Below are 72,089 nucleotides of genomic sequence, written 5' to 3' on the forward strand. Positions count from 1 at the left end.
GGTGATCTGCCTGCCTAGTCCTCCCAAAGTGCTGGGATTTACAGGCATGAGCCACCACACCCGGCCTCTTATTCTTGCTTTTGAAGACAGGAGCTTAAATGAGTTTTCCCAGCTTTAAATTCCTAGTGATGTAGCTCATTGCCTTATGTATATGCAGATTTAATACCTCCTAGGCCCCTAGGTCTTGTTAGTTGGAATTGAACTTTCAATTATTATTTTTTGTCTTTTCTTTTTGCTCCTATTTCTTCAGTGGTCTCATAGCATGTTGTTCAGATCACAGTTAGAGCACCTGGCCATTTATAGGACTCTGCACTAGAAGTTTTGGAAGAGTAGGTCCGTTTGACCTAATTTGGCTTTGTCATTGGTCTACTTCACCTATGAATCAGAGGCTAATATAAAATAAAACTTCTCAACCTAGACCTCATCCTGGCAACTGCTTGGACTCTTCTCAATTGGCTCTGCCCGAGTTGTTGCTACAGGAGACCAACTTGAGGTCACTGGTCTAACTTCTCACACCTGACCACAAAAGGCATCTGCAGAACTCACCATGCACCACCTTCTCTCCTTCAAGGGGGAAATGGGTAGAGACCAAGCTTTAAGCCTCTTTGTATTCCCAGAACTAAGGACATGGGAAAGACTTGTTAAATATTTCCTGCATAAGTGGAATAATCCACCAATCAGTTAATTGAGACTTGTTTGTCTGTTCTTTCTATTAATTAATATAATGAATATTTAGAATGAGGAACTGTTTCTCTGGCAATGAGGCAAAATAAATAAGAATTAAATGCATAATTCTATCTGTATTAGCTCCATTCACCAACCAAATGAACTTACCATGTACAGACTGTTCCGCAGAAGGTGTTAATTCACAATGATTCAAATTAACATTAATATTTGCAGACATTGCCTTTCATTTATCTTAGCTCATTTACTTTATCACAAAATAAAGCCGAGTTAAATATTACTATATGTGGAAGAAATTTAAAGTGGTTATGTATTACAGCAAGCCTTATAAAGCATTAATCTTCATTACTGAGGAGACATTTGACAATTCCCTTAAGGATACACCACTTGAGTTCCAAGATTCCTCAAGGGAAAGGTATAAGCTTTGAGATGTAAGCATCTTACACGTTATTCAAATAAAGGATTTCTTGTAATAGGTTTGAAGATAGAATCCAGAGAAAATGGGAAATGCATATGCAGTTGATCAGTTGAATTGATGACCCTAATTTTCCACATCTTTCTATAGCCATGCCCTTTGTCATCACTGTTAGTCCATTTTGCATCCCTATAAGGGAATATCTGAGGCTGGGCAATTTATAATGAAAAAAGGTTTAACTGGCTCACAGTTCTGCAGGCTGTACAGGAAGCCTGGTGCTATTATTTGCTCAGCTTCTAGTGAGGCCTCAGGGAACTTTTACTCATGGTGGAAGGAGGCAAAGTGGGAGCAGGCACATCACATGGTGGGAGAGAGAGCAAGAGAAAGAAAAGGGAAGTTCCAGACTCTATTAAGCAACCAGTTCTCATGTGAACTAACTGAGGAAGAACTCACTTATCTTTGAGGGGCTGATGTTAAACCATTCATGAGGGATCTGCCCCCATGACCTAATCACCTCCAACAGGCCCCACCTTCAACATTGGGAATCACATATCCCCATAAGATTTGGAGTGGACAAATATCCAAACCACATAATCACTGTCCCACACTTATCTAAAACTTGGCCACAGAATTTTCTTTGGCCAACTTGACAATTTGACATAAGTGGCTTGAAAAGTGCTTGTGGGCCGGGCGCGGTGGCTCACACCTGTAATTCCAGCACTTTGGGAGGCCGAGGTGGGCGGATCACGAGGTCAGGAGATCGAGACCATCCTGGCTAACACAGTGAAACCCCGTCTCTACTAAAAATACAAAAACTACCTGGGCATGGTGGTGGGTGCCTGTAGTTCCAGCTACTTGGGAGGCTGAGGCAGGAGAATGGCGTGAACCCGGGAGGTGGAGCTTGCAATGAGCCGAGATCGCACCACTGCACTCCAGTCTGGGCAACAGAGCGAGACTCCTCAAAAAAAAAAAGAAAAGAAAAAGAAAAAGAAAAAAAAAGTGCTTGTGGATTTCCATGTATTCACTTGGACATTTGTCATTACCAAGAGAACACACTTAGACTAGTCTGCTGGAGGGATGTTAGATGGTAGAAGAGGTCAGGGTTGTTCTAGCTGAGGCCATACCAGACCAGCCAATGCCAGTCCACCCTCAGCTGACTAGACACAAGAGTGACCACAGCCTAGATTTATTAAACTAAGCCTTGATCAGCAGAACTTCTGAGCAGAGCCATAGCTTTGTGAAAAAAAAAAAAAAAAAAAAAAAAAAAGAATGATTGTTGTTTTAAGCTATAATGCTTAGGATAATTTGTTACACAGTATTATTGTAGCAATAGGTGACTGATGCAGTGGCTAATTTTTCTACAAGACTATGGTGAAGTCTACAATTTATTGCAAATACATAGTGAATTTCTATTTTAAAATTTTCAATACTTTTCAATAGAGGGGAGGCATACCTGTGAAAAGCTGAACGGGAAATTAAAAGTAAGTTTGTTTTCAAAAGGAATAAAATAATCTGAGAAAATGAGAGAATTTTCAGAGTCAGTATATTGTCTTGGTAAAACATAGGCTCTGGAGGAAAATCATATGGGCTAGAGTTCTGGTTGCAAACCTTAAGAGCTGTGTGATCTTGATCAATTTACTTAATCATCTTTCTATCCTTCCTTTTTTTCGTCTATAAAATTGGAATACCTATTGATGGTGGATGGCCATGAAAATTATGAGGAAATCTATCTATCTATCTATCTATCTATCTATCTATCTATCTATCTATCTATCCAGCCATCCATCCATCCATCTATCTATCTATACTTAAATGAGTTTTGACACTTAAGCAGTCAATAATGTTAGCTAATATTGTGTAGCAGGTGAGGCATAACATAGAGTAACATCAAGTCATTACTATGTAGCAAGCTTCAGGACACAATGTAGAACTTCAAATAGGGGAGAGTTTTCTGGCCATGATCAATTGCTTATTTATTTTCTAGATATTTTTCAAAGGCTGGTATCAATTGCAAAATCATTAAATAATAGAGGAATCGTGGGCTATAGGGAACAGCAGACCTGGATTCAAATTGTATGATGATGGGCCAACTGTGGAGCCTTCCTGGAATTCAGTTTCTTTATCAGTAAGTGAGGTCTTGGTTGAACAAGATGATCTGTAGGAACTGCATACTTTGAAAATTCGTTATGTCTAAACTTATACCTTAGTATCAAAGTGCTTTAAATAGGCAAACTGATCTTATGTCACAATTGTCAATGAATGATTTTTTAATGCATTAGTAGTTTAAATGGTAATATAGTTTAAATGGTGAGTAGTTTGGTGAGAAAGAATAGCCGTGATAACATTTTAAGTAAAAATACACTGTTTTATACAAAGACAAAGAATATAATATGTATTGGGGATGTTTCTTGAGGATCTACATCATTCCTGATACTGTGGTAGATTCTGAGGACTAACAGATAAAAGCCCATTCCCGTAGAGTACCTACAGTGCAGTGGGAAGACAAAGAAGTAAAATCTGTGTTAACAAGGACACAGACCAACAGGGGCAGCAAAGAAAGAGAAAATAAATCATATTTAAAACAAAAACAAATTATTTCATTTTGTTCTTCAGAAATGTTAGTCTTGTTGATTGATATGAGAGAAGATCCAGAATTGTTGTGTTTATGGCCGCTAGAACATAGACTATCCCTCAATTTTTACTTGCTTTTAAATTTTTCCATAAATGCATAAAAATGGAAAATTTTATCCCTAAACAAAAAATTGTATATGTTTTAACAAAAACTAAAAATAAGGTGTGCTTATTACTGAAGTTACTGTCTCTCAGCTCTATACCCAGCTTTGCCCTGTAAGATTCTGCCTATAGAGGGTGCTATAGGAAGACTGGGAAGCTGAAGGGGAGGGAAGGCACTTTCTATTTCCTTGTGAGCTTCCTGCTCTAGTAACATCCAAATCCAGTTTGCAACTTTTCCAACACGTACAGAACCAGCTTTTGGATGTCCCAATGCAGAGACACCCCAGCTAAACAGCACTCCTCAACAGATGTCTGCATTTGAGCCCCACTGGGTCATTCCTCTAAGATATTAATAATCTCAACCTTTACATTTTTGTTCCCTGTCCCTAGGCTGATAGCAGCTTTCTACAGTTGCTATTTCTGAGACACCATACGGTCCTCTTTTTATTCTTTCAATTACATAGTTAACAACTTTGTACCTTTGTCAATTCTTTATACTAAATTTTCTATGTACAAAAACTGGTGTGGTTTCTGTCTCTTGACTGAACTTTACTGAAACCAGGAACAAAATAAAAATATCTTAACAATATATTTAAAAACTGTAATTGAAATATAACCTGCATACATTAAGTATGTGAATCTTACATGCTAGGTAGATAGATAAATACAGATATACCTAGTGTAGCCAACATCTGGATTAAGATATAGAACATTTCTAGCACTAAGAAGCTTCTTTGTGTTTCTCCCAATTTAATACTTCTTGCAAAGGTAACCATTATTAAACTTTATATTAATGGAATCATGCAATATGAAATTTTGTGTGTCTGGCTTCTTTGGCTGAACATCATAGTTTTGAGATATATTGATTTTTTGGGGTGTGTTCTCTTTTACCAGTGTAATGTATTGCATCGTATATATATCAATTTATCCATTTTCTTGTTAATGGACAATTGAATTGTTCTTATTTTTAAGTTATTTTGAATAAAGCTTTTATAATACATCTTGCAACAAGCTTTTGGTGAGCATAAGCACTCATTTTGGAGTATATAACCAGGAATGGAATTGTTAGGCCATGGAATACATATTTGTTTAGTTTTGGTAACTACTGCCACACAGTTTTTCCAAAAGGGTTGTGCTGATGTATAATCCTTCCTGCAATGCCTGAGAATTCCAGTTGATCCACATCTTTGCCATTATCTCTTTAAAAATTGCTTGTATCTCAATCTCTCCCTCTCTAGGAAATGAATAAATGAAGGTTAAAGTTTGTATCCTATGTGTTACCTAAGCTATGTTCTTCTTAAAAATAATATTTTATTTGCTTGTCTTTGAGCTTCTTCAGTCTTCTGTTGTGTGCTGTTAAACTCATTCAATGAGTTCCACATTTCAGATTTTATATTGTTCAGTTCTAGAATTTCCATTTAACTTTGCAATTTTCTGTTTAAATTCTCCATGTTTTCATCTATACTGTAAATATTTTAAATTTTTTAATATATTAATCATAGCTATTTAAGTTCCCCCATCTAATAACTCCTTTTTCTGAACTATCTGTGAATCTATTTTGATTTTCTGTTTTGATTGAGTTATGCGCATTGTTGAAACTACATATATTGAGTTTAGTCACCACTTAAAATAACTTGTAAAAGAGTATGATTTAGTGTTGCAATGCAAAGTTATTGTGTATTTAGCAATGAACAAAGCTGGGATAAATTTAATATTTATTTCAAAGAATCAGTGTTTGGTTTCATTGATTTTTGTCTATTTTCACTTTCATGAATTTTGATTTTTACCTTTATTATTTCCTCTCTTCTGTTTGATTTGAATTTAATTTGCTCTTCTTTTTCTAGTTTCTTAGAATAGATGCTGATTTGAAACCCCTATTTTCCTAAGATGAGTACTTTATACCACACATTTTATTTTTGATCCGCAGTTTATCTAGAAGTATGTAGTTTGATCATCAAATATTTGGAAAATTTTCACTTCCTTTTTCTTTTAATGATTTTTAGTTTAATTATATTGCAGCCCAAGAACATACTTTGTAAGGTTTCTATTCTTTTAAAATTTTTAAGTAATTTATTTTTGGCCCAGAATATGGATTATCTTACTTATTGTTTAATGTTCACTTAAATAGATGTATATTTTTATACATCTATTTATATTATTTATATTTTTAGGTGGAGTACTCTGTAATTATCAATTAGACCAAATTAGTTGACAGTGTTGTCCAAATCATCTATAAACTGACTGATTCTCTTTTTATTTGTTCTGCTAATTGCTTAAATAGAATTGCTGAAGTCTTAATTCGGAATTTGTCTATTTCTCCTTTAAGTTCTATAAGTCTTTTCTTCACATATTTTAGAGCTTTATCATTATGTGCATACTCATGTAGGATTCATATGACTTCTTAGAGAATTGACCACTTTGTCATTATGTAATGCCCATTTTTGTCTCTCATAATATTTTTTATTCTGAAGTCATTTTATTTGATATTAATATAATTACTCCAGCTTTCTTTTATTAGTATTTGCACTCATTATATATATAGATGTATATATACATGTATATGTATATATTTCTATTCTTTTACTGTTAGCCTATCTTTATATTTAAAATAGATTTCTTGTAGTCAGCATTTAGTTGGGTCTTACATTTTTATTTAACCTGACAGTAATCTCTATCTTTAAAGTGGTAGTTTAACCCATTCACATATAATGTGATTATTGATATAATTGAATTAAAACAATTACCTTGCTAGCTATTTTCTAGCTATTTTCTATTTTCCCCCATCTATTCTTTCTTATTTCCTTTTCTAAAAAAAGAAAACTTGATTTAACTGAACATCTTCATGATTTTTATCTTCTCTATTGACTTATAATGTTTATATCTCTTTTAAAAATTAATGGTTGCCCTGAAGTTAATAATAAACATACTTACTAAATCAGAGTCTATCTTCAAATATTATACTGCTTTATGTACATTGTAAGGACCTTATAACAGTTATACTTAACAATTTCTTTCTCCTATTCTTTTTGCTATTGTCATATATTTTAGTTGTGTATTTTTCATAAAAATACAATGAATTACAGTGGTATATTTCTGTCTGAAAAACTACTTTTTATAATTGTTATAAAGTTGGTCTTCTTGGCACTGAATTTTCTCAGTACTTATTTACCTGAAATAATTTTTACTCGTTTTTGGAAATATATTTTTGTTTGATACAGAATTCTGATTGACATTTTTTGTTGTTGTTTAAAACTCTATTTTAAAGACATAGTTATTATCTACTAGTTTGCAAGATTTCTAAAGATAAACCTGCCATAATTATTTATTATTATTATCATTATTTTTTGAGACAGGGTCTTACTTTGTCACCCTGACTGGAGCGCAGTCATGCAATCATGGCTCACTGCAGCCTCAACCTCCCAGGCCCAAGTGATCCTCCAACCTCAGCCCCCAGACTAGCTGGGACCACAGGTGTGCACCACCATGTTTGGCTAATTGTTAAATCTGTTTGTAGAAATGAGATCTTCCTACGTTGCCCAGGCTACTCTTGAACTCCTGGGTTCAAGTGATCCAGCCTCAGCCTCCCAAAGTGTTGGGATTATAAGCATGATATGGTTATTGTAATTTTTATCTTTGTTCTGCTGTTGGTAATTTGTCTTTTTTGTTCTGGCTGCCTTCAAAATTTTCTCTTGAGCTTTTGATTTTGGTATTTTTAATATTAAATTCCTACATAGTTTATTTCTTTGTATTTATCTGATGGGTGGTCTTGAGCTTATTCAATCTGTGGTTTGGTATCTGTCATTAACATTGGAAAATTCTTGGCCATTATTTCCTCAAATTTTTTAAAATTCTGTTTTCTCTTTCTTTTCTTTTTGGGATTAGAGTTATGAATTCTAATGAATATGTATCTTAGATCAATTGATATGTTGATATTTTTACACTGCTTTTGTATGTTGTAGTTTTTTTTTTTTTTAAACTTTTCCATTCTTTTTGTTTGTTTGTTTGTTCATTTGTTCAGTTTAGGTAGTTTCTATTGACCTGTCATTAAAATATCAACAAGTTCACTGATTGCTTCTTTGCCTATGACAAGTCTAAGGATGAGCCTGTAACATACATCAATCATATCTGTCATATTTTAATTTCTAGCATTTGCAATTGATTCTTATAGTTTTCATCTCTTTCCTGGAATTACCTAACTGATCTTGCATATTGTCCATCTCTTCCATTAGAGACTCTAACATATGAATCAAGTTATTTTAACTTTTCTGTCTTTTAATTTCATCACCTGTGTCATACCTAAGTCTGGTTTTTATGACTGTTTTGGCTCTTAGGAGTGTGTTGTTTTTACTTTCCTTTTTGTACGCTTTGTAATTTTTGTTGAAAGTCAGGCATCTTGGAAAAGAAAGTCAGGCATTTTATATCATTTTTATCCCTGGAAATTAATGTCTCTCTTTCTAGTAGAACTATTATATAGGATATTTAAGTTAATTTAATACCCTTAAGTAGTAAGGGTATCAGCTTGTTTTTAGGTTTATTGTTGCTATGGTAACCTTTAGGGCACCACTGGCTTCAAATTCCTCCTGAAATACTTTGTGTCAGTTTGGTTTGCCAGAGGATTTTTTTTTTTTCTACTTAGTGGGTGATCCTATATCAACTCTAGATCTTCCTTTGTGCTGTACCTCAGAAAATTTCTTTTCATGCATTGGTTCCTCTCCTATGCCACTCCAAGTCATATTCCAATGTTGTTACTTACTACTGCTTGTTAGCGTGTCAGCAGGGAGTGGTACTGGGGCATTCTTTCTTGTTTACATTAAACTTAGTCTTAGGCTGGCATGGTGTTAATGTTTCTGGGTCCTGCAGTGTGAACTCCTGAGTGGTTTCCCTCCTCAGACTCTGGGCCTGGACTCTGCATGCAATGCTGCCCCTCTCTCGGGAAGGATTTTAAAAATTGTTGTTCTCTTCTTCTAGCTGCAATTGATTTTCACTGGTGTGTTAAGGGTGTGTTTGCACTTGCCTCTGTAGTTTAAGGCTCTGTTCCACAGCAGAGATATAGTAGGGTGCAGGTAGGTCTCTGTGTTCGTCCAGAAGGGGCTGATGTGTACCATAAGAAACACTTGCCTTCCTTGAATCTTTTTTGTGATTGCCCTTGGTTCATGGAGAAAAACCGTAAGGAGAATGTAGAACTCCTTAATTTTCTCATCTCTTAGGAACTTCGCAATCTCTCTTGAATATACTTGGCCTCCACCAATATGCCAATTACATCAATTGAACCCTTTTTACTGGTTTTCAGTTGCATCTGTCTTAGATAAGTCATTGCATATGTCTTATCACTTCCTACAGGCACCTGTCTTTTCTTCAATTTTGGGCTAGTTGGTTGCCCTGAAATTTCATCTTTCAATGGTTTCAAGAATTGTGAATTTATTTGGCTCTGTTACATTATTTGGGTGGAAATGACATTCTTTTGAGTTCTTTATATCCCTGAGTGAAAAATAAATTTGATGTGAATAAAGCATCATTGTAGAAATAATCAGAATTTCATATTTTCTTGCAAATTAACAACAAGGGTTTTATGAGACCTAAAAAAGGAAGATATCCACAAGTAGATGAAGATGTGTTATATTTTGTTCCTAAAATACTTGCAACGAGCTTACTCTCACACTCCAAGTACTGCAACTGAAGGTAGGGTAGATTGCCAAATTCTTTGGAATAGATGAAATCATTTCAATGCAATGAGGGGCTGATGTTCTCAATTCATGTTGTACAGGATTATCATTAAGGCATCATGTCATGGTTTAAATAGCAGAATTTTTTTCTTTCTTAGTGGTTCATAAAATAATGATGTGACTTAAAATCAATGGCATTCTCTATACTGTTAGCAGTGGGGCGAGGCTTTGTGTAGGTCCAGTGACAGGCGGCTTTCAGATTAGGCACTGAAATTTAAGTGCCTATAAAATTTTATGTATATATATATATGCATGTGTGTGTGTGTGTGTGTGTGTGTGTATGTATATTCATGGAAGGCTGCCATAGTAAGCCTTTCTTATTTGTGATTGTCTTATAATAATTTTATTAATGAGGTTACTATTACAGCTGTTACATTAGAAAATGGGCAAAGAAGTTTCTAATGGCTTGCAAAGTAGCTCAGCTATATTTTCAATCAGGGGAAAGGCAGACTAAAGACTCACAGACTATATTTCGAAAGTATTATTGGCATGTAAGAAGTATGGCATGAGACATGGGTAATTTGGGGTGGAAAGGAAGAAAAAAGGTTAAAAGATAAAAATGTCAGTGGATAGAAACTGGAAAACATCGATGATATTTTAGATCTTTCTCCATATATTGGTATAAAAATAATAAGGTGAGTGTGAATTTATTAGACTGAACTCTGCTACATATGCAAAGGAAATCAAATTCCTTCTTTGACAACTGTATCGCATATAATACCAGGAAGAATTCTTAACCAGTAAGTTGACCCTGTTCAGTCTGCTTTGTCAAGGAGACATTAGTGTATTGGAGAATTGTGTACACTGGCTTCCTGAAGTAAACTGGTTCACAGTTAGAGAAACTATTAACTTACAGAGAATTCTCTAGAATTTTACCAAATCTTTGTGGTTCTTAACATTTTTTTATTTGTACAATCCTCTTTCAAAAACTCCATAATAAGATTCAAGGCAAAAAATGACATTAAATTAAGAGTTGTGTGGAACTGATTCTCTATCCTTCAAGAAACATTTGATATCTTTATGTTATGAAATTGTCTTTAATCATTAATGCCAAATAAAATAAAAGATTTATCCATGTCACATGTTAGGGAATAAAGTAGAGTTGGGGCCAGACAAATATTTGATTCCCTTGTGTTTAGGTTTATCATTCATAAAAATTCCGAATGAAGAGATATGCCACATGCTAGTGTATTTTTTGTAATGTATTTCTTTGGTAGTATTTTAAATAACAGGGAGTACCAGAAAACTGATCATTATGTAGAGATTTAACCTCAGCTAGCTATTTTATAACCAATGCTTTATTCCAGCTCTATAATTAACATCTAAAATTAACATTTTTCAACATGACTTTAAACATTAGAGAATCTAAGTAGATATAAATACTTAAAGTACTATTGCTTTGCACTTTTTAGGCCTTTCAAAACGGAACTAAAGGCAGTCTCTCTCCACATGAAATATGGCACAGTACATGCTTTGGAACTGTTTTATAGTCTTAAACATTTTTTATGCAATTGAGTATAACTATTTCCATATGTTTATAAAGAGTAAAAGGAGGTAGCCACAGAGATGCTGAAATGTTCTATGTCCCTTTACATTACTAGTCACATAAGAGAACTGGCTCCTTCTTATCTCTGGTCTTTTTATCAGATAAATAGGATTTATTCACTTACTTTAATACTAACCTGAAGATGATGTTTAATGCACCATAAACAAATCTTATGAATTTTTTTACATGATTAAAATGGTCATAACTATCCAATGTTTCTTGCTGATTGAATCTGCCACTTCTGTTTACCAGGAAAATAAATAACACATGTTTGCTCTCTTTCTAAAAAGTTCCTATTTATTTTGTGGTCATTTCCTACTTATAATATTTCCAGCTTAATTTCATAAATCAGCTTTTATACTTGAAAAAAAGCTTTTATTGTACATTGTCTTCAAATATTTTGTCTTTGAGCTCTGGGCTTTTATTTGATGAAAGATTGCTTGCTTTTCTCTTTTCTTTCTTTTTTTTGAGGCTTATATTGGAGTTGGATTTTAAAAAGTGAAACAGCTGCATGCCTTACATATGAACAGGCAGTATTTAGCTGTCTGAGATTTTTTTCCTCCACTATATTAGCAATGCTTGTGTCTAATTTATAGCTGTCAAACAAAGAAAAACAAAATTTACAGAGCATTTGTCTGTCAAAGGGCTCATTAAGATGAACAAGCATGCAGAATAAACCGTCTAACAAGAAAACTCCCATTGTTGTCATTTCTTAAGTCATGGATGCCATGAATAATGTTATTTATGCGTCCCTTCCAGTGATTTAGGGCCTGTATAAAGTTCAATGAACATGGCTAAATGATATCTTCAGTAGATAAACTTCTACTCTGTCATGCACTCTATGCCATGTGCCTGATATACATTCATACTGAGAGCCAAGGCCTGTTTCTATACCACCACGATTGTATTAAAATATGAAGCACCTTGGGTACATACTTCAGGGCATATCTCAAATTCACCTCCTTTAAGGAGCTTTCCTGTTATCTGTGTTTGATATGATCCCAAATCTCTATATGCTATGGTATGTTCTGTTTTGTGTTATTATCATTTGTAGGGTTGTCTTACTTCTACCACATGTGCTCCTTCTCATCTTCACATTCCTGCTCCCCTCCTAGGAATATATATCTCTTGGTAATAGTTCTGCAATCTAAGGCAAAGGCTAAGGGTAGATGTGCTCTATCTATAGAGTTGAAGTAGCTAGTCAGTGTTTCTTCCACTTGATAGCATGAGAGCCTAGCTCAGCTTGGAGTCAATGTCATACATTTACTTCAAAGCTGGGGCCCACGAAAGGAATGCACTCAATAATGGACCAACAATCATTTTACTTTGTCAGGTCCTAAACCATGAGATCTGCAGTTTTAAGTTAGTCTTGCTATAAATGAGGTTCCTTATCGACAAAAGAGAAAAAATAGTCTTACATAATAATTTCTCATTTCTCTAGAAATTAGTTAAATTTGCAGCTTGGCATATAGGCTTTTGCTATCAAAGTGGACACAATTATATGAGATTCCAACAGAAAACGATATATAGGGTGCTGCTAAATGGTGCTAGTATCAATCATGTCAAGTACCCTGTAATATTATGTATTATAAGTTTTAAATATATATATATAATATATATATATATACACTTATTTAGCTATAATAACCCTATAAGGTAGTGTCATTCATCATTCTCATTTTATCCACAGGTACTTGAGGCTTGGTCTCATAAATTAGTGAATAATGGTGTTGGACTTCAAATCTAGGTTTGTCTTACTTGAAAATGCACACTCTTAATTACATTAAGCTGAATTCCTACTAAATTTAATTGTAGATCTCTCATTTTTAGAAATCTAAACTTAGTTCAAATCCATTTTCGTGAAGGAAGAGGCTGTGTTAGCCTTATTTGTAAATGGGACTGGCAATTTAAATTATATTCCATAATCAAAATAATCTGCAGTAACTGCCTTTTGCATTTCCAATGGGACAAAAGAAGATTCTTTGAATTACGTAAACTTGACTTATTTAATAACTAGTGAGTTGCATGCTGTGGATATTCTGCCAATACACACACACACATGCACACACAATGGAAAACTAAGGTGTTTTAATATTTTAGAAGCTTATATCAAAAAGTTTTTGGAAGAAACCAAGAAAACTGTATAAGCATGATTTAAGATGGGCTGAAGAGAGGAGTGTCCTTTATGGAAAAGGGAGGGAGGAGCATTTTCAGGGCAAGATCAAAAAGATAAGATTGCTTTGAAGGGCCCCAGTGAGGTATCATAATGTCGCCCTTGATATTGGGTGATATCGATAGGGTGATATCATTTTGACTATAACAATTGAATAGTAACCTAGATTGTATTGCCAGCTGTTATCAGCCAACTTGGTAATGCACAACTATTTTGTTTTTGTAACTTATATGTGCCACTAACAGTTAGTTCAAGTGTTAGATACTTGTCCACAATCTCCAACCAATATTCTTATCTTTATCCCTATGCTCTACCTTTTTGTTTTCTTCTACATATGAACTTCCCCTGCTCCTGTCTGAAACCAATTCATGACTTCTTCCCTACAAGACATTGTTCCAGAAATTCTTCCCTCCTTCTTTGGCTTCTTATTTTTAACTCTCTTCATACAAAGTTGCTCTTATTTCTCCCTGCTCACACTTTCCCTGCCATGTATTGATCCAATCATTAGAGTAGATAGAGAGCAAATGACAACATGATTTATTTGTGAGAAAGATGATGTACATAAAAGAAGTAAATATTTTGACATCTGGGACTGATAAAAGTGATAAGGCCTTTTAGTGAGTTAGGGATGAAAAGAGACTAAGCTTAAGTGATTGATTATTGTAGGTGTAATATATTGATAAAAATTTTCATTGAGAGGTTAAAAATCACCATGTCAGATGTTTCTTCATATCTCTGCTCAAATAGCCATGGGAAAATACTCCTCAAAAATATACTATTACTTTGATAAAGGTGAAGGTAAGAAGTTTTTAAGTGAATGGCATAAAATAATGGATAATTCTTTCAGAAGTATACTACAAGGGAGTGGAAGAATTCCTGAAGCTACAGATTGTCTTAGAGTTAAAAAGTTTAGGACTTCCAGTGACTGATAATGTCAGGAGTGGCAGGACATGCAAACAACTAAGGAAATCTATCAGAATAAAGATTAGCTTTCAAGATGTGTTGGTGATGTATTTGGAATATGCCTGGATGTAAGACCACGCTGTAGGTCTGGGGCAGCTGTGCCTGTTGCACTTGGCAATGACAGTGGACAGTTGAATCTTCAGTGCTTCTGAGAGCCAGATGAGCCCCAGAAAATGGATGCAATGAGAAACCCAATTTCTGAAATTTAGCAGTAAAAATAAAGATTAAAGGATAGATATAGCCTACATACGAAAGAGGCAAAATTATTCCATTTCTCAATCTGTAGATATTTGCTGAGCATCTATGTGTTATAAATAAAAACTGTGAGAGATAAAAAATGTATAAAATAAATGGCTTCTGTTTTATTATATATGTCAGTGCATGAGTATTTTCACTGAGCTAATCAGAGAGTGTTATAAAAGTAAAAACTAAGTTCTTTAGCACTTATTGAGCAGCTACTGTGTGCTTGTTAATATTCTAGGCATCTGTCCTTGAATCATCTCATTTAATTATTACAATAGTTGTAAAATGCTGGTGTTAGTATGTACCTTCATTTCCACAGAAGGAGGTCAGGTCACTTATCTAAAGTAAGACAATCTTGCATTTATCAAGTTTCAAAGGAAAAAGTGTTCACTGCAAACAGATTGTCGAAGATTTAAGTCTTATATTGGGCAGTGAAGAATGAGATAAAAAGGAAAGGGATGCAGAAGGATACTAAAGGTTGAAAAAGAGAAGGAATATTGAGGGCCATGAATAGATGAGCCTGGTGGTAAGAGAGCTTATGTGCAGAATCAAATGAAAAATATATTTGGAAACTGAAGTTTAGCCTAAATTACCATGGGTCTATGTACTTTTAAACACATCTCTCTTACCTATCTCTCATCTACTTTTTCATTTCCATTGAGAGGAAGGTGAATTTAGTTCCATATTATCTATTTTATAGTTGTTTGGTTGATGAAAGATCAAAGATGAAAAAAGAATAATTTTGGTTTCACATTCTATATCTTGAAGCAACTTGATTTTATAAAAAGATGCCCAAGCTACGCTATTTGGATCTGGTTCATAATTTGTGCCTAATATAGTCTACACCTCAGATATGTATGCACATAAAGCCAATTCCAAGCAACTTTAAAGTAACACAGGAAATTCAGGTTAACATTTGTCACAGTTTCCAATGGCAACAGCCTCTTCTATTTAACTTGTGATGAAATGAAAATGCTATACCTCATTTTCTCTCTCTTAGTGTGATGCCTTCTTCTTCTGTCCTAGCCAAAAATCTCACAAACTTGGACATTGTAAAGAATACTCTCTTCCTGGCCTTTATTGTGAGATACTGAGGACTGTTTTCTGTAAAGGACTTAAAAAATATGCATTTAAGAGATATGATGAATGTTGCTCAGTGGTAAATCTTTGTATAAAAATGTGTTAAATTTTAGTCATTTTCTGTGGGATTGTAGCATCAGCAACTGGCATGCGATGAATCAGACTGATGATTCCAGTCCTTTGCAAAGCAGACAGCATGATATAATGGCACTGAAAAAATCTCCCTTGGCAACTTTTGTAGCCACGAAGTGCAAAAGAGGTGTTAGATATTACTATACTTGGAAAGAGCAAGAGTCCTCATTTCAACTATTGAAATTATTTGAAGCCCTCTTTTACTATTTCCTTTAGTGCTGATAATGTGGATACCATCACATTTGATCTCCTGAGCAAGGCAGCCTTAGCTTACTTTTCTGTGGGGTTCTGGAGCCCTTCAGAAATTTAAGAACCTTTTCTATAAAGGACTGTTTGAGCAATATATGTCCAGATACATTTTTTCCTTTGTACACATTCAACCTTGCCAAGTATCATTTCAAGAACTGAATGCTTAGTTTTTTTACAACTGCCATAATCTTGCTGGGAAGGTCACCTTCTGTGAAAGCTGAATAGATAGGATTTCTTCAAGAAAAAAAAGGTGAGTTATAAAATCGTATTTTAAAGGAGATGTACATGTTACAGAAGTCACATAAAGCAATTTTCTGTAAGCAAGAAGTTCTAAAGGCTGTCAGGATATTTTGATTCAGAAGTTTCAGGGATTAATTGACCACCAGGAACTTTCAGTCTATTCATGAATCTAGCAGTGGATCTCCAAAGTGATAAATGCTAGCATTGAAGTGTTAACTTATATTGGAACATATAGCAGAAAGAGACTAATTCCAACCGACTTCACATAATCATCTTTTGCCTGATTATATGAAGCTATTGACTATTATAGAAGTGGGAAATCTGTTCTTAGCCACAATTTGTCTTTAGCAGCCAAGTATACTTTTTCTAATTCTAACCAGGCCAAATCTTAGGAAACAAGTTGCAGAAGCCATGTGGGTTAGACTCCTGGCAAATAGCACCTGTACCAGGTTACTCCAACAGCCATCTAGGTGATAGAACCACCTCGGGGCAGTTATAAAGATGATTGTGTTCTCTCCAGCTGCTATTCTAGTTTGCCATTCTGCCTTCCATAAAGCCTTCCTTCTATTGTTTGTATTTTTGTAACTATGGAATATATAATTTCAAAAGATTTCTCTTATGTTCCTCATTTATACTCTTTAATACATCAAGGCACATTATGCAGGCCTTTCAACATTATTCAAGAATGTTAAGCTTACTGGCTGACATATGCTATCTAAATAGTCTTTTTGTGATATTGATATTTTCAATGTTAACTGATATTTCATTGTAATGATTAATAAATATTCTTTGAAATTTAAAGGGGACTTTTCAAAGTAAAGTGCTTTCTATATTTATTGTAAGAAATACTTCAAAAGCCCAGTTCTTGAGGAAGACTAAAAGGTGTACTATATGCAATTTCTTAATCTCTTCTTTGGGCATTCTATAAGTTGGGGTAGTCTATTTGCTTCAACCTGTACCAAATCTCAATTAGGATCATGCAATTTTATGTCTTGCTCATAAGACAGTTTAATGTAAGTTTTTTGGGGGCAGCCTTTTATATATTGATTTAGGAATTCAACTTCTTTCTAATCTTTGGTGCTACTATCCTTTAGAGTCTCATAGGCCTCTGCCTAATCCTTTACCCCCAGCAAACAAATGTGTGAAGAGACAGGGTGTGTGATCCTATGGGAGGATATTTATGGACCAAGCCTGTAAGAGAGGCTTATCACTTCCACCCAAGTTCAACTGGCCCGAACTTGGACTTACATCTTAACTTACTTATAAGGGAGGCTGGGAAATGCATAGTGGTATTCCCAAAATAAAGGAAAACAGAAAAACTAGATATTTTCTACTATAGGCACTCATCTTGGATTTGTAAACTGCTTATATTTTTGATATTGAACATTTTTCATTAAATTTTGCTTTTATATTATAGAATCTTTATATTGCAGTATGAGCGTCAAATGAAATAACTTCACAATTCAATCTTTGTAAATATTTTAATGACAGCCCTCTTACCTAGTAAAATATGTATATTCTCAACTTCTGATAAGAATGAGAACTTTTCTTTCAAAGGATAATTGGTGTTCCTTATGTGTAAGTAGTTGTGTTAATCTTGGGGCAGACTGTGAACTTACTGATATATTTTTTTTTTTTTTTGACAATTCTCTCTTCTGCGTCTTTCTAAGGGGTTCACAATTTGCTGAACTTCTTGCCTGAAGCAGGTGGCCATTGTCTTAGCATTCCGTCCTGCTTATCTAAGGAACTTCATTCTGGGCTTTCATGCTTGCCCCACCTAGTAATGGATATTGACATGAATGGGTATTTACTCCTCCTTGTGTTTTAACATTGGCTTTCTGGAGTTATAATTTCTTAAGCTGTTTCCCCTAGTGCCTCCCCAAAAGCACTGATTGCCATGAAATGTTAATAAGTGTTTCTTTTACACAGATGCACAAAAACATACATACATAGACACACACGTGCATTAAATTACATATATTCTATGACCCACTAAATTTGGTAACCACTGATGTAAACAAAATTAAACAGATTTCTCTTTTAAAATATTTCTTAAAGCTCATATTATGTCAATGTACGTTTTGACTCTCCAAGAGTTACCAGAATTACAAATAATATGTGGTGTTTCTCAAATTTATTTGAGCCTGAAAACTTTCTTTTTAACACCAAGGCACTAGTCTACAGAAGAACACTGGGCAATACTGCCTGACTCCATGGGAATTGTCCCTATATCAAATATATAGATGCTGCAACAGACTTGTGCGAGTGAGAATTGGGGCACAAAGCATTTTGTTTAAAAAAAGCCCATCTGCAATGGGCTTTTTAATCTTTTTTTTCTGCTCAGAATAAATTACTTCATTTGAAGCATGCTTTGCTCCCAGGGACATTACAGTCAAGGAATATGTTATTGTGATCTACAAATTTAATTTCTATTCAGAAAAAATTATAGATATTTTTGTGAATTGTATAAGCAACAGTTACTTAATGCTTGCAAGAGGAACCAAGAAACTCTGACTCTTCTTATAGGGAGATAAAAAAGATGCACATTTTATTTTTATAGTGAAGTGAGACACTAGTGAACTTGAAGAAGCAGCTTTTTTTCTCTAAAGAAGGAACCCTAATGACTAGTTGGGAAGGGAACAAACTGTTGGTATTCTTTTGAACCTAAGCAACAAAGTTTTGGTGGAGGACTTCAAATCATATGCTATTTGTAACCAAAATTATGGGAAATGACATTAAAAATATTTTCTGACCTACAGTGTAATTTTAAGTCTCAATCTTGTTTGTTATGTATCTTTAATTTGGATGGAATTATTTAAATTATTAATTCTCTGCCCAATTTTTTAATATATAAAATTACTGCAAATAAAATTTTCTCGTTCTTTGGTCAGCAAGCAGGGTTTTCAGTATTAGGAAACTAATCAAATGCAATTCAACCTGGAAAAAATATTGAATTAGAAACATTTTATTTTTTCTTTGTGAAAATGTTGAGAACTTTAATGCACTTTCCCAAATCTTCTCTGGCAGGAGATTATATATATTTGAATAAAGATGAACATTCAAAGATTTTTTTTAAACCACATACTGTAATTTCACCAGTGGACTAAACAGAGTCTATTGGAGAAAACTTACCCTGGGGCTTTAGATTTTGCATCCCATCTTAACAAGAGACTAAACAGTGAAAACCACTCCTTTGTTAATCATTGGGCAGAAAGGAGGATAAATGATAAACAGTGACAAAGTATAATTGTGTCTGTTTCTTGGACATCAATTGATGCCATGCCAGCCAAACTGAGGCATTTTAAAATGACATGCTTGTCGACATCAAAGAGTCTAGGCAAAGGTTAAATATCTATGTGATAGGGATATCTATCTTTAGCTTTGTATTGGCCACTGAAACTTCCCTTTAGTTACCAGAAGAGGAAACACTGCTGACTTACTCAGTTAACATGGCAGATAGGTACATACAAATACCGTGTATAATAAAAATCCATGCCATTGGTGGTTTTACTTACATGTTTCTCACAAATGCTAATACTCTATTTTAAATGTCTAGGCAATTGATTTTTTTATAGATAACTTCTTGACTAGCTATCAAAGTCCTGTCAGGCAATATGTGACTATACACGAGCAAGGATGGCTAAAGAAAATAATAAAGCATTAAATTACATGAACTCATTGGAAATGTGTAAGAAACCATTATGTTATTATAGTTCATCGTTAGTCAAATTTGGTCATTGGATATCAGATTTCCTTCTTATCTAGTCTTTGATTGTATTAGATCTTTTCTTTCAGAGATTTTATTTTGAGGATTCATAATTTCACATCTTCATAAGAAAATAAGGAACTTTATTCTGATCTATTCTGACTTACAGTTTGGAACTAATTCCTCTAAAAATGAGACAGTTCATAAATCGTAGAAGACAGACAACTTTCATCTTTTAAAAAATAGAATGTTGCAAAAGTAGCCAATGAAATATTAGTAGATATAAAAAATATTTTTTTTCCTAAAAATCAGCAATCACACTGCTTGAAAACAGATTATAACTTTATGTGGAAATCCTGGAGATATCAGAACATGCACAACATTTAATTAAAATATTTTATTGACATGTTGAATGTATGCATACGTACAAGTGAGTGATTCATAAATATACTGCTCAATAATAAACACAAAGTAAACACACTAGTATAACCCCCACTCAGATCAAAATGCAGAGTATCACTAGCACCTTAGAAGTATCTGTCTTCTTGTCTAGGACTATTTCTCCAGGAAACCACTCTCTTGATTTTTTATTTTTTTAATTTAAAAAAAATTTAAATTTTTATTATTTTTATTTTTATTTTTTATTTTTTTTGAGACAGAGTCTCACTCTGTCACCCAGGCTGGAGCGCAGTGGTGCGATCTTGGCTCACTGCAACCTCCGCCTCCTAGGCTCAAGCGATTCTCCTGCCTCAGCCTCCCTAGTAGCTGGGATTACAGGTGCCCACCATTACACCCAGGTAATTTTTAGAATTGTTAATAGAGACTCACTGTGTTGGCCAGGCTGGTCTTGAACTCCTGACCTCAAGTGAATCTGCCCGCCTCAGCCTCCCAAAGTGCTGGGATTACAGGTGTGAGCCACTGTGCCCAGCCCACTCTCTTGATTTCTAATACCATGTATAAGTCCATTTTCATAATTAAGTAAACAATGTCATACATTATCCATCATTTTCTCTTTTATTTCTCTCATTCAATGGTGTATTTGTTGGGCCTGGTGCAGGGCACATGCCTGTAATCCCAGCACTTTGGGAGGCTGAGGCGGGCAGATTCACTTGAGGTCAGGAGTTCAAGACCAGCTCATGAAACGCCGTCTCTACTAAATACAAAAAATTAGCCGGGTGTGGTGGCGCATGCCTGTAATCCCAGTTACTCGGGAGGCTGAGACAGGAGAATCATGTGAACTCGGGAGGCCTAGGTTGTAGTCAGCCAAGATTGCACCATTGCACTCCAGCCTGGGCAACAAGAGCGAAACCCCGTCTCAAAACAAACAAACAAAGTGTATTTGTGGGTTTCATTAATATTAGTGCATGTAGCTTTAATCTACTCGTTTTAATACACTTTTAAAATTTTATAACAGTTTTATGTTTATGGAGAGTTATATAGTACAGAGATTTCTCGTATACACAGTACCTAGTTCCCTCATTATCATCCTACATTATGATATATTTGTCACTATTAGTGAACCAATATTTACCCATTATTAACTAAAGCCTATCATCATTCTCATTTCCATAGTTTTATCTAATGTCCCTTTTCTGTTCTACGATCCCATCCAAAATTTCATATTATGTTTAGTCATCATGTATTCCCAGGCTTCTCCTGTCTGTGACAGTTTCTCAGACTTTTCTTGTTTTTGATGATCTTGACATTTTTGCAGAGTAATGGTCAAGTATTTTGTTGAATACTCCTCTATAGGGAATTGTCTGATGTTTTTCTCATGCTGAGATTGGGGTTATGGGTTTTTGGGAGGAAGACCAGAGAAGAAAATTTTCATTCTCATCCCACCATACCAAGTGTACATACTCTCAAAATGACCTGTCACTGTTGATACTAATTTTGATCGCCTGGCTGAGGTAGCATTTGCCAGGTTTCTACACTGTGAAGTTTTTCTTTCTTCCCCTCCCCTTCTTTCAATACAGTACTCTTTGGAGGGAAGTCAGTAGGTACAGTCAATATTTAAGGAGTAGGGAGTTATCCACCTCCTTGAGGGTAAAATATCTTCATAAATTGTTTGGAATTCTTCTGTATGAGAACTTTATCTATTCTCCCTCATTTATTGAATTGATTCAATTATTCATGTCAGCATGAAGCCAATAATATTTGTTTTATACTTTGAATTATAATCCAGTGCTACTTTTTTACTGAAATTGTTCCATCTTTGGTACATTAAAGGCCTTTTCAATTGGCTTCTATGCCCCTTTGACATATCACCATTGAAATGTGTGTGTGTGTGTGTGTGTGTGTGTGTGTGTGTGTGTGTGTTTGAGAACTTCTTTATTTTTGGCACTACAAGATGCTTCAGGCTCATTGTGTATATTTCTTGCCTTAATCTTAGAATCAGCCATTTCTCCTGGGAGCCCTGGTTTATTTTATTGGAGAATGGTATTAGATCTGGGTGCTGGGTGTGCCCATTGCTATTGGGGTATCATTGCTTTTAGACCTCGTTAATTGATGATAGAGTAAGGAATATGTGTGTGTGTATGAACCTTGTATAAGCAAAAAACCATAAGTATGCCTATATGTAATGATCTTTATCTATATGAAGCTAAACATGGGTTCATACTGATTTCTCTCTCCAACTTTAATCCATTGCAACATGGATCATTCTAACCTTCTCATCTTGCTTGTCTACAACCTTCTACTCCAAAAGTAAGAAACCTGGCTTCCACTATTCATCATTCAATTCCTTAATTGTTCAATTCCTGTATGCCTACATAGTGGTTTGAGAAATATTAACCCATATCCTCAATTGGAAACAATTACATCAAGTAGAGCACGGTGTTTACATGCATTGTAGATAGTGGCTACCACTTACACCAAGATTCTAACAGCATTTTTACTTTCTATACATCAAAAAGCTTTGTAAATAAAATCTTAACATTTTGGGTTTTTTAAAAATGCTTTTCAATGAATTTTTTTTAATGTTAGGACATTTTATGAAGTGCCAAAAAAGTATTTTTAAGAATTTAAGTGAAATAAAAAACATGCTATTCTTTGGCTTTAAATAAATAAATAAGAGTCATATAGACTCCACTTACTTTTCCCAGCACCATGTCGTTGGTTGTTTCATATACTTCTAATGTAATTAGATTCTTTTATCACGGTTTGCATTCCATCGTGGGTTACTCTGACATCCTAAATGATTTTTTTTAAATTGGCATGCATTAAGGGTCTATTTTTTTTTGGTTGTAAATTCTGTGGATTTTGACAAATACACAGTGTCAAGTATCCACCATTATAGTATCATACATAATAGTTATAGCACTGTGAAAACAACCCCTGTGCTTCACCTATTCAATCTTCCCACTGACTCACCTCCCCACATTGAGCCCTGGAAATCAATGATCTGAGTATACTCTGCATAGTTTTGCTTTTCCCACATTTCATATTAATGGCAAAATAGAGTATACTGCCTTTTAAGAGTGGTTTCTTTCCCATACCTATATGCATTTGTGATCCACCCATGTCTTTGCCTGACTTGCTAGCTCGTTCTTCTTGATGAGTAGCATACTATTGTATAAGCATGCCACAGTTTATTCATCTCCAAGGTTGATTTTTAACTTTGTCCTACCCACCAACATTTATGGAGTGGCTATTCTAAGCCCAGTGTTGTGTTAGTTATTACAGGGAACACAGAAGAAGAATAAAGACTCTACTCTCAAGGTGAATATAATCTTATTAAAAAAACAAGGATTACTATAGGAAAAAAATTAAATATGTGAGGCAATAGGTGAAAAATGGCTGATGAGGTACATTCATTAATGTAACAAATGCAAGTAGAAAGAGAGAAAACACTATGACCTGGAATGCTCTAGGAAGAATACAGAAAAATGACCTAAAAATAAATGTATGGAATTCACCTTAAAACAAATTGAGACACCACTATGTACCCACTAGAATGGCTAATATTAAAAAAGACTGATAACACCAAATATTGGCAAGGATTTAGAGCAACTGGAACTTTTATATGTTGTTAGTAGGAATGTAAAATGGTAAAACACTTCGGAAAATATATCTGGCAGTTTCTTATAAAACATATACTTATAAAATATGTAGTTTTCTTTTGAGCTAGCAGTTCTACCCTTATGTATTTGCCAAAAAGAGATGAAAAAATGTATCCACTGAAACCCCTGTATAAAATGTTCATAAAGCTTTATTCATAATAGCACCAAACTCTAAACTGCCCAGTTGTTCATCAATAGGAGGAAATACGAAAAAAACTGTAGTATATTCATACAATGGACAATTATTTAGTGCTAAAATGGAAGCACTACTGATATATGCAGTAATATAGATGAATATCAAAATTTTTACTCTGAATACTTATAAAATATAACACATACAGTATATTTCATTTACACGAAGTTCTAAAAGAGGTGACGCTAATATTCGGTGAAAGAAATCTGAATGGTTGCTTTGAGCCTAGGGATAGTGAATCACTGGAAACAGACATAAAGGAACTCCCTGAGGTTACAGTAATGTTCTTTATCATTATAAAAATTTAGTTTCACAAATGTATGCATTTGTCAAATGGTACACTTAAAATTTGTGCATTTCATTTTATATAAATTTAACTCCAAAAAAAGTACTGTAAAAATATTAAACTGTGATAAATGCAAAAGTATTTTGGGGGGAATGTACTGATGCTTGAAACTTTGAAAAGCAAGCATTAAAGTGGTATGCATTGATAGATGGATAGAAGTATAAACAGATGTATGAACATGTGATAAAACAAGTATATCAAGTTTTAATCAGAGAATCTAGTGATGCATATATGAATATTTGCTGCAAAATTTTTTGAAATTTACTCTGTTTTAAAATTTACATTAAAAATGTTTGTTAGGAAAAAATCCAGAATCTAACCAGCTTTGTACTACCTCCTCTGCTACCCCCGGGCTGTGCTACAATCATCTCTTTCCTGGAATACTGCATTGATTTTGCCACTTGTGTCCCTACTTCTGCCCCTTCTGCAATCCAGTCTCATCATAGCAGCCAGATTCTTTTGGGAATATGAGATGATGTTAAACCAACTCCTAGCAATGATCTACAAAGGCCTGTGTGATCTTCTCTCCCTGTCAACTCCCTGATCTCCTCTTCTCATACTTTTCCACAATACAGCTCCTCTAACCAAACCTTCCGTAATGTTCCTCCAGCAGGCTAGACATGCTCTCACCTTGGAACTGTTCTTTCTGCTTGAGATGCTCTTTCTTCACATATCTTCATTTAGATTCTTCAATTCTTTGCCCATATCTTGCCTTCTCAATGAGGTTTACTCTGATCACTCTATTCAGTAAAACAAATTGTAACCTGATCACAGTATTTCCAATTCCCTTTATTCTGTTCATTGTTTTATTTTTTCCATGGCACTTACTTATAACTTTCTAGTATATGATGTAATTTATTATTATAATATTATTCCTCTGTTAGAATGTAAATTATACTACAGTGGCATCTTTATCTCACTGATGTATGTAGCCAAGTACCTAGAAAAGTGTCTGATACGTAGTAGACTCTATTCATTACTACATTTTTAAACAAATATTATTTAAAGTTGGACTTGAAAGAGAAAATCTTTTTCTATTTTTCGGAAGGGAGAACTACTTTTCTTAAAGCAACAAATGTTTATTGCAGAAAAATTATATCAAGGAAGGCAAAAACAAAGCAAAACAAAAACTTCATAAGCAAACAAAGCAGCTGCTATCTTTGCTGATAACTTGATGTATATGTGTTTCCTGTAATTCCAGCATCTTGGGAGGCTCAGGCAGGAGGATCATTTGAGCTCAGGAGTTTGAGATCAGCCTGGGCAATATAGGGAGACCCTGTTGCTACAAAAAATGTGATGTTTATTATACATACAAATTGTTGATAGCATATATTTTTGCAGAACTATTTCTATATAAATATATGTATTAAAATTATATTACTTGCTTTTTTCTTAATACCATGTTTTATTTAGCATATTTCTGCAATAATACACTTAAGAAGCATCATTTTAATGAGTTTGTTACTTTATCTTCTGTTGGTCATTTAGATATTTCCAGTTTTTCAGTACTCAGAACAATATTTTGATGAGCATCCATATAGCTTAATCTTTGGACATATCTTTAATTCCAGAAAATGGAGTCACTGTATCTGAGGATAAATGTTCCAAGGCTCTTAATAGGTATTATCAAATTTTCTCCTTATAAGGTCTATAAAAGCTTATGCTTACCAGTTTACCAGTAGTGTAGGGGCTTTCTCTTTCCATGGAAAGACAGTAGGATTTGGATATGTGAAGAAATAAAGGAGGGTATCCTGCTGACATGAGTATCACATGCAAAAGCCAGTAGACAGGAAAGGCTGTGCCATGCTCTGCGAACAAGAATCTCTGCCTGGCCCACAGGGCACCTTCATCATGGGAGACTATCCAAGTCAGCTAGGGCTGCCAGAACAAAATACCACAGACTGGGTGGCTGAAACAAGAGATTTATTGTTTCACAGTTCTAAGACTAGAAGTCCATGATCATAGTGTCATTAGGTTTGGTTCCCCTTGGGGCATCTCTCCTTGGCTTGCAGATGACAGCTTCTTACTGTGTCTGCACATGGCCGTTCCTCTGTATGGGCACATCCTGGTGTCTTTTGTTCTTATGTCTAGCAATACTGAATTAGGGCCTCACCCTATTGGCCTTATTATAACTTAATAACCTTTATGAAGACCTATGACAATTCAACCCATAACAGAGAACCTCGGAAAAAGCATCCAGAGGGTCTCAAAAGCTTCTCCTCAGTCTAGAACTGAGCTGATTCATAAATAGGGAGTTTTGATCAATATTTTGATGTATCCGGATCAGTTGGATCTCAGTGCAGCCCATTGAGCACATTTCCAGTTTTGCCTCACCAACCTTTAATTACAGTCTCTAATACTTAGTTCTTACTGTAATTCAGTAGGAAAAAATACAGCTTGAGCAGAAACCTGCCAAATCCAACATATCTGAAATTGGGCCACTTGAAATACTATTAAGAGCAGCATTGTTCCTTTAGGAAAATGGGCAACAGCTTTGCACACAGTTGGTCCGTTTGAGGCTGGGTTACCACCGAGAGAAATTTCTATGACACGTTCATGTTCCCTAGGTTCTTCTTTTTCTCCTTTTTTGGGCAGATATTTCTCTAATCCGAAGACATTCAAGTCTGGGAGGATAAAAATCTCTCTTGACAATCTTGAGAAAAAGTCAATTGGTTCCTTCAGGAAGTGAAAGGATTTGTTTGGGGCCTTGGAGAAGGAGAATTATGAAAATTATTCATGATTTTTACACTTTCACGAGTCTCATTGTTATATGGCCAGAGTCCATAAAACAATGAGACTCATGACATCTTTTTGGATGTTCTCAGATTCAATTTCTATTCTATGCCTTTGCATCCTGCCTTAAGCCAGGTATGTAGGAGTTGCAATATCTTATACGTCAACGGATTAAATATTAACTTGATGCTTTATGCAATGCATCTCAGAATTGCCCTTCTCTTTTATTGGTCATAAAGGTGCTCCATGGACTTTTGAGCTGCAAATAGTTGTCAAAGGTTCTCAAGGCACCAGTGAAACCCTAGAGAAACATTTTTATAAAACGTTTTATAAAACATTTTATAAAAATATTTTTATAACTGTTCTTGAGGCATGAGTTTAAAAGATGCATCTGGTCAGGTGCTGTCAGGTTAGATCTAAGTAAAAGGAGTCAAAGCAGATATATAATTGATCATCACAGGAGCAGGTGGGATAAGAATGTTGATCCCAAGAACATTTGAAGTAATGCACAGGAGTCCAACAAAACAGGTTAATAATTGAAAGCAAAATAATTATTAGATAGTAAATTATATGAAATGCAAAACACTGTGATAAAAGTTATCTTTGACTACTCCATTACCGTCAATAATATTTAACGTTTCTTTTGCTTACAACCCACCAGAAAACATATTTCAGCCCCAGGCTGCATGCTGTGAATGGGGTGCTTGAGCATATGTTTCCCTAGAAAATTCAACTTGTTTCCCATTGAAGCCATGGACTCAAATATGAGTTTGAGTACTTTTAGAATATGCAGTCCCCACCCCCTAAGCACCCCTCCCTGCCAAATCTGATTAACATTTCCCAGATGGGAAGTATGCCTGGAGTATTTGCAGGTTAAAAATGAGTTTTTTAGGTTAAATGAACTTTATGTTATTGGAGCAACTTTTAAATTCAGCAAGTGACAAGGAATTAGCCAAGTGATAGCGCTCTTAAAATAGCCCAATTATAATGAAAAATGTAAAGCACTTTTTATTAGAGGATAAAAGTGTAAACAGTTCATTTCCTGAAAGGCAAGCGAATATTATAACAAATTTTATTGAATGTTTAAGTTCAAGTTTCAGTTATTGTCATGTTGGTGTATTTAATGCCTGTTAATTATGAAATTATTACAAGTTAAGAAAATATTAAATCCTTCCTTACTTCACACAATACTATCTCCATACTTCCAACATCACTTGCTGAGCTTTTTTCAACTTCATCTTTCTAAGATAATTTTTAGCCCACTTTTATATAGACTTTTCCCCACGAACCAGAAAGAACTGAACTTCTTCCCTAAGCTGGTTGTGGTGTTAGAGCAAATGAAAACCAGTTTTCAGTGTTTATATGGTCAACTTCTCTCATTTACTCCTATAACCTTTAAGCATTAACCAGAAGTCTTGAAATATACTTGTCCCAGTTTTCAGCAGTATTAATTTTATAGAAGATGGAAGAAGATCTGTACTTTTCCAGTACTCTTGGAAATACTGTTCTGAACATTTGTTTGTTTCCTCGAAAGTGGGTTGTAGATTAATATCTATCTATCAATCATGAAAAGATAGTGAATTTTAAATCAAAATCATTTAGAGCTGATTAAATTAAGAATTTATGTTTGGAAAAGTATGGAATTAAAACTAGAACAATTAATTAATTTATTGTCTAATGTAAATAATTTTTAATTAGTAACTAAAAGATTCTTGCATCTTATTATTTGTAAAACTTGTTCAACATTAGAAACTGGACATCTAAGCTTCTTGTAAATGTTAATACACTCAAAGACCTTTGTTATGTTCACTTCTCATTTGAGTTTATAGGAAAGATTATTATTAAAACTAATATTTTTCTTGGAAAATGAGTACTGTTATTACCATTTGATAACTGGTTTCTACACACTGCATTATCAGTATAATTTCTCATAACACTCTTCAGCATATCGCAGTTAGCTTTGAATCAAGCTTGGAGAACACTGGTGTAATAATATCAGTTTCTAATTAACAAATTATGTGATGGAGCAAAGTTTCAAAGAGACCTATTAGAATTTAAAAGTAATTTATTTTTTAAAAGTTCTTTAGGAATGCTAGATTTTCAAAAAAAATTGTGTGTATTGTTTTAAGGCACAAATATTTTTATAACTGTTCTTGAGGCATGAGTTTAAAATATGTAAAGAGAAACTAGATGAGATTTATTTTGTAAATTTATGGTCTAAGGAATAATTTTTAAAAATACGTTTTTCTAGAGTAAAACTTGTAAGTTCGGCATGGTGGCACATGCCTGTCGTCCTAGCTACTTGACAGGCTGAGGCAAAAGGATTGCTTAAACCCAGATGTTCCAGTCCAGACTAGACAACATAGCAAGACCTTGTCTTAAAAAAAAATTACATAAAAGAAGCTACAAGAAAAGGTTTTTTTTATTTCTTCTTGACCCTATACACTTTGGCTTGCTTACCAGAACTTTGCTAAGCATTTTAAAGACTGTTAAGGAGTAGTGGGGATGAGATTTATCCTCCTGGATTAAACAACTGAAAAGACCCAGACAAAATCTGTGAAAAAAGTGGATTTAGATAGTGGAAAGCAGGCAACTCCAGAGAGTGCGCCCTCAGATAAGCTGTCCTCAGTTTCTCACTGCATTAGAAGCGCAGCAATCCAAGGAGGAGAACCCCCCCAAATTTCAGTGTTCTCTATAAGTTGAGGAGACAGAGTTTAACATGCATACAGTGGCTAGACTTTGGGCAGTGTACTGGAGAGAAGAGAGCTGCACAGAGAAAGATTGAAATCTGGAGTGAAGTTTTGAGCTGAATATTGTTCATGCTTCACATGCATGTGAAGAAATTACACGAGGCGTGGAAAAGACCCACCAGAAGGGATCAGGCAGAGCCCACATGTGGCTGGGAATCAAAACCAGACAAAGACATTATAGGATAATATCCTTCATAAACCTAGATGCAAAATATTACATTAAATTCCACAATATATAAAAAGAATAATAGATAACGACCAAGTAGGGTTTATCCCAGAAATACAAGCCTGGGTTAACATTTGTAAATCAATCAATACAATTCACTATACTAAAAGAATAAAAGAGAAAAATCATAAGATCATTTCAGTTGATGCAGAAGACTCTTTAGAGAGAATTTAATATTCTCTCAAATAATATTTCTCAGTAAACTAGGAATAGGAGGGAATCTCCTCACTCTGATAAACGGGATCTACAATAGTTATACACGATCAGATTAAAACCTTTCTGTTACTATTTGGAACAAAGCAAGAAAGTGTGTTTTCACCATTTCCATTCACCATTATAGTGAAGGCCCTTGCTGGTACTATAAGACAATTAAAAGAAAGAGAAGGCATTCAGATGCAGAGTATCAACATTCTTAAAGAAATGAGCACAAAGATAGCAAGCACTTTTGTTTAATGAAACCCTAATTTGTTTCTAGTGGAAGATGAATGCAGTTTTCCTTTTTATTTTTGCATGTTTAAATTTCCTCTTCCTCATTAGATAAAATAAAGAGATAAATGAACTTCATAGTGGTACTTTGCCAAATCAACCTTTTTTTTCCTTCTACCAGTGAATGCTTTTGAAAGGCTGATGTCAAATAATATCTATGTTATACAGCCTGTTTCATAAAGCCTGTTAATATTGATCAAATAAGTATTTTCATATTCTTATATGGCAGTTAGCCTACCAATTTTTTGGCTAGCTCTATAATATCTAGTATATTCTTATAGACATAATAACTGCCAGGAAAATGTTTGGCCAGACCTCATTCAAGTAAGGGAAAGGATATTCATGATTATGTGACATGTATATTTAGAATATAATATTTCAAGTTAGATTTGGCAAGAAAACAGTCATGCACTAAAACATGTGAGATATCTTGAATCCTTTTGGAAAAACCCTCAAAGGAAAATAATTTAAGAGCTACTAACATTTCTCTTAGCTCTGACTTCTCAATAAACTTTTGGTACAACATTTGCATTTTACTTGACTGACTTCCTTTCTACATGAACTTTCATTAAACATTCTTCGCTTTCCAAGTGTTCTTTGTCATTAAAAAAAACTGGGTGATTTACATTTTCAGATGGATTCATATACACTGAACAATGATTATTTTACATATGATGTTGGGGACATTTCTCCCAATTATGTAAAAATAGTATGAGGCACATGATGGATAGCAATGTTCATGGAGGTGCCTGTATAATTAGAACCTCATAATAAATACAATTTCTTGTGTTGGTTGACTACAATTAGCAACTTAAGCCATCAATTGTACTGCAGCTCCGCTCCACAATCTTCTTCAAGCTACATACATAGAGCCAAAATTGAAAAGTGACTTTGCAATCTGACACATCACTTACTGCTTGGGATAACATCTCTCTAGTCAAATTCAAATTAATTCTCTGTATGGTATACTGGGGCTACAAAATAAAAATAAAAATCCAGCTGGTTTGATTTCAGTTGTTTTGACTCCCTCTCACTATATCAAAACCAATTCCAGTTGGTCTTAGTTAATAAAAATGGTACCAAAATTTATGGAAATTAGGATTGAATATAGGATCATTAAAGTGTTTGTAAACTTGGTAGGCAGTGTTCAAAAAAGCCTTCTGGTATGGAGATTGAAAGATAAAGAGATCCAGCCCATTTATCTCTTCTCTGTATTGTATGTTTCTGGAGACAGAGCTTTAGTTCCAGTAACATTACTCAAGAATATGCCTGGGGAGTCTATTCTTCTGTGAGTCTCTGCCAAAACAGCTTGGGAAACAGCTGGTGATAATTCTGGCTTCATTCCCCCGCTCAACAGCTGATGTTCAGGAGCAGGAAGGCAACTGGGTGGGTGTGTTCTGAGCCATGCCATCGCTGCTTCCCCTCAGCTGCTCCTGCTCCCACGCAAAAGGAGCGGACTGGAAGGCTGCCTTCCTAGAAGTGGCCTCAAAGGGAGGACAGTCAGTCCTATAGCTTTAGGTACTGGGGGGAAAAAATGAATGGTTTAGCCATGTAAAAGTCCAGTGGCAGGATTAGAAAAGACCATGTCCTTCTAATATCTGAAGAGGAACCTTTATTTAAGATACACTGTTAAGCATTCTAGTCTTTTAAAATGAGACAATGAGGTAAGTATGGAAATTGCTGATTTACCACCTACAGATAAATTCTCTCAATTAAAAGAATTTTTATTAATTATTTTAAATGAGTTACCCTTTTCTTAATCCTGGGCCCTGCTTACTAAGAAGTTCAAAAGTAGTGGTGGTTTTAGATAAAGATATTGTTGCCTATTTTCCCTTTTAACAGTCTAATGAGGAAATTTTGCCTCTCCAACAGACATGAATTCGAGTCTCAGCTTTACCAATATCTAACGTGACTGTGAACAAATTACTTTTTTTTCAGTTTCATTTTATTTCTGCAACATGAGAGAATCAGGTTAAAATAGATTCTATGTGCAGTCCCTTGAGCTGAAATCAGTACACTATAATCATAATGCTGAATCAATGTAGGATGACTTTAATCCCTCTTTTACTTGATAGCTTTTTCCACATTTAAAGACTGCACCTGTGCTTATCCTATATATTTCCTCTTTTAGGCCCATATTCTCTCTTCTTTTTTCTCATGACTCAGTTTCTAGTTAAATTAGCCTGAACGTGCTCCAGAATATCTAATTGCTTCTTGAACCATGGCTACAACAATTATACATGATGTTGCAGATGTGGTCCAGTCAATTCAGAGCAGCATTAATTTTTTTGCCATTCCATAATTGTCTTGATTTTTGTTAAGTTTGAAGTCAACCCAAATTACCAAATCATTTCAACCCATGTTACCTTTCAGCACTGTTTCTTCTAAGCTCACTTTTTACTTTTATGTTGGACCTCTTTTTGGATTTAAGCAGATATTTTTATCTTGTTTACATACTGTATGTCCATTTTAAGAGGAACACAAATTTTGGGTTAAGAGCACAAATTTTGATTGTAGGACCTGTGATTAAATCCTGACTCTGATATTTCTGGCTTTGGGACATCAGTATAATAAAGTCGATTATAGGGTCTTAAAATCTTGATTCTCTCATCTATAAAGTAAGGGTAATACTAAATCGCTTAATATTATTGTGTGAGCTATTTATAGAGTTGACATATGCCCAGTCATTGATAGGACATCTGGAATGGAGTGAGTGTTCAATGAAGAGTAATTATTGTTATTGCCCTAACTCCTTCTTTGACTGTATTGCTATCCTACTAAAGAGATAAAGAAGTTGTCCATTTTTTGTCTAGGCCCATGATAAAATATTTTAACAGAAAAGGGTTGAGGTGTGAATCTCAAGTATAAAACTAGTGATCTCTAGTCAAGTAGTGACTTTTTTTTTGTATTTTTTATTCAACATTCCTTGGACCATGTTATTCAACTATATAAATATTCATCTAATATTGCTTTCTGGACCTCATATTTACATCTTGTTCACAATAAAAATTAAAATAATTGGGTTTATTCTGACCTAATTAATTCCTCCTGATGTTATTCTGGTTTCTGATGATTACGAGTTTCCTTTCTAAGACCTTACAGTCTCATAATAATTTGTTCTCAAATCTTTTCCAAATCGATATCAAGTTTACTGGCAGTGTACACTGCACCATTCTGTTTATTCCCCATTTCTTGTCACCTGCACTGCACATCATTGTTCCTGAAAGACTATTGCTGGTGATCAAATGATTTCTTCCTATTTTCTTCCCACTGTTTTCTCATTCACTTGGGCAGTTATTGATCGGGTCAGGACATCTGCTGGTGAGAGAATTTAAATGGTCCTTTCCATATGGTCACTGGTTTGGGTTTCAAATTTCTCTTATTTTTAATTGAGATAGAGTCTTACTCTGTCACTAGGCTAGAGTGCTGTGGCATGATCTCGGCTCATTGCAACTTCTGCCTCCCGGGTTCAAGTGATTCTCCTGCCTCAGCCTTCCAAGTAGCGGGGACTACAGGTGCATGCCACCATGCCTAGCTAATTTTTGTATTTTTTTAGTAGAGACGGGGTTACACCATGTTGGCCAGGATGGTCTCGATCTCCTGACCTTGTGATCCACTGCCTCAGTCTCCCAAAGTGCTGGGATTACAGGCGTGAGCCACCGCACCCGGCCTTAACTTTTGTTTATTAACACTATACCGTTTGGTAATATTTCTCTTAATACTTCCTTTTCATTCTGTTCAGAATAATTTGTCTTGAGAAGCTTGGGAGCTTCCTAAGTAGAGCATTGTGGATTTATTAGGATTCCTTTAGATTCCAGTTATAGAAAATCGAATCCAGGGAAACTTACTGGGAAACAACTGAACAGTCTAGGGACAATATGGCTCAGACATTGTAGTAGACAAGGATTTAAACACTGTTTCTGGACCCAACCCCTCTTTTCCTGTATGGACTCTTGTTTTCTGTTTAACACGATTTCATTTGCAGATATTTGCCCTCTTGTGTATCAGTGTTTGTGGCAGCTCCAGCATCTCAAGTCCAATGGGAAGGAACATGGGGCTTTCTGGCAATCTCAGCAAAAATTTCCTGATATTTCATAGGCTCTGCTGGTTTCTCATGCTCTTCCCTGAACCAATCCCTGTAACCAGGGAAAATTACCAGCTGTTTGCCATTCTTGAGTTTCTACTAAATTCTGAGACAAGTGGGGTTCAGGATATGCTACACCAAAATATGGCACCTTAGCAATTGAAAAAATAATGAAAGCAACAAAGTATTCTAACCTTTCCCTTGCCCCTTTCTCCCCTGAGTAGTCATAAAACATAATTGGCCTTTCCCTGATGGAGGTTCTAAGACCCTTATTTCAGACATGTCCTCTGTAGAACGAGAGGAAAGGAATATCCTTAACTCTGAAGGACAGAGGGACACAGAGAAGCTGAAAAACTAAGCCTTGCTAAGTTCATCTCATCTTACTACCATTATACTCTTTTGTCCAATCATACTTCTGCATGACTCTCTACTCTTTATTTAACCTAAGCAAAACAAAGTTTTCCTTGTATCTTTGAGTCTTCATTTTTTTAAAGTTCCCATGCTATGTAAAACACATATTAAATAAATACATGTGATTTTCTCTTGTTAATCTGTCTTTTATTGTAGGTGTCTCAGCCATGAGCCTTGTGATGATTAAGGAAAAGATATTACTGTTTCTCCACTGCACAGGAAAGAACCCAGCTCCACTAGAAGTCTGAATGGGGACCAATCTCCATTATAATATTAGGTCTCTAAATAGATGTAGTACACCAGAGAAGGCAATGCATAATTGTGATCAAACCTTTAGAACAAACCTTTTTTTCCTAATTGTACTCTCTCTCACATGCATTCGCATATGCATGTGCCCATATGAGTGCACCCATGCACACGGGTACACTTACACACACACACGTGAGGGAGTTAGACACTCATTAGTTTACTGTACTCTTCTGAATTCTCATGATCTGTTTAACCTTTTCTTAATAACTAGGTTTTTGCAAACAAAAAAAGGTTTTTGTTATAACTTTAAAGTGATATTTGCATTTAAGTATAAAAGCTTCCCAAACTGTATTAAAATGGCAGTAATGTAATCAACGCACAAAGGCAAGAACAGGACAGGAAGGAAACAACTGAAAACTTAAGAAGTAAACTGAATTTTGGAAGATAAAATTTTTATGAACAAGCAAAATGGAGAAAGGAAATACTTCACACTCTGTAGAAAGGAAATACTTCACACTCTGTAGTGAGAGAAGCCAATAATGAATAAGGAAATTTGCATTGGAGAATTCCAGAGAGGATCAGTAAGTGAAGGAGATGCTGGAGCTCCACACACATCTGAAAGCAACAATGTGAAGTTGGGTTGAAAACAGGGTAGTTCATTTACAGTCTGTTAGGAGCACTTAGAACATGCATACTTATTCTTGTCTCTGCAGAAGACAGATTCAAGGTGTATTCTATGGAGAAGTAGACTCTGATCTTAGAAGTCCCAAAAACAGTAAAGTGAGGTGTTGAGTTGAAAATAAAAAGATGAAGCCGGGCGCAGTGGCTCACACTTGTAATCCCAGCACTTTGGGAGGCCGAGGTGGGCGGATCACGAGGTCAGGAGATCGAGACCATGGTGAAACCCCGCCTCTACTAAAAATACAAAAAAAATTAGCCGGGCGTGGTGGCAGGCACCTGTAGTCCCAGCTACTTGGGAGGCTGAGGCAGGAGAATGGCATGAACCCGGGAGGCGGAGCTTGCAGTGAGCCAAGATTGCACCACTGCACTCCAGCCTGGGTGACAGAGCAAGATTCCGTCTCTAAAAAAAAAGAAAAGAAAAGAAAAAGATGAATTCTTCACATTTAATTATGGCTTTCATCCTCCTTTTCCAACTTGGCCTTACAATGATGGTAGCCAAGTTTGTAACACCAGGCAAGGGACGGATATATCACTGGGGAAACTGACCAGTACAAGAAAAAAGTGCAAACCAGGTTCACTTTGCACTGGTTGCCACTTCATTTCTGTATCTTGGACTGTACTTTTACTGCTTGCACAAGTACAGTTAGACACAATATTCATACACACAGATTCCACGAAGTGGGTTTGTTACTTATAGATAGGCAGCATGAGACAACAGAAGCCTAGGTTTTATGACTAGTCAGTCCTCCAGTGCTCAGGAAAGCTGCCTAGAGTAGACGGAGTCTCATTTGCACGTGCCCCACTTGCAATGAAGGTGAAAGAGCACAGAAAGCAGCCTATCCTGCATTTTATAATCTGGGGGCAATGATACAGTGGGGGTAAAGCATTGAAGGACATTCTGTACTGGGGTGGACAGGAATAGAGCCCAGGCTGTTCCAAACAGTTCCTCCTTAAGATATTGCATTCCCAGCATGTTCTACAGTTATTCTGAGAACTACAGAATGAAAATGGAACCCTATTTCTCACCATATACAAAAATTAACTCAAGATCTCAAGATGGATTAAAAACTTAAATGTGAGACCTGAAACTACAAAAATTCAAGGAGAAAACCTAGGAAAAACTCTTCTGGATATTGGCCTAGGCAAAGATTTATGACAAATAACCCAAAAGCAAATGCAACAGAAACAAAAATAATAAAATGGGACTTAAAAAAGCTTCTGCATAGCAAAAGAAATCAGCAGCAGAGTGAGAAGACAACCTACAAATGGGAGACAATGTTTGCAAATTATGCCTCTGACAAAGGACCAATATCTAGAATCTACAATAAACTAAAATAATTCAACAACAAAAAATACACACCAACGCCATTAAAAACTGGGCAAAGGACATGAACAAATATTTCTTAAAAGAAAAAAATACAAGCAACCGAGCAACCAACAAACACATAACCACACCACACCTACTCCAAAATTGACCACATAGTTGGAAGTAAAACACTCCTTAGCAAATGTAAAAGAAAAGAAATTGTAACAAACTGCCTCTCAGAACACAGTGCAATCAAACTAGAACTCAGGATTAAAACTCACTCAAAACCGCTCAACTACATGGAAACTGAACAACCTGCTCCTGAATGACTACTGGGTACATAATGAAATGAAGGCAGAAATAAAGATGTTCTTTGAAACCAATGAGAACAAAGACACAACATACCAAAATCTCTGGGACACATTCAAAGCAGTGTGTAGAGGGAAATTTATAGCACTAAATGCCCACAAGAGAAAGCAGGAAAGATCTAAAATTGACACCCAAACATCACAATTAAAAGAACTAGAAAAGCAAGAGCAAACAAACACATTCAAAAGCTAGCAGAAGGCTAGAAATAACTAAGATCAGAGCAAAACTAAAGGAAATAGAGACACAAAAAAACTCTTCAAAAAATTAATGAATCTAGGAGCTGGTTTTCTGAAAAGATGAACAAAATTGATAGGCCGCTAGCAAGACTAATAAAGAAGAAAGGAGAGAAGAATCAAATAGACGTAATAAAAAATGATAAAGAGGATATCATCACCAATCCCACAGAAATACAAACTACCATAAGAGAATACTATAAACAACTCTGTGCAAATAAACTAGAAAATCTAGAAGAAATGGATAAATTCCTCAACACATACATCCTCTCAAGACTAAACCAGGAAGAAGTTGAATCTCTGAATAGACCAATAACTGGATCTGAAATTGAGGCAATAATCAATAGCTTACCAACCAAAAAGAGTCCAGGACCTGATGGATTCACAGCCGAATTCTACCAGAGGTACAAAGAGGAGCTGGTACCATTCCTTCTGAAACTATTCCAATCAATAGAAAAAGAGGGAATCCTCCCTAACTCATTTTATGAGGCCAGCATCATCCTGATACCAAAGCCTGGCAGAGACGCAACCAAAAAAGGGAATTTTAGACCAATATCCTTGATGAATATCGATGTAAAAATCCTCAATAAAATACTGGCTAATCGAATCCAGCAGAAAATCAAAAAGCTTATCCACCATGATCAAGTGGGCTTCATCCCTGGGATGCAAGACTGGTTCAACATATGCAAATCAATAAATGTAATCCAGCATATAAACAGAACCAAAGACAAAAACCACATGATTATCTCAACAGATGCAGAAAAGGCCTTTGACAAAACTCAACAATGCTTCATGTTAAAAACTCTCAATAAATTAGGTATTGATGGGACGTATGTCAAAATAATAAGAGCTATCTATGATAAACCCACAGCCAATATCATAATGAATGGGCAAAACCTGGAAGCATTCCCTTTGAAAACTGGCACAAGACAGGGATGCCCTCTCTCACCACTCCTATTCAACACAGGGCTGGAAGTTCTGGCCAGGGCAATCAGGCAGGAGAAGGAAATAAAGAGTATTCAATTAGGAAAAGAGGAAGTCAAATTGTCCCTGTTTGCAGATGACATGATTGTATATCTAGAAAACCCTATCATCTCAGCCCAAAATCTCCTCAAGCTGATAAGCAACTTCAGCAAAGTCTCAGGATACAAAATCAATGTACAAAAATCACAAGCATTCTTGTACACCAATCACAGACAAACAGAGAGCCAAATCATGAGTGAACTCCCATTCACAATTGCTTCAAAGAGAATAAAATACCTAGGAATCCAACTTACAAGGGATGTGAAGGACCTCTTCAAGGAAAACTACAAACCACTGCTCAATGAAATAAAAGAGGATACAAACAAATGGAAGAACATTCCATGCTCATGGGTTGGAAGAATCAATATCGTGAAAATGGCCATACTGCCCAAGGTAATTTATAGATTCAATGCCATCCCCATCAAGCTACCATGACTTTCTTCACAGAATTGGAAAAAACTACTTTAAAGTTCATATGGAACCAAAAAAGAGCCTGCATCACCAAGTCAATCCTAAGCCAAAAGAACAAAGCTGGAGGCATCACACTACCTGACTTCAAACTATACTACAAGGCTACAGTAACCAAAACAGCATGGTACTGGTACCAAAACAGAGATATAGACCAATGGAACAGAACAGAGCCCTCAGAAATAATGCCACATATCTACAACTATCTGATCTTTGACAAACCTGACAAAAACAAGAAATGGGGAAAGGATTCCCTATTTAATCAATGGTGCTGGGAAAACTGGCTGGCCATATGTAGAAAGCTGAAACTGGATCCCTTCCTTACACCTTATACAAAAATTAATTCAAGATGGATTAAAGACTTACATGTTAGACCTAAAACCATAAAAACCCTAGAAGAAAACGTAGGCAATACCATTCAGGACATAGGCACGGGCAAGGACTTCATGTCTAAAACACCAAAAGCAATGGCAACAAAAGCCAAAATTGACAAATGGGATCTAATTAAACTGAAGAGCTTCCACACAGCAAAAGAAACTACCATCAGAGTGAACAGGCAACCTACAGAATGGTACAAACTTTTTGCAACCTACTCCTCTGACAAAGGGCTAATATCCAGAATCTACAATGAACTCAAACAAATTTACAAGAAAGAAGCAACCCCATCAAAAAGTGGGCAAAGGATATGAACAGACACTTCTCAAAAGAAGACATTTATGCAGCCAATAAAACACATGAAAAAATGCTCATCATCACTAGCCATCAGAGAAATGCAAATCAAAACCACAATGAGATACCATCTCACACCAGTTAGAATGGCCATCATTAAAAAGGAAACAACAGGTGCTGGAGAGGATGTGGATAAATGGGAAAGCGTTTACACTGTTGGTGGCACTGTAAACTAGTTCAACCATTGTGGAAGTCAGTGTAGTGATTCCTCAGGGATCTAGAACTAGAAATACCATTTGACCATCCCACTACTTGGTATACACCCAAAGGATTATAAATCATGCTGCTATAAAGACATATGAACAGGTATGTTTATTGCAGCACTATTCACAATAGCAAAGACTTGGAACCAACCCAAATGTCCAACAAGGATAGACTGGATTAAGAAAATGTGGCACATATACACCATGGAATACTATGCAGCCATAAAAAATGATGAGTTCATGTCCTTTGTAGGGACATGGATGAAGCTGGAAACCATCATTCTCAGCAAACTATCGCAAGGACCAAAAACCAAACACTGCATGCTCTCACTCATAGGTGGGAATTGAACAATGAGAACACATGGACACAGGAAGGGGAACATCACACTCCGGTGACTGTTGTGGGGTGGGGAGATGGGGGAGGGATAGCATTAGGGGATATACCTAATGCTAAATGATGAGTTAATGGGTGCAGCACACCAACATGGCACGTGGATACATATGTAACAAACCTGCACGTTGTGCACATGTACCCTAAAACTTAAAGTATAAAAAAAAAAAACTGCTCAACATCACTAAGCATCAGGGAAATGCAAATCAAAACCACAGTGAGACATCATCTTACACCAGTCAGAATGGCTATTACTAAGATGTCCAAAAATAACAGATCCACATGGATGCAGAGAAAAGGTAATGTATATACACTGTTGGTAGGAATGTAAATTAGTTCTACCTCTACGGACAACAGTATGGTGATTTCCCAAAGAACAAAAGATATAACTATCATTCAACTCAGCACAGCCATTGCTGGGTATCTACCCAAAAGAAACAAAATCACTATATAAATAAGACACCTACACTCGTATACTTATTGCACATTGTTCATAATAGCAAAGTCATGGAACCAGCCTAAGTGTTCATCAGTGGTTGACTAGATAAAGAAAATGTGATACACATCCACATAGAATACTATGCCATGTAAAAAAGAATGAAAGTATGTCCTTTGCAGGAACATGGATGGAGCTGGAGGTCATTATCCTTAATAAATTAAGTCAGAAACAGAAAATCAAATACCACATGTTCTTACTTATAAGTAGAGCTAAACAATGGGTACACATGGATCTCAAAATAGAAATAATAGACATTGGAGACTCAGAAAAGGGGAAGAGTGAGAGGGGGTGAGTTCTGAAAAATTACCCCCGGGGTATAAGGTTCACAATGTGAGTAATGGGCACTTGAAGCCCAGTCCCCAGAAATACACAATATATCCATGAAACAAACATGTATATGTACCTCCTGAATCTAGAATAAAGTAAAACTTAAAAAATTAAAAAAGAGAATAAAAGTTTCAAATCAAACTTAAAGAGATGAAAACTACAATGTCTGAGACAAAAATTATACTGAATGGGAATAATAGCAGTTATATACTGTAGAAGAAAAGATTAGTCAATCTGAAAATACGGTTACTTAGAAGAAAAGATTAGTCAACCTGAAAATATGGTAATAAAAACTATACAAAATGGAAAATAAAGGGAAAAGAGAATTTAAATGCACATAGAAGCAGTAAGATGTAGAATAACTTTAAACAGTGAAATAGACACGTAATTAGAATTTCTAAAGCACTGGAAAATAGAAAACAAAAAAAAATTGAAAAAGCTACTGGGTGACGGGTTTCAAATTTTATAAAAAAATACAGCCTTGGGGATACAAGAATGTCAATGAATTCCAACTCTAGGAAGTATGAAGACAATTAACCTCAAGTCAAATTATAACCAAATTGCCCAAAACCAGTGAGAAAGAGAAAATCTTAAAAACAGCTAAAGAAAAAAACATATTACACATGGAGGAGCAAAGATAAGAATGGGAGCAAAGTGCTTGTCAACAATGCTGCAAATGCTAAAACAGTGCAGCAACATTTTTAAATTACTGAAAACAGAAAGACAAATATCACATGTTGTTACTTGTTTGTGGGATCTGAAATTTAAAACAATTGAACTCAAGGCCATAGAGAGTAGAAGGATGATTACCAGAGGCTGGGAAGGGTAGTGGGGGACTGGAGGGGAGGTGGGATGGTTAGTTGGTATAAAAAAAATAGAATGAGTAAGACCTACTATTTGATAGCACAATAGGGTGACTATAGTCAATAATTTCTTAATTGTATTATTTTAAAATAACTTAAAAATGTAATTGGATTGTTTGTGACTCAAAGGATAAATATGTGAGGGGATGAATACCCCATTCTTCATGATGTGCTTATTTCATATCATATGCCTATATCAAAACATCTCATGTACCTCATAATATATAAATAAATACACCTGCTATATACCCACAATAATTAAATTTTTTAAAATTCCTGAAAATAAGAAAACAAAACATAAAATTATTAACCTAGAATTTTATACATGTGAAAAATATTTGAAAAAGAAAGGTGAAGTAAATGTTTTGCAGAAATAAAAAGGGTGAAAGCATTCATCAGGACCAAACCCTCACAACAAGGAAGTTCATCAGGTATAAGGAAAATGATTCCAGATAAAAATATAGCTCTACAAAAAACAATGAAGAGCACTGGAAATAATAACTATATGGGTGAATAGACAATATATATTTTTAAAAAATATCCTTTAAAATATAATTGACTAAGAAAATAATATGGTATGGATTGTATATGTAAAAGTAAAATGTGTAACAAATATAGCACAAGTCAGGAAGAGAGTAAAGAAAGCATAGTATTGTAAAGTTGTTATACACAAAGTGGTTATATCACTTAAAGACAGACTATAATAATTTAAAGATATATACTGTGCCATAAAGCAATGACAAAAATAATAAAACAGCAAATTATAGTTAATAAACCAACAAAGGAAATAAAATGGAATCATAAATGTTCAATTAACCCCAAAGCAGGCAAATAAAGAAGAAAAAAGGGAAAAAATTTCAGATGAGTTAAATGGAAAATAAACAGCAAGATGTTAGATTCAAAGCTAACTATAGTAGTTATCACACTAAGTACAAATGATTTAAATATCTAATTTAAAAGGGAATGAATTTGAAATTGGATACAAAAGCAAGATCTAACTGTATGCTGTCTATAAGAAATGCCCTTTAAATATAAGATACAAATAGACTAAAAGAATGGAAAAAATATGCCATACTAACACTAATTTTTAAAACAATTGAAAAGATATTAGTATCGGAAGTATATTTCAAGGAAAATAATATTTCTAATAATGAGGAAGGTAATTTCCTAATGACTTCATAATTCATCATGAGGATATAACAATGTTAAATGTTTATATACCTACCTCATAACAGAGCTTCAAAACATATGAAGCAAAATGAATAGAACTTCAAGTGGAAATAGTCAAATCCACAAATGTTTTTAGGAAGTCTGATAATCCCTTCTCAACTATCGTTAAAATAAGTAGACAAAGTCAATAAGAAGAAAGAATATTTGATATGTACTACCAATCAACTTGGTCGATTTAACACCTATAAAACCCTCTACCTACCAACAGAATATACATCATTTTCAAAGTCACATAAAATATTTATTAAAATTGATCATGTTCTGGGCCATAAAACAAGTGGTACTAAGTTATAAATGATTCAAATCTGGTGGAGCCAAGATGGCCGAATAGGAACAGCTCTGCTCTACAGCTCCCAGCGTGAGCAACACAGAAGATGGGTGATTTCTGCATTTCCCTTTGAGGTACCGGGTTCATCTCACTAGGGAGTGCCAAACAGTGGGTGCAGGACAGTCGGTACAGTGCACTGTGTGCGAGGCGAAGCAGGGCGAGGCATTGCCTCACTTGGGAAGTGCAAGGGGTCAGGGAATTCCCTTTCCTAGTCAAAGAAAGGGGTAACAGACGGCACCTGGAAAAGCAGGTCAGTCCCACCCTAATACTGTGCTTTTCCAACGGGCTTGGAAAACAGCACACCAGGAGATTGTGTCCCGCACCTGGCTCGGAGGGTCCTACGCCCAAGGAGTCTTGCTGATTGCTAGCACAGCAGTCTGAGATCAAACTGCAAGGCGGCAGCCAGGCTGGGGGAGGGGCGCCCGCCATTGCCCAGGCTTGCTTAGGTAAACAAAGCAGCCAGGAAGCTCGAACTGGGTGGAGCCCACCACAGGTCAAGGAGGCCTGCCTGCCTCTGTAGACTCCACCTCTGGGGGCAGGGCACAGACAAACAAAAAGTTAGCAGGAATGTCTGCAGACTTAAATGTCCCTCTCTGACAGCTTTGAAGAGAGTAATGGTTCTCCCAGCACGCAGCTGGAGATCTGAGAATGGACAGACTGCCTCCTAAAGTGGGTCCCTGACCCCTGAGCAGCCTAACTGGGAGGCACCCCCCAGTAGGGACAGACTGACACCTCACTCGGCCAGGTACTCCTCTGAGACAAAACTTCCAGAGGAATGATCAGACAGCTGAATTTGCGGTCTCATGAAAATCCGCTGTTCTGCAGCCACTGCTGCTGACACCCAGCCAAACAGGGTCTGGAGTGGACCTCTAGCAAACTCCAACAGACCTGCAGCTGAGGGTCCTGTCTGGTAGAAGGAAAACTAACAAACAGAAAGGACACCCACACCAAAAACCCATCTGTACATCACCATCATCAAAGACCAAAAGTAGAAAAACCTACAAAGATGGGGAGAAAACAGAGCAGAAAAACTGGAAACTCTAAAAAGCAGAGCACCTCTCCTCCTCCAAAGGAACGCAGTTCCTCACCAGCAACGGAACAAAGCTGGATGGAGGATGACTTTGATGAGTTGAGAGAAGAAGGCTTCAGATGATCAAACTACTCCAAGCTACGGGAGGAAATTCAAACCAATGGCAAAGAAGTTAAAAACTTTGAAAAAAAAATAGATGAATGTATAACTAAGATAACCAATGCAGAGAAGGGCTTAAAGGAGCTGATGGAGCTGAAAGCCAAGTTTCAAGAACTACGTGAAGATTACAGAAGCCTCAGTAGCAGATGCGATCAACTGGAAGAAAGGGTATCAGTGATGGAAGATGAAATGAATGGAATGAAGCGAGAAGGGAAGTTTAGAGAAAAAAGAATAAAAAGAAATGAACAAAGCCTCCAAGAAATATGGGACTATGTGAAAAGACCAAACCTACGTCTGATTGGTGTACCTGAAAGTGACGGAGAGAATGGAACCAAGTTGGAAAACACTCTGCAAGATATTATCCAGGAGAACTTCCCCAGTCTAGCAAGGCAGGCTAACATTCAGATTCAGGAAATACAGAGAACGCCACAAAGATACTCCTTGAGAAGAGCAACTCCAAGACACATAATTGTCAGATTCACCAAAGTTGAAATGAAGGAAAAAATGTTAAGGCCAGCCAGAGAGAAAGGTCGGGTTACCCACAAAGGGAAGCCCATCAGACTAACAGCTGATCTCTCAGCAGAAACTCTACAAGTCAGAAAAGAGTGGGGGCCAATATTCAACATTCTTAAAGAAAAGAATTTTCAACTCAGAATTTCATATCCAGCCAAACGAAGCTTCATAAGTGAAGGAGAAATAAAATACTTTACAGAGAAGCAAATGCTGCGTGATTTTGTCACCACCAGGCATGCCCTAAAAGAGCTCCTGAAGGAAGCACTAAACATGGAAAGGAACAACCAGTACCAGCCACTGCAAAAACATGCCAAATTGTAAAGACCATCGAGGCTAGGAAGAAACTGCATCAACTAACGAGCAAAATAACCAACTAACATCATAATGACAGGATCAGATTCACACATAACAATATTAACTTTAAATGTAAATGGGCTAAATGCTCCAATTAAAAGACACAGACTGGCAAACTGGATAAGGAGTCAAGACCCATCAGGGTGCTGTATTCAGGAAACCCATCTCACGTGCAGAGACACACATAGACTCAAAATAAAGGGATGGAGGAAGATCTATCAAGCAAAAGGAAAACAAAAAAAGGCAGAGGTTGCAATCCTAGTCTCTGATAAAATAGACTTTAAACCAACAAAGATCAAAAGAGACAAAGAAGGCCATTACATAATGGTAAAGGGATCAATTCAACAAGAAGAGCTAACTATCCTAAATATATATGCACCCAATACAGGAGGACCTAGATTCATAAAGCAAGTCCTGAGTGACCTACAAAGGGACTTAAACTCCCACACAATAATAATGGAAGAGTTTAACACCCCACTGTCAACATTAGACAGATCAACGAGACAGAAAGTTAACAAGGATATCCAGGAATTGAACTCAGCTCGCATGAAGTGGACCTAATAGACATCTACAAAACTCTCCACCCCAAAACAACAGAATATACATTTTTTTCAGCACCACACCACACTTACTCCAAAATTGACCACATAGTTGAAAGTAAAGCTCTCCTCAGCAAATGTAAAAGAACAGAAATTATAACAAACTGTCTCTCAGACCACAGTGCAATCAAACTAGAACTCAGGATTAAGAAACTCACTCAAAACCGCTCAACTACATGGAAACTGAACAACCTGATCCTGAATGACTACTGGGTACCTAATGAAATGAAGGCAGAAATAAAGATATTCTTTGAAACCAATGAGAACAAAGACAACATACCAGAATCTCTGGGACACACTCAAAGCAGTGTGTAGTGGGAAATTTATAGCACTAAATGCTCACAAGAGAAAGCAGGAAAGATCCAAAATTGACATCCTAACATCACAATTGAAAGAACTAGAAAAGCAAGAGCAAACACATTCAAAAGCTAGCAGAAGGCTAGAAATAACTAAAATCAGAGCAGAACTGAAGGAAATAGAGACACAAAAATCCCTTCAAAACATTAATGAATCCAGGAGCTGGTTTTTTGAAAAGATCAACAAAATTGATGGACTTCTAGCAATACTAATAAAGAATAAAAGAGAGAAGAATCAAATAGATGCAATAAAAAATGAAAAAGGGGATATCACCACCGATGCCACAGAAATACAATCTACCATCAGAGAATACTACAAACACCTCTATGCAAATAAACCAGAAAATCTAGAAGAAATGGATAAATTCCTTGACAAATCCACCCTCCCAAGACTAAACCAGGAAGAAGTTGAATCTCTGAATAGACCAATAACAGGCTCTGAAATTGTGGCAATAATCAATAGCTTACCAACCAAAAAGAGTCCAGGACCTGATGGATTCACAGCCGAATTCTACCAGAGGTACAAGGAGGAACTGGTACCATTCCTTCCGAAACTATTCCAATCGATAGAAAAAGAGGGAATCCTCCCTAACACATTTTATGAGGCCAGCATCATCCTGATACCAAAGCCTGGCAGAGACACAACCAAAAAAGAGAATTTCAGACCAATATCCTTGATGAACATTGATGCAAAAATCTTCAATAAAATACTGGCAAACCAAATCCAGCAGCACATCAAAAAGCTTATCCACCATGATCAAGTGGGCTTCATCCCTGGGATGCAAGGCTGGTTCAACATACACAAATCAATAAATGTAATCCAGCATACAAACAGAACCAAAACAAAAACCACATGATTATCTCAATAGATGCAGAAAAGGCCTTTGACAAATTTCAACAATGCTTCATGCTAAAAACTCTCAATAAATTAGGTATTGATGGGACATATCTCAAAATAATAAGAGCTATCTATGACAAACCCACAGCCAATATCATACTAAATGGGCAAAAACTGGAAGAATTCCCTTTGAAAACTGGCACAAGACAGGGATGCCCTCTCTCACCACTCCTATTCAACATAGTGCTGGAAGTTCTGACCAGGGCAATCAGGCAGGAGAAGGAAATAAATGGTATTCAATTAGGAAAAGAGGAAGTCAAATTGTCCCTGTTTGCAGATGACATGATTGTATATCTAGAAAACCCCATTGTCTCAGCCCAAAATCTCCTTAAGCTGATTAGCAACTTCAGCAAAGTCTCAGGATACAAAATCAATGTACAAAAATCACAAGCATTCTTGTACACCAATCACAGACAAACAGAGAGCCAAATCATGAGTGAACTCCCATTCACAATTGCTTCAAAGAGAATAAAATACCTAGGAATCCAACTTACAAGGGATGTGAAGGACCTCTTCAAGGAGAACTACAAACCACTGCTCAATGAAATAAAAGAGGATACAAACAAATGGAAGAACATTCCATGCTTATGGGTTGGAAGAATCAATATCGTGAAAATGGCCATACTGCCCAAGGTAATTTATAGATTCAATGCCATTCCCATCAAGCTACCAATAACTTTCTTCACAGAATTGGAAAAAACTACTTTAAAGTTCATATGGAACCAAAAAAGAGCCTGCATCACCAAGTCAATCCTAAGCCAAAACAACAAAGCTGGACGCATCACACTACCTGACTTCAAGCTATACTACAAGGCTAGAGTAACCAAAACAGCATGGTACTGGTACCACTACAGAGACATAGATCAATGGAACAGAACAGAGCCCTCAGAAATAATGCCACATATCTACAACTATCTGATCTTTGACAAACCTGACAAAAACAAGAAATGGGGAAAGGATTCCCTATTTAATCAATGGTGCTGGGAAAACTGGCTGGCCATATGTAGAAAGCTGAAACTGGATCCCTTCCTTACACCTTATACAAAAATTAATTCAAGATGGATTAAAGACTTACATGTTAGACCTAAAACCATAAAAACCCTAGAAGAAAACCTAGGCAATACCATTCAGGACATAGGCACAGGCAAGGACTTCATGTCTAAAACACCAAAAGCAATGGCAACAAAAGCCAAAATTGACAAATGGGATCTAATTAAACTCAAGAGCTTCTGCACAGCAAAAGAAACTACCATCAGAGTGAACAGGCAACCTACAAAATGGGAGAAAGTTTTTGCAACCTACTCATCTGACAAAGGGCTAATATCCAGAATCTACAATGAACTCAAACAAATTTACAAGAAAAAAACAAACTACCCCATCAAAAAGTGGGCAAAGGACATGAACAGACACTTCTCAAAAGAAGACATTTATGCAGCCAAAAAACACATGAAAAAATGCTCATCATCACTGGGCCATCAGAGAAATGCAAATCAAAACCACAATGAGATACCATCTCACACCAGTTAGAATGGCCATCATTAAAAAGTCAGGAAACAACAGGTGCTGGAGAGGATGTGGAGAAATAGGAACACTTTTACACTGTTGGTGGGACTGTAAACTAGTTCAACCATTGTGGAAGTCAGTGTGGCAATTCCTCAGGGATCTAGAACTAGAAATAGCATTTGACCCAGCCATCCCATTACTGGGTATATACCCAAAGGACTATAAATCATGCTGCTATAAAGACACATGCACACGTATGTTTATTGTGGCACTATTCACAATAGCAAAGACTTGGAACCAACCCAAATGTCCAACAAGGATAGACTGGATTAAGAAAATGTGGCACATATACATCATGGAATACTATGCAGCCATGAAAAATGATGAGTTCATGTCCTTTGTAGGGACATGGATGAAACTGGAAACCATCATTCTCAGTAAACTATTGCAAGGACAAAAAACCAAACACCGCATGTTCTCACTCATAGGTGGGAATTGAATAATGAGAACACATGGACACAGGAAGGGGAACATCACACTCTGGTGACTGTTGTGGGGTAGGGGGAGGGGGGAGGGACAGCTTTAGGAGATATACCTAATGCTAAATGATAAGTTAATGGGTGCAGCACACCAACATGGCACATGTATACATATGTAACAAACCTGCACATTGTGCACATGTACCCTAAAACTTAAAGTAAAATAATAATAAAAAAAGATTTACAACATTTTGCAATGTATTTTGAGGTATAGTAATGGATAGAAGTCTTTCTACCCATATTCCCCTCCCTCATCATCTCTATCAAGAGCATTTATTAAAAAGATTTGTTTTTTCCTTTGTGCCTAAGTGACATGTTTAATGAATCAACTGCCATGTATTCCTGGATTTGTTTTTGAGGTCTGTATTCGATTCTTTTGTTTTATTTGTCTCCAAAGCAATACTATACTAATGTAATTGTGAGTTTATAAAAATTTTTGTCAGGTAGATCAATCCTCTCACTTTGTTTTTATTTAGGAGCGTGATCATTATTCTTGGTCTTTTGAATTTTCATAGAAACTTTTAATCAGCTTGGCAATATCCACGGTGGAAGGAAGGAGAGAGAAAGAATTAAAGATGAGAAAGGAATGAAGGAAGAGAACAGGCATAAAAGAAGAGAAAAGATGAAAGAACATGCAAAAGAGGACAAAAAGAATAAATAAGTGACTAATAAAGTTAGGTTATAAATTGGGGTTATTCAGTATCTATAGAACATTTTGAGATAATTGACTTATGCTTATTCTTCTGATGAATGAATTCAATATATTCTCCATTTATTTGAACCTATTTATTTTTTGTAGTGCTTTATAGTTCTGATATATAGGTCTTCCTATCTTTGTCAGAGTAAATCTGACAAATTTGGTATTTTACACTAGTATCTATAATATCTTTACAATTTTTCACTTACCAAATTTGTATTCTTTATATGTAAAAGTAAGTTCAAAAGCAAATTAATCTTGTTATACTTGTTTTAACTTCAATGACTTATTTTTACAATCAATTGGATATTCTATTTATACAATCAAATCATTTTTAAATAATTCCAACTTTACTTCTTGCTAAATCATTACGCATTTTAGCGGGTTTTTTTTTTGTTTTAATTAACAAGCTAAGGTTTTCCGTAACAGATTCCTTAGAAGTGAAGATAGTGAGTATTCTCATCTCATTTCTAAATGCAAATGAATAAATGTCAATATTTCCCAATTTAGTACAACTTATGTTTTCTTTTAGAATAAAATCTTTATTAACAAATATAGGCATTTACTGTACTTTTAGTTTCCTAAAAATGTTTAACTTAATTTTTGATTACTATCAATGGATGTTGAATTTTATTGCCACTATTTAGATGATCATATCAACATTTTAAAATGTTTACCAGCTGGGTGCGGTGGCTCATGCCTGTAATCCTAGCACTTTGGGAGGCTGAGGTGGGTGGACCACCTGAGTTCAGGAGTTCAAGACCAGCCTGACCAACATGGTGAAACTTCATCTGTACTAAAAATACAAAATTAGCCAGGCGTGGTGACACACACCTGTAATCCCAGCTACTTGGGAGGCTGAGGCAGGAGAATCGCTTGAACCTCAGGGTGGAGGTTGCAGTCAGCCAAGATCTAGCCATCGCACTCCAGCCTGGGCAACAAGAATGAAACTCCATCTCAAAAATAAATAAATAAATAAATGTAAAAATATAAAGTAAAATATTTACCTCTTTAATGTGGTAAATCCCATTTACATATTTTTAATATTAAGCTACAATTGCCTTCCTGGAATAATCCCAAGTTATTCAGGATATATGATCATTTTTACATTTTTATATGTTAGGATTGCTAATATTTTGTTTAGGATTTTTGGACTTGATGGTTGGTGTTTGAAATTGTTATGATTTATTTTTGTTTACTTGAGTTTTGAAATCAGGGCTATGCTGATTTTATAAACTGAGTTGGAGAATATACTTTATTTTTAATTTTTTTGTAAGAGTTTGTATAAGCTTTGTTTTCTATTGTTCTTAAATGTTTAATTTAATAATTTAAGATTGAATTAATCTGATGGCATCTGGCTCCAGATTTTTGGATTCTATTTCTTTGGTTTGGGATTACTCAATTTTCATTTTCTTCTTGTGTCAGTTTTGAAAATGCGTTTATTAGGAATTTGTCTATTTGCTTCTTAAAAATTCTTCAGTTCTATTTTATCTGCTTAATTTAGCCATTTCAGCTTTCTGTAATGTTTGTACGTATCTTTTTATATTATACATTTAAGTATTTGCATATTATATTATTTTTGTTTTTATTTCAATCTACTTCTTATCAAATTTGGTTTAAAGTGTCTTTTGGCAGCTATTTGGCCCATTTAAATTTACTGTAATTATTGGTATATTTAGGTCTAAATATACTATCTTGCTAAATGCTTTATATTTTTTGTACCTGCCAAATATTTCTCTTTCTCCTTTCCTATCTTTTGGATTAAGGAGTTCCTTTATATTAGTCCCTTTTCCTTTTATGAGTCTAGAAAGTATATATTATTTTTCTCTTTTTAGTAGACACTCTGGAAATCATAACACATAAACTTTACTTATCAGCATCTAAAATTGATAATTTTATTTTCATTCCAAACAATGGAAGAAATTTAGAACACATTAATTCAATTGACTGAGTTTGTTGTTTGTAATGCTGTTGAACCTATGCATGTGAGTGTATGCAAGCCTCTAACAGCTTCATTATTATTGTTTTATCTACTATTGATGACTACTTAGATTTACCCACATATTTACCACATCACTTTCCTTGAATTCTTCTTGTGTCTCTGACTTTTAATTCAGGATCACTTTTTTCTTAGGATCACACTTTATTATTTCTAAAATTATTATTATTATTACTATGTAATTGACCATGCAAGAACTGGAGTCAGCACTCAAATCAGTCTCCAGGATCACACTTTAGAATGTCTTTACTCTCAGTTTGTGTGAACTTTCTCAGTGTCTTTACATTCAAAAATGTCTTTATTTCACTCCTAATCTTAAAGAATATGTTTCTCAACAATTTTAGTTATGTAACTATTTATTCCAGCATACAGAAAATTGTATTTTAATGTCATCCCATTGCCATATTGCTCTTGAAAAGTCATTGCCAATATAACTGTTACTCCTTTTTATGTAATTATTTCTACTCAATACTGCTTTTGATCACTGTTTTTGTTTTTTTTTTTTTTTTTGAGTTGATAGGTTCATGTAGTTTATCAGTTTTTTAAGACAAAACTGTTAGGGATTATATGTTTAAATTGCTTTTGTCCTATGCTTTTTCTCCTCTATTTTGGGGTCTTCTGTTTTACATATACTACAACTTCTCACAGTATCCTTTATGTTTCTGACCCTCCTCCTTTTCCATCATTTTGACATTTCTTTTACTATTTTTAATAACTACTTCTGTCTGATTTTATGGTTTCCTAATTTGCTCTCTGGATATGTATATATATTCTGTTAAAACCATCCACTTAGTTCTTAATTTCATTTATTTTTCTATTCTAGAATTTCACATTTGTTTCTTTCCAAACTTGCCATAGCAGTTTTTATAGTTTCAAGTTTCCTGTCAAAAATTTAAGGTTGGATTTTATTTACTCAAATTTGATAAGCATAGTTTTACTGTCTGGAGTTGATAATGTCAATAGCTTAGGAGACTCTATGTATCTGTGCTATCTGTAGATTCTGTTAGTTTCACTTGTGTTTTATTGTCTTCTTGCACAGCACCCCACTGCTTATTTTACCAAATTAAAAATAGTCTGCCTGAATTTTATGATCTTTTATAATCTATTTCTGCACTACTCATTCAATTCTGTTTGTCACTATTAACCATCATATACTTTCCAATCCAGTTAATTCAATATGCATCATTACTGCCTCTGTATTTTCCTTATGCTATTAATCATCACTGATGTTATCCATGCACCTCCTCTGGAGCTAAGTCCTACTCATCTTCCAGAGCTCACTTTTCACACTTGTTCCTTGTAAAGTCCAGTGCAACTATTCTAACCCATAAGGTTCCCATGTATGTCAGGAGTGTTTCCATGGTAAGCCACAGAAATTCAACCGAGGCAAGATGGAGAATTTATTGGCACTGCTGTATTTTTCAAGCTCTGCTGGATCCATTGATTTGATGTCATCAATTCTTCTTTATTCTTTTCCCATTTAAAAAATCTTTCTTCTTCTTTCCGTGTGATGACTTCTTGCAGCTCCAGGCTTATATTTTCAATTCAAATTGTAATTCCATTGGAAAAAGAAATTTCCTCCATCATTAGTACAAAAATAATTTTATAATTGACTTACATTTGCCTATACTAGGGTCATATTCCTGTCATTGTTGCTGGAATAATTAAATATGGTAACTTCTGGGTCATGCACCCCTCTGGCACATAGGCTGAGATGATGCAAATTATAATTCTGCAAAGGAAAATAAAGATACTCTTACCAGAAGAAAGGAAGATGTGTGATTTTCAGAAAAAACAGTGAGGTCCATCATATGCCTCACCTTTGGGCATTCTGAAGTGATAGTCACTAGAAATATTGCACTTACTTGTGTTTTAATGAATATATATATATATATATATATATATATACATATATATATTTGCTTCATCTTCCCAATTAAATACATCATTTAAAATATATTAATGGGTTTTATAAATCTTTTCTATCTCTCATGGTGTCTTTTTATTAGAGATTATAAAGCATATTCATATTCACTTCTCTCTATTTTGGACACATGCAAATAGTTTCTTCCTTGCAGTTAGGTGGAAATTGTGGCCAATCGGCCTTGAAAGGAAGGGGACTGTGTTACCTTTCATCTGAAGCAGTTAAGGTGGATGTATGTACCCTATATACTTCCAGTGATGTGGCAAATTCTGATGTCATTACTTGATATAGCAGCATTATAAAATGATGCAGATTTTGTCAGCCTGGAGTTCTAAGCGACTGTGGAGCAGTATCCTGACAACTTTTATTAGATATATAGCATGAGCAAGCAATGTAAGTTTGTTTTATTAAACCATCAAAAATTTGGGATTACTTTGCTTCGACATCATGTCCTAGCCACTCATAAACAATTTTTGAGTAATCAAGGCCAGGCACTAAGTACTGTTTATGAGAGAGTTGCTATTTGAGCATTACATTTTCAATTGTATGTCTTTGTAAAGCTGTGAAGTTTTAAGGTGTTTTCTCATATACTGTCATCTGGTTTTCACAACAATTATATGAGGTAGGTAAAGAAGGTTTTATTTTCTCTGTTTTGCAGGTTAATAAAATATATCTCAGATCTGTTAAGTGACATACTCAAGAACACACTCATATGAGACAGAGCTAGGACCTAAATATTCCAAGTTCAAGTCTGGAGTTTACATAGTCTAGATTTATAGCAAGTCACAAATTTAAAGCATTTTTTCTTCGCTGAATATCAATATGTCTTACCACCAAAAGTCAATTTTGTAATAATAATTTATATTACATAAAAGAAAGGTATTTTTACATTACATTTCCTGTCTTCTGGGACCTAGTATCCATATTCAGGAACTGTACAATCTCGGGGGGATTATATAATGAATGGTGCATTTCACTATTTAATATATATAAGTATCTTTTCCTTCTTTCAGACTTTTTTACATGACTATGTATTGTAACAGATTTAAAATACTTCTATTTGTAACTAAACTCAACTAGCCGATGAGTTCTCCGTGGGATAAAAAAAAAAGTAAACCTGCCCCTTCAAGCTATCTCAGTCATAGTCTGTTTTAAATGTTATCAGTTCAGAATTTAAACTTAGTATAGTGAACATTCTGGCTTCTACTGCCTCTCTTTCTCATGTGGGGGTGATCTATACGGGAGAGTGGTGACTGGGTTTACATTCTATCCTTTATCAGGACCCTGGAGGGGGCAGGAGGGAGTCTGGTCTGAGTGTGGACCTGGGTCCCTGCTGGCCTTTGCCTTCTTCTATGTGGTCTACGGTCATGCTGTGTTGGCACCTGCTTTTGGTGTCCATAGCCCTTTTCATGGTCCTGGTCATAATGTAAACCACTCTTGTCCACTGTATTCCCACTGCAATTCTTTTTTCTCCAGCCTTCTCAAAACTTCTCTGCCTGAGCATGGGAGAGAATTGCAGGGAGGAGGCTTCGGAAGAGTTTAGGAATTCTTTGCTGCTTTCCTAGCCCCAAAGAGGCTTCTGTAAGGCTGCCCTCAGGGCCATGTGGAGAGATACCTCCCTCAACCGCTATATTTGGTGTTTAGCTTCTCTAAGTAACTTAGACTTTCCTACACTATACCTTAGGTTTCATTTATAGTAAGTGCTTGTATTTTTGTGGGTTTTTTTGTTTTTGTTTTTGGAGACAGGATCTGGCTCTGTATCGCAGGCTGGAGTACTGTGGCATGATCGTGGCTTGCTGCAGCCTCCACCTTCCAGCCTCAAGGGATCCTCCTGCCTCAGCCTCCCAAGTAGCTGGGACTACAGGCACACACTACCACGCCCAGCTAATTTTTGTATTTTTTGTAGAGACAAGGTTTTGCCATGTTGCCCAGGCTGGTCTCAAACTCCTTGGTTCAGTGATCTGCTCAACTGAGCCTCCTAAAGTGCTCGGATTATAGGTGTAAGCCACTGCACCATCCTTTTCCCTTTTATTTATTCCAATTTTTGGCTTTTATCCCAAGACTGTGCCTTACACACTTCTGTATTAAGGTCCTAGTAAAATGCATAGTAGCTACTTAATGTGTGCTGGATAACAATAGTTTGGATGAGTTAATTGTACTTTCCTGTACTGTGTCTAAATCTACTGATTCTTCCAAATGTCTTCAAAATTGGTAAGCATCAAGTAAACGAACGATCAGAAATGTTTACTGATTTATTGGTATGTTAATTATAGTTCTTTTGAGCACAAGGAATAGGAAGATGACTGGAGCCATATTAGACAGAAGAGAGGTATTTGAAGAACACTGGAATACCTAATGTAACTCTGAGACCAGCAAGGGTCCAGTGAGCTCTCAGAGTTAATGGATACACAACACTGTGAATGCTTTCAGGACACTCTCTATTCTGTGCTACGAACACTAGCTTCCATCTTTCAGTCCATCTGTCAGGAAACAAAACCACGGAATTCCAAGCGTCACATATCACAACCTGACCAGCAACTTACTACTCTCCATATGTAGTTTATTTTTAAAGAATCTTCAGATCTAGCTCGACCTATCTTAGGTCAGATACTTGCCTCAGAACCAGTTAATGCTGATGGTAGATTATTATTACTGGCCTGATGAGAACCAAAAAGGTATCTGGTTTTCTCTTCAACGAGGTATTCCTGAATGAACAAATAATAACTCTACTGTATCCCTTGTATGTTTGAATATGCTTGTATGATTGAATAATCTGATTAACTTAAGAAGTGAAAGATGTGTCCAAGTTCATATGGTGGTATCATTTAAGCTTAGCAGTTTTTTTGAATCATTTTATTTCCTCACATAGATCCAACTTCATTGTGCACTTTATGAAAATATTCTTTTAATACATGGAGATAATAACTGAAATGATTACTATCCATTAATATGGATTAATAAGGCAGATCTAAATTAAATCATAAGAATTTAGTTTGAAATGCATTCAGAGTGATTTCCTTCAGTTTTGAAGCTTTTGCAATTCCCCACCAGACCCTCCTTTTTGGATAAACGCCCAAAATACTATCTATCTTTTGGTTCATTTAAGTAAGTGACGGCAAATGACTATTTCATTGGCATATGTTGTAAAAACATCTTTCCTGCTGTTCATGGGCTTAATTTTCCCACCACGTACCTCAGTATTCTAGATGCACAATGCTTCACAGGACAAAAAATGAAGCACCTAGTCCCATTTAAATATCATGGCACAATCTTCTTCGGTCTCTTAAAGCATACCACTTTTCATGAGGTCTGTATATTTAAATTATTTATAAAGGATTTAAAATGAGATTGTTGTTGGTTAATCAGTTTCAGCTGGGTTGACATTACCCTTGTTAGCAGCTAAAGAGATGGAGGGATAGACAAAAGAGTATAAATATGTTGAGGGAAAGAACTATGTGAAAATCAAGTAAATCACTCCAATGCCCATGTACTACATAAGAGCCTAAACTGTCTTTCTTTATGTATTTTGTGATAAGGCATTTATTTTTTATTTTCCTATGAAAAATAAGATATAAATATTTTGTGTTGGGTGTTTGAATTTGTCATCCAATATTTTATTTCTTATTTTTACAGTGATATTTAATGTTGAGTCTAATAGATGGAATGCTTTAAAATAGTTTTACACATAGAAAGCTTATAAAATCTGGTATTCATGAGTAAGTCATACCTTAAATACTTTCAAATAGTTTCATGCAATAGATAATTAAGCTGTTTAATAATGTAAAATTTAAACTCAGCAAAGTTTAAAAAACTAGCCATAAATGTCTGTGAGGTTATGAACTTTCAATCTCATTCAGGGCTAAGACTGTGCACAGTAATCCTCAAACAAGGTAGTTTTTACTAAGATAGGTGTTGTGATCTTGTAAATTGCTGAAGCAGGATATATGCATGTATGTACACAGGCATGTATATACACATCAGCAAATATATTTCATACATACATGCAGACATATAAATATCTATATCTGTATTCAATGTTAACTATGTCTCAGCACCCTTTAGCAGTCCACCAAAGGTATCAAAACATTGTCCATTTCTTCCTAAAAGTGTGAAATACAAGCAATTATCCATTAAATATGAAAAACCAAGTGGGAAGGTTGAAATGGAGACTGCTAGTCACTTAAGGATACCCTGAGAAGAGTGATTATTATTGTAACTCAAGGACTACTTCCTAAGATATTGGGATTTTATTAAGGGTGGTATGCAGTTTTATTGTATCAAATGTATAAATATACCTTAAAAATTAAAAATCATATTTTGTAACCCCTTTGACAGTAACTAGTGTTACTATACCACAACCACATGTAATTGTCATTGTCACATAATATTAGAATGATTTATGGGGTGTTAATTACTTGGTTCCAAACAATTATCAGTGAAATTTTAAGAATCTGGTTAGATATTTCTATATTTTTCATTTACCATTGGTCTCTAGAATATGTAAACCAAAAAATTACAGGTAATTGCTTCACATGTCCTTAGAGTTAAAAAATTATGACATAAAGGAAAAAGAAAACTTTCCCCGTTGTTGGAATTAGACCATATTTCATTTTTCAATTCAGTGTATTTTTCATCAATATTCCTTTCCAAAACTTGAGTGTGATTGTTTTTGTACTTTATTTTAGTGAAATGCTAATTAGAAGTGTTATAGCTAATCGATGCCATCAAAATAGTTCTTTTAAATAACCAGGACATGAACTCTTTAACAAGATTCAGTCAGTTCTATTTATAGTTCCCCTAAGCTATGAACTATTTGTACACCCATGTTTCTGCATAATGACTTTTCAGTGTGGTTTCAGTAATCATTCCAGAAGGCACAATCTCAAAATATCTATATGCATAAAGAATATATTTAAAATAAAGGCTAAATTGGCTGGCCATGCATTAAACCATTTGTCTGTGAAATCATTTTGTGAACTATCTCCAAACAGGAGATGTTCCAGCTGAGTGTAGGACATAGCAAACATTTTTTTTTTTTGCTTACCATATTATATCACCATAACTTCTTTTGGAAACACTTCTTCCTCTACGTGTCCTCTTAAACACTTCTTCCTTCTTTCTCTAAGATGGCAAGCCATTTTGAGAATTTGGACTTTATTTAGCCCACACAGGATTAGAAGAAGAGATAGACTCACTCTCAAACTACTTGCCTTTAAATACTTAATAGCTGAAATGAGAGGCACTGGTGATTTTGTGAAGAAAGTATGTTAGCACCAGATTCCCTCAATGTTAAAAGAAGAGGGGTGCAGAGAGTGAATAATGTAGGCTTCCCTGGAAGAACACTTGTCTCCTATGTTTCTGAATGAGAAGCTGTTCTCTCTCTCTCTCTTAAGGCTTTGGAAGGAAAAGCATTTAAAAGAGCCATATTTTTAGTTTCAAAACAAAAATAATTCATTTCTTTAGAGCTTTTCTTTAATCAAGAACATGCGTGAAATCTTTTCACATAAATGAATAATGCTTTTATAATTAACCTGGTCTTTTATAAGACAATATCAAAATATGTTGTGCTGCTAACTGCTATCTTTCTATCTTTGTGAGTGTGAAGAGAGACATCAGATTTAGACTTATTCATGATTTCAGACCTCTAGTAATAGAGAATAATCTTCATTATATACTTAATTTTAAAATATGCTCCCTTTTCTCCACTCAAATACCATCCATTTCTCAAATTATTAGAGTTAGATTGGCTAAAAAATATTCATTGTGCTTATTGTATGACTTTTTTTTTTCTAAATTTTAGGGCAAGCATGTTCCCTGACATTAATCTCTATCCAATATTTACCATAGAAAAGAGAATTAGTAGCTTAATTATAACTGTTTCTTAGTAATTTTTATTTACTAGCTTCTGCTGTTAATGTGATTTTAGAAAATAAAAATGTATTTATTTAGAAAATAAAAATGTATTTAGAAAAATGTATTTTCTAAAATGATTTTAGAAAATAAAAATTCTACAAACTAGACTGTTTCCTGATGTTTATTTATTTATATTTTTTATTATTTTATTTTATTTTTAATCATGGATGGAGGATCCCAGTCACCCATATCACAGGTCTTAATTCAGGTACAGGATATAAGTGTTGGGTAATTTTTCTTGCTGCCATGAAATAATTTTTATATGTCTGTTCTTATCTCTGCTATATATATGAACATACATACTTTAAAGTAGTGCATGAAGATAAAAATTTTAGGTGTGTTGAAAAATATAAAGATGTGGCATATATACAGCCTCCAAACGAAGGTACCTACACTGTCTCTTTTAGATAAAAAGTGAGTTATATACTCTGCCATTCAATAAGTACACCTATTTTACTTATATAAGCACATGACATCATCATTTAAACCAAACCGATTTCTAAGCACCACAGCTGTTACTAGTTATTTAGAAGTCTAATTTGAGCAGAATGTGTCACGCCAACTTTGCACACACGCGCTCACACAGGCAGTATTCACATTAAAACTTTCACCTCTATTAAATAGCAACAGTTCTTCAAAAATTCCAACACTCTACTCTTAACAACTAAATAAAATATGTGTCTTTGAGGAGTAATATGCCTATTTTATTTTTATTCCTTGAGGCAAATCTTGTATTGAGTGGTACAATTTTGTTTCACTGCTGTCACTTTAATCAGTTCTCAAAGATGCATGTGACACTGGGTGGGTTTAGTCTTCCAACCTCATTGTTTCACTCCTCTGAATTAAGGGCAAATCTCTGTGACTTTTGTTTTCAATGGAGGTCACACATATACAGCCATCAATATTGAAATAGCATTTTCTCATGCAAACAAAAGCTTTAATAGCCTCTACAAGGGTTTGCTCCTTAGGGAGAGGAAATTCAAAATGGCACAAGCCATCTGTTGTGGTGGGATTTTTAAGTTTCCTTGTGCAGTACCCCTCTCTCTCTGTCTCTCTCTCTCTCTCTCTCCCTTTTGGTTGTATAAAATGATGGCTTTATAATCCATTCTTAAATTTCAAGTTGACTAACTCATAAAAATAATAGTAGGTCCACAAACCATTGTAGATAGGTGCACTGTATGACCAGAGTAACTGAAAAAATCAAGTTTGCATTGTAGAGTCCGACAGTCAATTCAGTGTTTGCTGAAAAATACTCCCTATTGCTCTGGCCATGGAGTGCTCTGGGAGACAGGAAAGCTGTGGGTGGGCCCAGATAGGTGACTGTGCCATGAACCACTTATTTGTGTGTACCTCTGAAGCCTGACTTCAGAAGGCTTTTTGTTGAGCTGAAATTAATATGAAAAGCATTTTTTAGAACAAAGAACGTTCTTTGGGTTGAACTTGAATATTTCCCAGAAGTTCAGAGGGCAGAATTGGTGAAAGGAGATTTTTAAATCCCCAAATCCAGAGAGTGCACTATTAACTTTTACAATACTAGAGAAATTGTAAGTTAGTATCTGTTTTCACTAATAGATTGTAAACTTAATGCAAGCAGACACTGTCTCATTCATTCTATAGCCCTAATCTCTAGCAGAGTACCTGGTACATACTAAGTGCTGAGTCAATATTTGTGTGAAGGAAGAAAAAAGAAAGGAAGGTCAGAAGGCAGAGAGGATGGGAGAAAGGGGGAAAAATGAAATTAACAATGAAAAGTGAAAAGCTCCAAGTTCTTTAAGAAGCATTGAACCTTATAGATTACCAACTCTAAACGAAAATACTAAAAGAATCGTTTAAGAATAAAATCTACAAATTATGAAAAATGTTTTTAAAATGAAATATCAACCTGATACTAAGCTATTCTAGCTACCATACAGAATTGGCCTCCAGATATGGCATCCTTACTTTGAGTTTAGAATTGCGTGGGTTTTGAATAATTTAAAACCTCAGCTAGTCTAAGAAGATCATACTCATAATAGACTGAGGGTGAATAATGCTTTGGGCAAAAGTATGATTCCTCCTGTTTTAATAATTTTTATGTCACAATGAGGAATCCAGTAGTCAGCAGTAGCTCTCAAACTTTACTCAAAAATGAATTCTGGACTGTGTCTAATTCAATTTTCTAGACTGCTTTTTGCTATATTCAGATTAATTTGTAGTAATTAAGATTTGCAGGATGATGACAAAGAATGTTAAATAGGACCATATGAACAATGATGTGCATTTCTGTACAAGGACAATATTTTCCCTGTGACACATGCCTTAATTTCCCTGTTTTGTTTCACTCCATGAGCATAAGACCTAGAAATCACAGGCTATATAAGCAGAATAGGGTGTATAAAAGGAGACTGTGGTGAGTAATCATGGAAAGACAGACAGAGGCCAATATGTTGATGTTTCACTTTGTGGTCCCTTAGTTAGTTTTCTACATTCTATCTTGTTTTCATCTGGTTTAAGTCAGACTAGCATTGAAGCCCCACCTCACCATCACCTGGTGTTATTCCATTTCTCTGGACTAAAATAATACAACATAAATCTTGAAAGAATGAAAGAAAGAGACAGGAAGTAGCACCAGAGCCTGGGATGCAGATTTCCAGACTCCCAGGCTAGTAATCTTGGACATAGGGAGACAATTTCTTGTCACTGTATCATCTTTTTTTTTTTTTTTTTTAGAGACTGAGTCTCACTGTGTCACCCAGGCTGGAGTGCAGTGGCGTGATCTCTGTCACTGCAACTTCTGCCTCCCAGGTTCGAGCGATTCTCCTGCCTCAGCCTTCTGAGTAGCTGGGATTACAGGTGCCTGCACCACGTCCAGCTAATTTTTTGTATTTTTAGTAGAGATGGGGTTTCACCATGTTGGCCAGGCTGGTCTCAAACTCCTGACATCGTGATCTGCCCGCCTCAGCCTCCCAAAGTGCTGGGATTACAGGCATGAGCCACCGCGTCATCTTTCACCTTAGTTTTATCATTTGTAAAATGAAGTGCAGGACCAAATTACACCCAGGATCACTTTATGCTTCCAAGAACTAGGATCAAAGATAAAATTGTTTGATGGGTTCGATAGAAACATAAGGCTTTCCACTTGACATTGACTGGAAAGTGATTAAACAGTAATTCCTGGAGAAACTGTTACATAGGTGCTGTTTAATGAAAATACATAGGCATTGCTTATATAGAGGACTCTCATTCATTATTTTAATTTCATTCACAAAAAGACTGATTCAATTAAAGGCAGGTGAACCCTACATGATTATTTGTTTCAGTCTATTTCCTTCCAGCTATGCTAGTTGCCCAGCAAAGTCTATTCTCTCCATCTCTTTGAAAAATATATTTGGCTGGGCACATGATTGACCTACTGTAAACTATATTTCCTGGACTTTGCTGCAGCATCAGCTCATGGGACTCAGTTCTTGCCAATGGAATGTGAACTAAAATGGTGTGTACAGCTACTATGTCACTCACTTAAAAGGAATTTATTGTACCCCCTTCATTTTTTACTTTCATCTCATGAGCTAGAATAAAGATGTGACCATGACCCAACTTAAGCAAATAACAACAATACCCTAGGAAATTCAGGAGTACCAGATGGAAGTAAATGGAGTCCTGAATGACCTGCAGCAGACCGGTGCCACTAGCTGGAGCTTCCCATCCCCAACTATTTCTAGACAGATACTTGAGAGAGAAATACAACTGTTATCCTTCTCGATTCACTATTTCGGATCCATCTGTTATCTGACTAATGGCATGTTCTTCTCAGCAGGAGCTGGGTGCAGTCACCACAGCGGTAGACAGAACACTAAAATTTGAGAGAGGCACTGACTCTACTGCCCTTCCACAGCTGGTGCGCCCAAAGCTACAGTTCGTCATGAAAATCTCACTTCTTTAAAGACTAGGCCTTGAGCAAATGCAAAAGGAAAGTATAAAATAAGCCTTGAAGGAATTAATAGCCTATCAACCAAAAAAATAAAATAAAATAAAGCCCAGGACCAGATGGATTCACAGCTGAATTCTACCAGAGGTACAAAAAGGTACCATTCCTTCTGAAACTATTCAAAACAATTGAAAAAGAGGGACATCTCCCTAATTCATTTTGTGAGACCAGCATCATCCTGATATGAAAACCTGGCAGAGACACAACCAAAAAAGAAAATGTCAGGCCAATATCCCTGATGTTCATCGATGCGAAAATCCTCAATAAAATACTGGCAAACTGAATCCAGCAGCACATCAAAAAGCTTGTCCACGAAGATCAAGTTGGCTTCATCCCTGGGATGCAAGGCTGGTTAAACATACACAAATCAATAAACATAATCCATCACATAAGCAGAACCAATGACAAAACCCCATGATTATCTCAATAGATGCAGAAAAGGCCTTTGATAAAATTCAACATCCTTTCATGTTAAAAATTCTCAATAATCTAGGTATTGATGGAACATATCTCAAAATAATAAGAGCTATTTATGAAAAACCCATAGCGAATATCATACCGAATGGTCAAAAGCTGGAAGCATTCCCTTTGAAAACCAGCACAAGATAAGGATACCCTCTCTCACAACTCCTATTCAACAGAGTAGTGGAAGTTCTGGCCAGGGCAATCAGGAAAGAGAAAGAAATAAAGGGTATTCAAATAGGAAGAGAGGAAGTCAAATTGTCTTTTTGCAGATGATTCTATATTTAGAAAACCCCAGTGTCTCAGCCCAAAATCTTTTTAAGCTGATAAACAACTTCAGCAAAGTCTCAGGATACAAAATCAATGTGTGCAAATCACAAGCATACCTGTAGACCAACAATCGACAAGCAGAGAGCCAAATCATGAATGAATTCCCATTCACAATTGCTTCAAAGAGAATAAAATACCTATGAATACAGCTTACAAGGGATGCGAAGGACCTCTTCAAGGAGAACTACAAATCACTGCTCAAGGAAATAAGAGAGGACACAAACAAATGGAAAAACATTCCATGCTCATGGATAGGAAGAATCAATATTGTGAAAATGGTTATATGTCCCAAAGTAATTTATAGATTCAATGCTATTTCCATCAAACTACCATCACCTTTCTTCACAGAATTAGAAAAAACTACTTCAAATTTCATACAGAACCAAAAAAGAGCCTGTATAGCCAAGAAAATCCTAAGCAAAAAGAACAAAGCTGTAGACATCATGCTACCTGACTTCAAACTATACTACAAGGCGACAGTAACAAAAACAGCAGGGTACTGGTACCAAAACAGACATATAGACCAATGCAACAGAACAGAGACCTCAGAAATAACACCACACATCTACAACCATCCGATCTTTGACAAACCTGACAAAAACAAGTAATTGGGGGAAGGATTCCCTATTTAATAAATGATGCTGAGAAAACTGGCTAGCCATATGCAGAAAACTGAAACTGGAACCCTTCCTTTCATCTTATACAAAAATTAACTCAAGATGTATTAAAGACTTAAAAATAAAAGCCCAAACCATAAAAACCCTAGAAGAAAACCTAAGCAATACCATTCAGGACATAGGCATGGACAAAGATTTTATCACTAAAACATCAAAAGCAATTGCAACAAAAGCCAAAATTGACAAATGGGATCTAATTAAACTAAAGAGCTTCTGCACAGCAAAAGAAACTATCATCAGAGTGAACCGCAACCTACAGAATGGGAGAAAATTTTTGCAATCTGTGCATCTGACAAAGGGCTAATATTCAGAATCTACAAGGAACTTAAACAAATTTACAAGAAAAAAGAATCCCATCACAAAGTGGACAAAGGATATGAACAGACACCTCACAAAAGAAGACATTTATGTGGCCAACAAACACGAGAAAAAGCTCGTCATCACTGATCATTAGAGATATGCAAATCAAAACCAAATGAGATACCATCTCACGCCAGTAAGAATGGCGATTATTAAAATGTCAGGAAACAATAGATGCTGGCATGGCTGTGGAGAAATAGGACACTTTTACACTGTTGGTGGGAGTGTAAATTAGTTTAACCATTGTGGAAGACAGTATGGCTATTCCTCAAGCATCTAGAACCAGAAACACCATTTGACCTAGCCATCCCATTACTGGGTATATATCCAAAGGAATATAAATCATTCTACTATAAAGATACATGCACATGTGTTTATTGCAGCACTATTTACAATAGTAAACCAACCCAAATGCTCATCAATGATAGACTGGGTTAAAAAAAATGTAGCACATATACACCATGGGATACTATGCAGCCATAAAAAATAAAATGAGATCATGTCCTTTGCAGGGACATGGATGAAGCTGGAAGCCATTATCCTCAGCAAACTAACACAGGAAGAGAAAGCCAAACACCGCAAGTTCTCACTCATAAGTGGGAGTTGAACAGTGAGAGCACATGGACACAGGGAGGGGAACAACACACACTGGGGCCTGCCAGGGGTTGGGGGACAAGGGAAGGGAGCGCATTAGGACAAATATCTAATGCATGTGGGGCTTTATACCTAGATGATGGGTTGATAGGTGCAGGAAACCACCATGGCACATGTATACCTATGTAACAAGCCTGCACCCTCTGCACACGTATCCTGGAACTTAAAGTAAAACAAAAATAAATAAAATTAAATTAAATAAGCCCTTATGCACGAGCTCAGGAATTTGAGTCCAGCAGGGCAAAATAGTTAGACCCGTTTCTAAAAAAGAAAAGAAAAAAAAAAAGATAGGCACTAAATTTAGATAAACAGACATAATAGAGCTGTCAGACTGTATGGAATTAGAGCAATAAGAATTACAAAAAAGTATAAATGGAGCATTAGAGGTGCCTTAGTCATACTGGTTAAGGGTTATCAACTATTTCTTGGTGAGAAGAAACTGAAGAAGCTGAATCCTCCTCTGAATATCCTTTATAGTTCATTGGATATATTAACAATATGTATTTTTATTACTGATTGAATTTGCTCATTAATACATTTTTTGTTATTATTGTAATTCTATTCCTTAAAAAACCCATATGATAATTACAATAGATACCTATTCAAGTAGACTCCACCCAGTTTGGGGAGTTTATCTCCTAACGTCCAAATTGGTGAAACTAAGTAATCAGCATGTGGTTTACTTTTTTCGGGAGTGCTAGGTTCACATTTTATGAGATATGCTAACCCCATACTCACTTTGATGGCAGAATAAAATCAGTGTTCATTATTTTTTTCATGCAAAGAATCTTTTTTCTGAATGGCTCACATTTATCCTCCAGACAGTGTTATAGATACTGAAAATTCAGGGTAAAGTTACAACCCTTACAGTTTAAGGAAGGTGCTGGTAGCATTCTCTGATTTTGCTCTAATAACTGCTCTAATATATCTATACTTATTCCTCCTGGTTATTACTATTATTTTACCTTTTATTTTATTTACTTCAGTGATATGCTTTCTAAGTACTTAAGTATTAGGTCAAACACAATAGTTATTCTTGACTCATTGTCCAAATTTTCATATTTTTTGTATTCACAGTATATTGATACAGCAGTATTAAATTGATATACATCAGTATACATGTTACAATTTTATCAATTATATATTGAAATTACAAACATTTCTTGTATTTATATTAAGGATTTACCTAGAAATGGTATTTCCATACACTAGCAGCAGATTGTAAAGTAGTGGTCATTTGGGCAAATGTTTTCATTTTTTGAAAATTTGTTCCAAATTTTGAAGTTGAAATGTATATACATGTCATATTTTAATGATTAAATAAATAATTCAAGGGTAAATACATATACTTACATTGTCTTTTTGATGTCCCAAGTTCATATGCTACATTCCTGTTTCTCTACTGCATAGTGAAAGCAAATTAGATGTATGAGTATCCTTGTTATTTGACTGTGTGCTGTGACTGGTAATTTGGGGAAAATAGGTTGTTTCTCAAGGTAGGTTTTCCTTATCTGCATGCTCCAGGCATCCCAATAGTTAATATCTAACAACTTATATTGGTTGAATTCCTTCTTCCCTTTGATAGCTCAACTGAAGCTTGATGTTTATGGTGGAAATTGTCTTGATTCCTTTAGATGATATGAGCATCCAAGGAGTTTGAAAATGTGTTTTAATTAAGATTCTGCTAAATTTTACCAGACACCTACTTGGAAAACAAAGCAACTGAATAATTAACTCTGATGAGAGCAGATGCTGGTCTAATGACAACCTGTTACTGCTCAAGTGCATCATTAGTTGTTTTGCTATGCTCCTTTAATATGTCCAGAGCTCTCCTCTGTTAATGAACACATTGGTAGCTGGGTACTTAAAATAGTTCCTCATTCTGGACTGTTGTAAAAGATATTTCTAGCATCTGCAAAATTCTTCATTTAAATAATTTGGTCCCCTTTCATCAACCCCCTCCCTTCATCTATTTGGCATGTGTTTGGAACCAAGCACTTCTTTAGTTTTCCTTGTGGGGTTATTTTAGCCATACATCAAGCGAAGCTTACAAATTGATGAGAATCTAATGATGCATTTATTTACAGATGTGCATTTCATTTCCCTGTTATGTTGTTGAGGGGTAGGAAGAGTCGAAAGACTCCCCCTCCCTACCTCACCCCTGCCAGTGTTATGGGAATAGCCATGCATTTGACAAAATAAGAAATAGAAATAACCTCATATTTGATTTTATGTATAGTTGTCAAACATGAATTGGTACACATTCTCTTTAAGTGCATGGTTGATCTTTCAGAATAGCAATGTAGGAAATTATTTCTCTTTAATGATGCAATAACCCTATGCTGTAGTTTTTTTTTTACTATTGCATGCATTGTTTTTATATAAAATCATGGGTTTACAGTTTAAACCCTAGGCACAGCACAAAACGATCTGACAAACAACATAGGTTTTAAAACTGATGCAAAATAAGGGAATGTAGAATCCAATTTAGATTCCATGTTCAGAGCAGCAACACACATATTACATCTTGAAAAGCTTAAATATTTTTATGGAAATTCATTAACAAATGAAAGATGAATATGAAGAGTATACTTCAGATTACTTCAAATAATATTCTAATCAAACCAAAGACAATGAGTACAGAATATCCGTGAAGGGGAAAGACAATGATTTTTACATGCTGTGCTTCATAACATTCTGTGTACTATACATACTATAAATGTGTAAGGCAATTCCGCTGGAGTTGGTCATATACTAGGCAGGTCAATCAAGAGTACATAACAGGCCCTTTGGACTTTCTCCTCCTCCTCATTTCTACTTCCAATACCCAACTACCTTCATATAATAGAAGTTAATTTTAGTGTTCTTTAAATATTTTCTAACAAGAAAAAAGCTATACCTCAGAGTGGTTAAAATACTATACTTTATCAAGTCATACATAAAATATGGTTATCTACTGTGGTAACTAAGTTTTCAGAATATTTCTTTCCTTTTTTATTGTGAAGGGCAGAGGGAAATGGAACATGTTAAGAATTCGTTTTATGAAATGTGTTTCAGAATGGCTTTACCAAGTCATGATAAACAACTCCCTTTTATTCATTAAAAATTCTGGTTGATAGCCAAAAGCATCTTAATGTAGATGGCATAGAGAAAGCCTGTTTCTGTTTTTGCCTTTGATCTATCTCAAAGCTGTGTTCAAAGTCTGACATTAAATTCCTAGGTATTTTGTTATTTTTGTGGCCATTGTGAATGAGATTGTGTTTTGGTTTGGCTCTCAGTTTGGATGTTGGTGTACAAGAATGCTATTGATTTTTGCACATTGATTTTGTATCTTAAAACTTTGCTGAAGTTGTTTATCTGATCTAGGAGCTTTCGGGTAGACTATGGGGTTTTCTAGGTATAGAATCATACAGTCTGCAAACAGAGATAGTTTGACTTCTTTTCCTATTTGGATGCTTTTTTATTTCTTTCTACTGACTGATTTATCTGGCTGGAACTTTCAGTAGTATGTCAAATAGGAGTGGTGAGAGTGGACATTCTCGTCTCATTCTGGTACTCAATGGGAATGCTTCCAGCTTTTGCCTGTTCAGTATGATGCTGGCTGTGGGTTTGTCATAGATGGCTCTTATTATTTTGAAGTATGTTCCTTCAATGCCTAGTTTGTTGGAAGTTTTTAACATGAAGGGATGTTGAATTTTGTTGAAAGCTTTTTCTGCATTTATTGAGATGATCATGTGGTTTTTATAGGTGAAAAAATCTCTGCAATAAGCAGTACAAAACACTGCTCAAAGAAATTAGAGATGACAGAAACAAATGGAAAAACATACTATGCTTATGGTTAGGAAGATTCAATATTAATGACCACGTTACACAAAGCAATTTACAGACTCAATGATTTTTAATCAAATCACCAATGATGCTCTTCATGGAATTAGAAAAAACTATTTTAAAATTCATATGGGACCAAAAAAGAGCCCGAATAGCCAAGTCAATTCTTAGCAAAAAACAAAGGTGGAGGTATCATGTCACTCAACTTCAAACAATACTACAGTGCTACAGTAACCAAAACAGCATAGTACTAGTACAAAAACAGACACATAGACCAATGGAACACAATAGAGAACCCAGAAATAAAGCCACACACCTACAACCATCTGATCTTCAACAAAGATAACAAAAACAAGCAATGGAGAAAGGATTTTCTACTTAATAAGTGGCACAGAGATAACTGACTAACCATATGCAGAAGTTTAAAACTGGACCTTGTACCATGTACAAAAATCAATTCCAGATGTATAAAAAACTTAAATGTAAAACCTAAAACAATAAAAACTCTACATGATAGCCTAGGAAATACCACTCTTGATGTGGTCCCTGACAAAGATTCCATGATGAAGACACCAGAAGCAGTTGCAATAAAAACAAAAATTGACAAATGTGACCAACTAAACTGAAGAGCTTCTGCACAGCAAAAGAAACTACCAACAGAGTAAACAGACAACCTACAGAAAAAGAGAAAATATTTGCAAACTATGCATCTAACAAAGGTCTAATATTCAGTCTATAAGAAACTTAAATTAACAAGCAAAAAACAACCTCATCAGAAAGCGAGCAAAGGACATGAACAGACACTTTTCAAAAGAAGACACACATATGGCCAAAAAGCACATGAAAATAGTTCATTGTAACTAATTGTTAAATAAGTGCATATCAAAACCTCAGTTAGATACCGTCTCATACCAGTCAGAATGGCTACTATTAAAAGGTAAAAAAAAAAATAACAGATACTGGCAAGGTTGCAGAGAAAATAAAATGCTCATACGCTGCTGCTGGGAATGTAAACTAATTCATTGTGTAAAGCAGTATTGCAATTTCTCAGATAACTTACTATTTGACCCAGCAATTTATTATTGGGTATATACCTAAAGTAATACAAATTGTTTTACCGTAAAGACATATGCATGTGTATGTTCACTGCAGCACTATTCACAATAGCAAAGACGTGGAATTCAACCTAAATGCTCGATAGGCTGGACAAAGAAAATGTGGTACATATGCACTATGGAATACTACACAGCC

This window comes from Nomascus leucogenys, chromosome 22a (genome assembly GCF_006542625.1).
Source record: "Nomascus leucogenys isolate Asia chromosome 22a, Asia_NLE_v1, whole genome shotgun sequence".
In the NCBI taxonomy this organism is placed as follows: domain Eukaryota; kingdom Metazoa; phylum Chordata; class Mammalia; order Primates; family Hylobatidae; genus Nomascus; species Nomascus leucogenys.